Here is a 55,448-nt window from a genome sequence, read left to right as displayed (position 1 = left end):
CTTTCTCACATCATTACGGTACAAAGTATTATTAAATTTAAACATAATAACTTTCTCACATCATTACAGTTACAAGTATTATTAAATTTAAATACAATAACTTTCTCACATCATTACAGTACAAAGTATTATTAAAATTTAAACATAATAACTTTCTCACATCATTATAATTTTAGTATTATTAAATTTAAACATAACTTTCTCACATCATTACAAAGTATTACAAAGGTATTAACTTTCATTTTAAACATAATAACTTTCTCATCATCATTATAGTACAAAGTGTTATTAAAATTAAACATAATAACTTTCTCACATCATTACAGTACAAAGTATTATTAAATTTAAACACTTTTCTCATCATAGTACAAAAGAATTATTAAATCTAAAACATAACTTTCTCACATCATTACAGTACAAAGTACAATTAAATTTAAACATAATAACTTTATCACATCATTATAGTACAAAGTATTATTAAAATTAAACATAATAACTTTCTCACATCATTTACAGTACTAAAGTATTTATTATTAAGTTTAAACATAATAACTTTCTCACATCATTATAGTACAAAGTATTATTAAATTTAAACATAATAACTTTCATTACAATTTAAACATAATAATTATACAGTACAAGTATTATTAAAATTAAAATAATATTATTAAATTTAAACATAATAACTTTCTCATTACACAACTTTCTCACATCATTATACAAGTAAAACATAATAAGTATTATTAAATTTAAACATAATAACTTTCTCTCACATCATTATACAAAGTATTTTAAATTTAAACATAATAACTTTCTCACATCATTATAGTACAAAGGTATTATTAAATTTAAACATAACTCTCTCACATCATTATTAAATTTAAACATAATAACTTTCTCACATCATTAGGTACAAAGTCAATCATTACAAAAGTTTAAATTTAAACATATAATTAAATTTAAACATATTTTTAAATAACTTACAGTACAAAGTAGTAGTATTTTTAAATTTAAACATCATTCTCACATCATTACAGTACAAGTGGTACAGTGAAAGTATTAAAATTAAACATAACTTTCTCCTCATCATTATAAATTAAAATTAAACATAATAACTTTCTATTACAAAGTATTATTTTAAACATAATACAAACAATTAAATTTAAACATAACTTTCTCACATCATTACAAGTACAAAGTATTATTAAATTTAAACTATAATAACTTTCTCACATCATTACAGTACAAAGTATTATTAAATTTAAACATAATAACTTTCTCACATCATTACAGGTACAAGAGTATTATTAAATTTAAAATAACTCTCTCATTATAGTAAAAGTAAACATAATAACTTTCTCACATCATTTAGTGTTAAATTTAAACATAATAACTTTCTCACATCATTATAGTAAGAATTTAAACATAATAACTTTCTACAAGGTACAAAGTATTATTAAAATTAAAAATAATAACTTTCTCACATCATTACAGTATTATTAAATTTAAACATAATAACTTTCTTACATCATTACAAAGTATTATTAAATTTAAACATAATAACTTTCTTCACATCATTACACTTTTTACAAAGTATTATTAAATTTAAACATAATAACTTTCTTACATCATTACAGGTACAAAGTAGTATTATTAAATTTAAACATAATAACTTTCTCACATCATTACAGTACAAAGTATTATTAAATTTAAACATAATAACTTTCTCACATCATTATAGTACAAAGTATTATTAAATTTAAACATAATAACTTTCTCACATCATTACAGTACAAAGTATTATTAAAATTAAACATAATAACTTTCTCACATCATTATAGTACAAAGTATTATTAAATTTAAACATAATAACTTTCTCATCATTATAGTACAAAGTATTATTAAATTTAAACATAATAACTTTCTCACATCATTATAGTACAAAGTATTATTAAATTTAAACATAATAACTTTCTCATTATGGTACATCATTACAGTACAAAGTATTATTAAATTTAAACATAATAACTTTCTCACATCATTATAGTACAAAGTATTATTAAATTTAAACATAATAACTTTCTCATCATTACAATAAGTACAAAGTATTATTAAATTTAAACATAATAACTTTCTCATCATTACATCATTACAGTACAAAGTATTATTAAATTTAAACATAATAACTTTCTCACATCATTACAGTACAAAGTATTATTAAATTTAAACATAATAACTTTCTCACATCATTACAGCACATTATTAAATTTACAAAGTATTATTAAATTTAAACATAATAACTTTCTCACATCATTATAGTACAAAGTATTATTAAATTTAAACATAATAACTTTCTCACATCATTTATAATTTCTCACATCATTAATTATTATTAAAATTAAACATAATAACTTTCTCACATCATTATAGTACAAAGTATTATTAAATTTAAACATAATAACTTTCTCACATCATTATGGTACAAAGTACAATTAAATTTAAACATAATAACTTTCTCACATCATTATAGTTACAAAGTATTATTAAAATTAAACATAATAACTTTCTCACATCATTATAGTACAAAGTATTATTAAATTTAAACATAATAACTTTCTCACATCATTACAGTACAAAGTATTATTAAATTTAAACATAATAACTTTCTCACATCATTATAGTACAAAGTATTATTAAATTTAAACATAATAACTTTCTCACATCATTATAGTACAAAGTATTATTAAATTTAAACATAATAACTTTCTCACATCATTACAGTACAAAGTATTATTAAATTTAAACATAATAACTTTCTCACATCATTACAGTACAAAGTATTATTAAATTTAAACATAATAACTTTCTCATCATTATTAAGTACAAAGTATTATTAAATTTAAACATAATAACTTTCTCACATCTTTACAGTACAAAGTATTATTAAATTTAAACATAATAAGTTTCTCACATCATTATAGTACAAAGTATTATTAAAATTAAACATAATAACTTTCTCACATCATTATAGTACAAAGTATTTTTAAATTTAAACATAATAACTTTCTCACATCATTATAGTACAAAGTATTATTAAATTTAAACATAACTCTCTCACATCATTATAGTACAAAGTATTATTAAAATTAAACATAATAACTTTCTCACATCATTATAGTACAAAGTATTATTACATTTAAACATAATAACTTTCTCACATCATTACAGTACAAAGTAGTATTAAATTTAAACATAATAACTTTCTCACATCATTACAGTACAAAGTAGTATTATTTTTAAATTTAAACATAATAACTTTCTCACATCATTACAGTACAAAGTAGTAGTATTTTTAAATTTAAACATAACTTTCTCACATCATTACAGTACAAAGTAGTATTATTTTTAAATTTAAACATAATAACTTTCTCACATCATTACAGTACAAAGTATTATTAAAATTAAACATAACTTTCTCACATCATTATAGTACAAATTATTATTAAAATTAAACATAATAACTTTCTCACATCATTACAGTACAAAGTATTATTAAAATTAAACATAATAACTTTCTCACATCATTACAGTACAAAGTACAATTAAATTTAAACATAACTTTCTCACATCATTACAGTACAAAGTATTATTAAATTTAAACATAATAACTTTCTCACATCATTATAGTACAAAGTATTATTAAATTTAAACATAATAAGTTTCTCACATCATTATAGTACAAAGTATTATTAAAATTAAACATAATAACTTTCTCACATCATTACAGTACAAAGTATTATTAAATTTAAACATAACTCTCTCACATCATTATAGTACAAAGTATTATTAAAATTAAACATAATAACTTTCTCACATCATTACAGTACAAAGTAGTATTAATTTAAACATAATAACTTTCTCACATCATTACAGTACAAAGTAGTATTATTTTTAAATTTAAACATAATAACTTTCTCACATCATTACAGTACAAAGTAGTATTATTTTTAAATTTAAACATAATAACTTTCTCACATCATTACAGTACAAAGTGGTATTATTTTTAAATTAAAACATAATAACTTTCTCACATCATTACAGTACCAAGTATTATTAAATTTAAACATAATAACTTTCTTACATCATTACAGTACAAAGTATTATTAAATTTAAACATAATAACTTTCTCACATCATTATAGTACAAATTATTATTAAAATTAAACATAATAACTTTCTCACATCATTACAGTAAAAAGTATTATTAAATTTAAACATAATAACTTTCTCACATCATTATAGTACAAAGTATTATTAAATTTAAACATAATAACTTTCTTACATCATTACAGTACAAAGTATTACTAAAATTAAACATAATAACTTTCTTACATCATTACAGTACAAAGTATTATTAAATTTAAACATAATAACTTTCTCACATCATCATAGTACAAAGTATTATTAAAATTAAACATAATAACTTTCTCACATCATTAAAGTACAAAGTATTATTAAATTTAAACATAATAAGTTTCTCACATCATTATAGTACAAAGTATTATTAAAATTAAACATAATAACTTTCTCACATCATTACAGTACAAAGTATTATTAAATTTAAACAACTTTCTCACATCATTACAGTACAAAGTATTATTAAATTTAAACACAATAACTTTCTCACATCATTATAGTACAAAGTATTATTAAATTTAAACATAATAACTTTCTCACATCATTATAGTACAAAGTATTATTAAATTTAAACATAACTTTCTCACATCATTACAGTACAAAGTATTATTAAATTTAAACATAACTTTCTCACATCATTATAGTACAAAGTATTATTAAAATTAAACATAATAACTTTCTCACATCATTACAGTACCAAGTATTATTAAATTTAAACATAATAACTTTCTTACATCATTACAGTACAAAGTACAATTAAATTTAAACATAATAACTTTCTCACATCATTATAGTACAAATTATTATTAAAATTAAACATAATAACTTTCTCACATCATTATAGTACAAAGTATTATTAAATTTAAACATAATAACTTTCTCACATCATTATAGTACAAAGTATTATTAAATTTAAACATAATAACTTTCTCACATCATTATAGTACAAAGTATTATTAAATTTAAACATAATAACTTTCTCACATCATTATAGTACAAAGTATTATTAAATTTAAACATAATAACTTTCTCACATCATTATAGTACAAAGTACAATTAAATTTAAACATAATAACTTTCTCACATCATTACAGTACAAAGTACAATTAAATTTAAACATAATAACTTTCTCACATCATTACAGTACAAAGTATTATTAAATTTAAACATAATAACTTTCTCACATCATTATAGTACAAAGTACAATTAAATTTAAACATAATAACTTTCTCACATCATTACAGTACAAAGTATTACTAAAATTAAACATAATAACTTTCTTACATCATTACAGTACAAAGTATTATTAAATTTAAACATAATAACTTTCTTACATCATTACAGTACAAAGTATTATTAAATTTAAACATAATAACTTTCTTACATCATTACAGTACAAAGTATTATTAAATTTAAACATAATAACTTTCTTACATCATTACAGTACAAAGTATTATTAAATTTAAACATAATAACTTTCTCACATCATTATAGTACAAAGTATTATTAAATTTAAACATAATAACTTTCTTACATCATTACAGTACAAAGTATTACTAAAATTAAACATAATAACTTTCTTACATCATTATAGTACAAAGTATTATTAAATTTAAACATAATAACTTTCTCACATCATTATAGTACAAAGTATTATTAAATTTAAACATAATAACTTTCTCACATCATTATAGTACAAAGTATTATTAAATTTAAACATAATAACTTTCTCACATCATTACAGTACAAAGTATTATTAAATTTAAACATAATAACTTTCTCACATCATTATAGTACAAAGTATTATTAAATTTAAACATAACTTTCTCACATCATTACAGTACAAAGTATTATTAAATTTAAACATAACTTTCTCACATCATTATAGTACAAAGTATTATTAAAATTAAACATAATAACTTTCTCACATCATTACAGTACCAAGTATTATTAAATTTAAACATAATAACTTTCTTACATCATTACAGTACAAAGTATTATTAAATTTAAACATAATAACTTTCTCACATCATTACAGTACAAAGTATTATTAAATTTAAACATAATAACTTTCTCACATCATTATAGTACAAATTATTATTAAAATTAAACATAATAACTTTCTCACATCATTATAGTACAAAGTATTATTAAATTTAAACATAATAACTTTCTTACATCATTACAGTACAAAGTACAATTAAATTTAAACATAATAACTTTCTCACATCATTATAGTACAAATTATTATTAAAATTAAACATAATAACTTTCTCACATCATTATAGTACAAAGTATTATTAAATTTAAACATAATAACTTTCTCACATCATTATAGTACAAAGTATTATTAAATTTAAACATAATAACTTTCTCACATCATTATAGTACAAAGTATTATTAAATTTAAACATAATAACTTTCTCACATCATTATAGTACAAAGTACAATTAAATTTAAACATAATAACTTTCTCACATCATTACAGTACAAAGTACAATTAAATTTAAACATAATAACTTTCTCACATCATTACAGTACAAAGTATTATTAAATTTAAACATAATAACTTTCTCACATCATTATAGTACAAAGTATTATTAAATTTAAACATAATAACTTTCTCACATCATTACAGTACAAAGTATTATTAAATTTAAACATAACTTTCTTACATCATTACAGTACAAAGTATTATTAAAATTAAACATAATAACTTTCTCACATCATTACAGTACAAAGTATTATTAAATTTAAACATAATAACTTTCTTACATCATTACAGTACAAAGTATTATTAAATTTAAACATAATAACTTTCTTACATCATTACAGTACAAAGTATTATTAAATTTAAACATAATATCTTTCTCACATCATTACAGTACAAAGTATTATTAAATTTAAACATAATAACTTTCTCACATCATTATAATACAAAGTACAATTAAATTTAAACATAATAACTTTCTCACATCATTATAGTACAAAGTATTATTAAATTTAAACACAATATCTTTCTCACATCATTATAGTACAAAGTATTATTAAATTTAAACATAATAACTTTCTCACATCATTACAGTACAAAGTATTATTAAAATTAAACATAATAACTTTCTCACATCATTACAGTACAAAGTACAATTAAATTTAAACATAACTTTCTCACATCATTACAGTACAAAGTATTATTAAATTTAAACATAATAACTTTCTCACATCATTATAGTACAAAGTATTATTAAATTTAAACATAATAAGTTTCTCACATCATTATAGTACAAAGTATTATTAAAATTAAACATAATAACTTTCTCACATCATTACAGTACAAAGTATTATTAAATTTAAACACAATAACTTTCTCACATCATTATAGTACAAAGTATTATTAAATTTAAACATAATAACTTTCTCACATCATTATAGTACAAAGTATTATTAAATTTAAACATAATAACTTTCTCACATCATTACAGTACAAAGTATTATTAAATTTAAACATAATAACTTTCTCACATCATTATAGTACAAAGTATTATTAAATTTAAACATAACTTTCTCACATCATTACAGTACAAAGTATTATTAAATTTAAACATAACTTTCTCACATCATTACAGTACCAAGTATTATTAAATTTAAACATAATAACTTTCTCACATCATTATAGTACAAAGTATTATTAAATTTAAACATAATAACTTTCTCACATCATTATAGTACAAAGTATTATTAAATTTAAACATAATAACTTTCTCACATCATTATAGTACAAAGTATTATTAAATTTAAACATAATAACTTTCTCACATCATTATAGTACAAAGTATTATTAAATTTAAACATAATAACTTTCTCACATCATTATAGTACAAAGTATTATTAAATTTAAACATAATAACTTTCTCACATCATTATAGTACAAAGTATTATTAAATTTAAACATAATAACTTTCTCACATCATTATAGTACAAAGTATTATTAAATTTAAACATAATAACTTTCTCACATCATTATAGTACAAAGTATTATTAAATTTAAACATAATAACTTTCTCACATCATTATAGTACAAAGTACAATTAAATTTAAACATAATAACTTTCTCACATCATTACAGTACAAAGTATTATTAAATTTAAACATAACTTTCTTACATCATTACAGTACAAAGTATTATTAAAATTAAACATAATAACTTTCTCACATCATTACAGTACAAAGTATTATTAAATTTAAACATAATAACTTTCTTACATCATTACAGTACAAAGTATTATTAAATTTAAACATAATAACTTTCTCACATCATTACAGTACAAAGTATTATTAAATTTAAACATAATATCTTTCTCACATCATTACAGTACAAAGTACAATTAAATTTAAACATAATAACTTTCTCACATCATTATAGTACAAAGTATTATTAAATTTAAACATAATAACTTTCTCACATCATTATAGTACAAAGTATTATTAAATTTAAACATAATAACTTTCTCACATCATTATAGTACAAAGTATTATTAAATTTAAACATAATAACTTTCTCACATCATTACAGTACAAAGTATTATTAAATTTAAACATAATAACTTTCTCACATCATTACAGTACAAAGTATTATTAAATTTAAACATAACTTTCTCACATCATTACAGTACAAAGTATTATTAAATTTAAACATAATAACTTTCTCACATCATTATAGTACAAAGTATTATTAAATTTAAACATAATAAGTTTCTCACATCATTATAGTACAAAGTATTATTAAAATTAAACATAATAACTTTCTCACATCATTACAGTACAAAGTATTATTAAATTTAAACACAATAACTTTCTCACATCATTATAGTACAAAGTATTATTAAATTTAAACATAATAACTTTCTCACATCATTATAGTACAAAGTATTATTAAATTTAAACATAATAACTTTCTCACATCATTACAGTACAAAGTATTATTAAATTTAAACATAATAACTTTCTCACATCATTATAGTACAAAGTATTATTAAATTTAAACATAACTTTCTCACATCATTACAGTACAAAGTATTATTAAATTTAAACATAACTTTCTCACATCATTACAGTACCAAGTATTATTAAATTTAAACATAATAACTTTCTCACATCATTATAGTACAAAGTATTATTAAATTTAAACATAATAAGTTTCTCACATCATTATAGTACAAAGTATTATTAAAATTAAACATAATAACTTTCTCACATCATTACAGTACAAAGTATTATTAAATTTAAACATAACTTTCTCACATCATTACAGTACAAAGTATTATTAAATTTAAACATAATAACTTTCTCACATCATTATAGTACAAAGTATTATTAAATTTAAACATAATAACTTTCTCACATCATTATAGTACAAAGTATTATTAAATTTAAACATAATAACTTTCTCACATCATTACAGTACAAAGTATTATTAAATTTAAACATAATAACTTTCTCACATCATTATAGTACAAAGTATTATTAAATTTAAACATAACTTTCTCACATCATTACAGTACAAAGTATTATTAAATTTAAACATAACTTTCTCACATCATTATAGTACAAAGTATTATTAAAATTAAACATAATAACTTTCTCACATCATTACAGTACAAAGTATTATTAAATTTAAACATAATAACTTTCTCACATCATTACAGTACAAAGTATTATTAAATTTAAACATAATAACTTTCTCACATCATTATAGTACAAAGTATTATTAAATTTAAACATAATAACTTTCTTACATCATTACAGTACAAAGTACAATTAAATTTAAACATAATAACTTTCTCACATCATTATAGTACAAAGTATTATTAAAATTAAACATAATAACTTTCTCACATCATTATAGTACAAAGTATTATTAAATTTAAACATAATAACTTTCTCACATCATTATAGTACAAAGTATTATTAAATTTAAACATAATAACTTTCTCACATCATTATAGTACAAAGTATTATTAAATTTAAACATAATAACTTTCTCACATCATTATAGTACAAAGTATTATTAAATTTAAACATAATAACTTTCTCACATCATTATAGTACAAAGTACAATTAAATTTAAACATAATAACTTTCTCACATCATTACAGTACAAAGTATTATTAAATTTAAACATAATAACTTTCTCACATCATTACAGTACAAAGTATTATTAAAATTAAACATAATAACTTTCTCACATCATTACAGTACAAAGTATTATTAAATTTAAACATAATAACTTTCTCACATCATTACAGTACAAAGTATTATTAAATTTAAACATAATAACTTTCTCACATCATTACAGTACAAAGTATTATTAAAATTAAACATAATAACTTTCTCACATCATTACAGTACAAAGTATTATTAAATTTAAACATAATAACTTTCTCACATCATTACAGTACAAAGTATTATTAAATTTAAACATAATAACTTTCTCACATCATTACAGTACAAAGTATTATTAAATTTAAACATAATAACTTTCTCACATCATTATAATACAAAGTATTATTAAATTTAAACATAATAACTTTCTCACATCATTATAGTACAAAGTATTATTAAATTTAAACACAATAACTTTCTCACATCATTATAGTACAAAGTATTATTAAATTTAAACATAATAACTTTCTCACATCATTACAGTACAAAGTATTATTAAATTTAAACATAATAACTTTCTCACATCATTACAGTACAAAGTATTATTAAATTTAAACATAATAACTTTCTCACATCATTACAGTACAAAGTATTATTAAAATTAAACATAATAACTTTCTCACATCATTACAGTACAAAGTATTATTAAATTTAAACATAATAACTTTCTTACATCATTACAGTACAAAGTATTATTAAATTTAAACATAATAACTTTCTTACATCATTACAGTACAAAGTATTATTAAATTTAAACATAATATCTTTCTCACATCATTACAGTACAAAGTATTATTAAATTTAAACATAATAACTTTCTCACATCATTATAGTACAAAGTATTATTAAATTTAAACATAATAACTTTCTTACATCATTACAGTACAAAGTATTAATAAAATTAAACATAATAACTTTCTCACATCATTATAGTACAAAGTATTATTAAATTTAAACATAATAACTTTCTCACATCATTATAGTACAAAGTATTATTAAATTTAAACATAATAACTTTCTCACATCATTACAGTACAAAGTATTATTAAATTTAAACATAATAACTTTCTCACATCATTATAGTACAAAGTATTATTAAATTTAAACATAACTTTCTCACATCATTACAGTACAAAGTATTATTAAATTTAAACATAACTTTCTCACATCATTATAGTACAAAGTATTATTAAAATTAAACATAATAACTTTCTCACATCATTACAGTACCAAGTATTATTAAATTTAAACATAATAACTTTCTTACATCATTACAGTACAAAGTATTATTAAATTTAAACATAATAACTTTCTCACATCATTATAGTACAAATTATTATTAAAATTAAACATAATAACTTTCTCACATCATTATAGTACAAAGTATTATTAAATTTAAACATAATAACTTTCTTACATCATTAGAGTACAAAGTATTACTAAAATTAAACATAATAACTTTCTTACATCATTACAGTACAAAGTATTATTAAATTTAAACATAATAACTTTCTTACATCATTACAGTACAAAGTATTATTAAAATTAAACATAATAACTTTCTTACATCATTACAGTACAAAGTATTATTAAATTTAAACATAATAACTTTCTTACATCATTACAGTACAAAGTATTATTAAATTTAAACATAATAACTTTCTTACATCATTACAGTACAAAGTATTATTAAATTTAAACATAATAACTTTCTCACATCATTATAGTACAAAGTATTATTAAATTTAAACATAATAACTTTCTTACATCATTACAGTACAAAGTATTATTAAAATTAAACATAATAACTTTCTCACATCATTACAGTACAAAGTATTATTAAATTTAAACATAATAACTTTCTCACATCATCATAGTACAAAGTATTATTAAAATTAAACATAATAACTTTCTCACATCATTAAAGTACAAAGTATTATTAAATTTAAACATAACTTTCTCACATCATTAAAGTACAAAGTATTATTAAATTTAAACATAACTTTCTCACATCATTAAAGTAAAAAGTATTATTAAATTTAAACATAATAACTTTCTCACATCATTAAACTACAAAGTATTATTAAATTTAAACATAATAACTTTCTCACATCATTACAGTACAAAGTATTATTAAATTTAAACATAATAACTTTCTCACATCATTATAGTACAAAGTATTATTAAATTTAAACATAATAACTTTCTCACATCATCATAGTACAAAGTATTATTAAATTTAAACATAATAACTTTCTCACATCATTATAGTACAAAGTATTATTAAATTTAAACATAATAACTTTCTCACATCATTATAGTACAAAGTATTATTAAATTTAAACATAATAACTTCTCACATCATTATAGTACAAAGTATTATTAAATTTAAACATAATAACTTTCTCACATCATTATAGTACAAAGTATTATTAAATTTAAACATAATAACTTTCTCACATCATTACAGTACAAAGTATTATTAAATTTAAACATAATAACTTTCTCACATCATTAAAGTACAAAGTATTATTAAATTTAAACATAATAACTTTCTCACATCATTAAACTACAAAGTATTATTAAATTTAAACATAACAACTTTCTCACATCATTACAGTACAAAGTATTATTAAATTTAAACATAATAACTTTCTCACATCATTATAGTACAAAGTATTATTAAATTTAAACATAATATCTTTCTCACATCATTATAGTACAAAGTATTATTAAATTTAAACATAATAACTTTCTCACATCATTACAGTACAAAGTATTATTAAATTTAAACATAATAACTTTCTTACATCATTACAGTACAAAGTATTATTAAATTTAAACATAATAACTTTCTTACATCATTACAGTACAAAGTATTATTAAATTTAAACATAATAACTTTCTTACATCATTACAGTACAAAGTATTATTAAATTTAAACATAATAACTTTCTTACATCATTACAGTACAAAGTATTATTAAATTTAAACATAATAACTTTCTCACATCATTATAGTACAAAGTATTATTAAATTTAAACATAATAACTTTCTTACATCATTACAGTACAAAGTATTATTAAATTTAAACATAATAACTTTCTTACATCATTACAGTACAAAGTATTATTAAATTTAAACATAATAACTTTCTCACATCATCATAGTACAAAGTATTATTAAAATTAAACATAATAACTTTCTCACATCATTAAAGTACAAAGTATTATTAAATTTAAACATAATAACTTTCTCACATCATTAAAGTACAAAGTATTATTAAATTTAAACATAACTTTCTCACATCATTACAGTACAAAGTATTATTAAATTTAAACATAATAACTTTCTCACATCATTATAGTACAAAGTATTATTAAAATTAAACATAATAACTTTCTCACATCATTATAGTACAAAGTATTATTAAATTTAAACATAATAACTTTCTCACATCATTATAGTACAAAGTATTATTAAATTTAAACATAATAACTTTCTCACATCATTACAGTACAAAGTATTATTAAAATTAAACATAATAACTTTCTCACATCATTACAGTACAAAGTACAATTAAATTTAAACATAACTTTCTCACATCATTACAGTACAAAGTATTATTAAATTTAAACATAATAACTTTCTCACATCATTATAGTACAAAGTATTATTAAATTTAAACATAATAAGTTTCTCACATCATTATAGTACAAAGTATTATTAAAATTAAACATAATAACTTTCTCACATCATTACAGTACAAAGTATTATTAAATTTAAACAACTTTCTCACATCATTACAGTACAAAGTATTATTAAATTTAAACATAATAACTTTCTCACATCATTATAGTACAAAGTATTATTAAATTTAAACATAATAACTTTCTCACATCATTATAGTACAAAGTATTATTAAATTTAAACATAATAACTTTCTCACATCATTACAGTACAAAGTATTATTAAATTTAAACATAATAACTTTCTCACATCATTATAGTACAAAGTATTATTAAATTTAAACATAACTTTCTCACATCATTACAGTACAAAGTATTATTAAATTTAAACATAACTTTCTCACATCATTATAGTACAAAGTATTATTAAAATTAAACATAATAACTTTCTCACATCATTACAGTACCAAGTATTATTAAATTTAAACATAATAACTTTCTTACATCATTACAGTACAAAGTACAATTAAAATTAAACATAATAACTTTCTCACATCATTATAGTACAAAGTATTATTAAATTTAAACATAATAACTTTCTCACATCATTATAGTACAAAGTATTATTAAATTTAAACATAATAACTTTCTCACATCATTATAGTTACAAAGTATTATTAAATTTAAACATAATAACTTTCTCACATCATTATAGTACAAAGTATTATTAAATTTAAACATAATAACTTTCTCACATCATTATAGTACAAAGTATTATTAAATTTAAACATAATAACTTTCTCACATCATTATAGTACAAAGTATTATTAAATTTAAACATAATAACTTTCTCACATCATTACAGTACAAAGTATTATTAAATTTAAACATAATAACTTTCTCACATCATTACAGTACAAAGTATTATTAAATTTAAACATAATAACTTTCTCACATCATTATAGTACAAAGTACAATTAAATTTAAACATAATAACTTTCTCACATCATTACAGTACAAAGTATTATTAAATTTAAACATAATAACTTTCTTACATCATTACAGTACAAAGTATTATTAAAATTAAACATAATAACTTTCTCACATCATTACAGTACAAAGTATTATTAAATTTAAACATAATAACTTTCTTACATCATTACAGTACAAAGTATTATTAAATTTAAACATAATAACTTTCTTACATCATTACAGTACAAAGTATTATTAAATTTAAACATAATAACTTTCTCACATCATTATAGTACAAAGTATTATTAAATTTAAACATAATAACTTTCTCACATCATTATAGTACAAAGTATTATTAAATTTAAACACAATAACTTTCTCACATCATTATAGTACAAAGTATTATTAAATTTAAACATAATAACTTTCTTACATCATTACAGTACAAAGTATTACTAAAATTAAACATAATAACTTTCTTACATCATTACAGTACAAAGTATTATTAAATTTAAACATAATAACTTTCTTACATCATTACAGTACAAAGTATTATTAAAATTAAACATAATAACTTTCTCACATCATTACAGTACAAAGTATTATTAAATTTAAACATAATAACTTTCTCACATCATTACAGTACAAAGTATTATTAAATTTAAACATAATAACTTTCTTCACATCATTACAGTACAAAGTATTATTAAATTTAAACATAATAACTTTCTCACATCATTACAGTACAAAGTATTATTAAATTTAAACATAATAACTTTCTCACATCATTATAGTACAAAGTATTATTAAATTTAAACATAATAACTTTCTTACATCATTACAGTACAAAGTATTATTAAATTTAAACATAATAACTTTCTCACATCATTATAGTACAAAGTATTATTAAATTTAAACATAATAACTTTCTTACATCATTACAGTACAAAGTATTATTAAAATTAAACATAATAACTTTCTTACATCATTATAGTACAAAGTATTATTAAATTTAAACATAATAACTTTCTCACATCATCATAGTACAAAGTATTATTAAAATTAAACATAATAACTTTCTCACATCATTAAAGTACAAAGTATTATTAAATTTAAACATAATAACTTTCTCACATCATTAAAGTACAAAGTATTATTAAATTTAAACATAACTTTCTCACATCATTACAGTACAAAGTATTATTAAATTTAAACATAATAACTTTCTCACATCATCATAGTACAAAGTATTATTAAAATTAAACATAATAACTTTCTCACATCATCATAGTACAAAGTATTATTAAATTTAAACACAATATCTTTCTCACATCATTACAGTACAAAGTATTATTAAAATTAAACATAATAACTTTCTCACATCATTACAGTACAAAGTATAATTAAATTTAAACATAACTTTCTCACATCATTACAGTACAAAGTATTATTAAATTTAAACATAATAACTTTCTCACATCATTATAGTACAAAGTATTATTAAATTTAAACATAATAAGTTTCTCACATCATTATAGTACAAAGTATTATTAAAATTAAACATAATAACTTTCTCACATCATTACAGTACAAAGTATTATTAAATTTAAACAACTTTCTCACATCATTACAGTACAAAGTATTATTAAATTTAAACACAATAACTTTCTCACATCATTATAGTACAAAGTATTATTAAATTTAAACATAATAACTTTCTCACATCATTATAGTACAAAGTATTATTAAATTTAAACATAATAACTTTCTCACATCATTACAGTACAAAGTATTATTAAATTTAAACATAATAACTTTCTCACATCATTATAGTACAAAGTATTATTAAATTTAAACATAACTTTCTCACATCATTACAGTACAAAGTATTATTAAATTTAAACATAACTTTCTCACATCATTATAGTACAAAGTATTATTAAAATTAAACATAATAACTTTCTCACATCATTACAGTACCAAGTATTATTAAATTTAAACATAATAACTTTCTTACATCATTACAGTACAAAGTATTATTAAATTTAAACATAATAACTTTCTCACATCATTATAGTACAAATTATTATTAAAATTAAACATAATAACTTTCTCACATCATTATAGTACAAAGTATTATTAAATTTAAACATAATAACTTTCTCACATCATTATAGTACAAAGTATTATTAAATTTAAACATAATAACTTTCTCACATCATTATAGTACAAAGTATTATTAAATTTAAACATAATAACTTTCTCACATCATTATAGTACAAAGTATTATTAAATTTAAACATAATAACTTTCTCACATCATTATAGTACAAAGTATTATTAAATTTAAACATAATAACTTTCTCACATCATTACAGTACAAAGTATTATTAAATTTAAACATAATAACTTTCTCACATCATTACAGTACAAAGTATTATTAAATTTAAACAATAACTTTCTCACATCATTATAGTACAAAGTACAATTAAATTTAAACATAATAACTTTCTCACATCATTACAGTACAAAGTATTATTAAATTTAAACATAATAACTTTCTTACATCATTACAGTACAAAGTATTATTAAAATTAAACATAATAACTTTCTCACATCATTACAGTACAAAGTATTATTAAATTTAAACATAATAACTTTCTTACATCATTACAGTACAAAGTATTATTAAATTTAAACATAATAACTTTCTTACATCATTACAGTACAAAGTATTATTAAATTTAAACATAATAACTTTCTCACATCATTATAATACAAAGTACAATTAAATTTAAACATAATAACTTTCTCACATCATTATAGTACAAAGTATTATTAAATTTAAACACAATATCTTTCTCACATCATTATAGTACAAAGTATTATTAAATTTAAACATAATAACTTTCTTACATCATTAGAGTACAAAGTATTACTAAAATTAAACATAATAACTTTCTTACATCATTACAGTACAAAGTATTATTAAATTTAAACATAATAACTTTCTTACATCATTACAGTACAAAGTATTACTAAAATTAAACATAATAACTTTCTTACATCATTACAGTACAAAGTATTATTAAATTTAAACATAATAACTTTCTTACATCATTACAGTACAAAGTATTATTAAATTTAAACATAATAACTTTCTCACATCATTACAGTACAAAGTATTATTAAATTTAAACATAATAACTTTCTTACATCATTACAGTACAAAGTATTATTAAATTTAAACATAATAACTTTCTCACATCATTATAGTACAAAGTATTATTAAATTTAAACATAATAACTTTCTTACATCATTACAGTACAAAGTATTACTAAAATTAAACATAATAACTTTCTTACATCATTATAGTACAAAGTATTATTAAATTTAAACATAATAACTTTCTCACATCATTATAGTACAAAGTATTATTAAATTTAAACATAATAACTTTCTCACATCATTACAGTACAAAGTATTATTAAATTTAAACATAATAACTTTCTCACATCATTATAGTACAAAGTATTATTAAATTTAAACATAACTTTCTCACATCATTACAGTACAAAGTATTATTAAATTTAAACATAACTTTCTCACATCATTATAGTACAAAGTATTATTAAAATTAAACATAATAACTTTCTCACATCATTACAGTACCAAGTATTATTAAATTTAAACATAATAACTTTCTTACATCATTACAGTACAAAGTATTATTAAATTTAAACATAATAACTTTCTCACATCATTATAGTACAAATTATTATTAAAATTAAACATAATAACTTTCTCACATCATTATAGTACAAAGTATTACTAAAATTAAACATAATAACTTTCTTACATCATTACAGTACAAAGTATTATTAAATTTAAACATAATAACTTTCTTACATCATTACAGTACAAAGTATTACTAAAATTAAACATAATAACTTTCTTACATCATTACAGTACAAAGTATTATTAAATTTAAACATAATAACTTTCTTACATCATTACAGTACAAAGTATTATTAAATTTAAACATAATAACTTTCTTACATCATTACAGTACAAAGTATTATTAAATTTAAACATAATAACTTTCTTACATCATTACAGTACAAAGTATTATTAAATTTAAACATAATAACTTTCTCACATCATTATAGTACAAAGTATTATTAAATTTAAACATAATAACTTTCTTACATCATTACAGTACAAAGTATTACTAAAATTAAACATAATAACTTTCTTACATCATTACAGTACAAAGTATTATTAAATTTAAACATAATAACTTTCTCACATCATCATAGTACAAAGTATTATTAAAATTAAACATAATAACTTTCTCACATCATTAAAGTACAAAGTATTATTAAATTTAAACATAATAACTTTCTCACATCATTAAAGTACAAAGTATTATTAAATTTAAACATAACTTTCTCACATCATTAAAGTACAAAGTATTATTAAATTTAAACATAATAACTTTCTCACATCATTAAACTACAAAGTATTATTAAATTTAAACATAATAACTTTCTCACATCATTAAACTACAAAGTATTATTAAATTTAAACATAATAACTTTCTCACATCATTACAGTACAAAGTATTATTAAATTTAAACATAATAACTTTCTCACATCATTATAGTACAAAGTACAATTAAATTTAAACATAATAACTTTCTCACATCATTATAGTACAAAGTACAATTAAATTTAAACATAATAACTTTCTCACATCATTATAGTACAAAGTATTATTAAATTTAAACATAATAACTTTCTCACATCATTATAGTACAAAGTATTATTAAATTTAAACACAATATCTTTCTCACATCATTATAGTACAAAGTATTATTAAATTTAAACATAACTTTCTCACATCATTATAGTACAAAGTATTATTAAATTTAAACATAATAACTTTCTCACATCATTATAGTACAAAGTATTATTAAATTTAAACATAATAACTTTCTCACATCATTACAGTACAAAGTATTATTAAATTTAAACATAATAACTTTCTCACATCATTAAAGTACAAAGTATTATTAAATTTAAACATAATAACTTTCTCACATCATTCAACTACAAAGTATTATTAAATTTAAACATAATAACTTTCTCACATCATTACAGTACAAAGTATTATTAAATTTAAACATAATAACTTTCTCACATCATTATAGTACAAAGTACAATTAAATTTAAACATAATAACTTTCTCACATCATTATAGTACAAAGTACAATTAAATTTAAACATAATAACTTTCTCACATCATTATAGTACAAAGTACAATTAAATTTAAACATAATAACTTTCTCACATCATTATAGTACAAAGTATTATTAAATTTAAACACAATATCTTTCTCACATCATTATAGTACAAAGTATTATTAAATTTAAACATAACTTTCTCACATCATTATAGTACAAAGTATTATTAAATTTAAACATAATAACTTTCTCACATCATTATAGTACAAAGTATTATTAAATTTAAACATAATAACTTTCTCACATCATTACAGTACAAAGTATTATTAAATTTAAACATAATAACTTTCTCACATCATTATAGTACAAAGTATTATAAAATTAAACATAATAACTTTCTCATCTAAATTGTGGATTAAATTAATGTCACTTTTCTTTTGCTCAATCAAACTTTACTGTAGGAAGCTACAGTAAACAAGTACTTACAACTACAGACTTGATGTACAGTGGAAGTTACAGTAAACAAGTATTTACAACTACAGACTTGACGTACAGTGAAAGTTACAGTAAACAATTATTTACAACTACCAACTTGACGTACAGTGAAAGTTACAGTAAACAAGTATTTACAACTACAGACTTGATGTACAGTGAAAGTTACAGTAAACAAGTATGTACAACTACAGACTTGATGTACAGTGAAAGCTATAGTAAACAAGTACTTACAACTACAGACTTGATGTACAGTGAAAGTTATAGTAAACAAGTACTTACAACTACCAACTTGATGTGCAGTGAAAGTTACAGTAAACAAGTACTTACAACTACAGACTTGACGTACAGTGAAAGTTACAGTAAACAAGTACTTACAACTTGAGACTTGAGGTACTGTGGAAGTTACAGTAAACAAGTACTTACAACTACGGACTTGATGTACAGTGAAAGTTACAGTAAACAAGTACTTTCAACTACAGTCTTGATGTACAGTGAAAGTTACAGTAAACAAGTACTTACAACTACGGACTTGATGTACAGTGAAAGTTACAGTAAACAAGTATTTACAACTACAGACTTGATGTACAGTGGAAGCTACAGTAAACAAGTACTTACAACTACAGACTTGACGTACAGTGAAAGTTATAGTAAACAAGTACTTACAACTACAGACTTGATGTACAGTGAAAGTTACAGTAAACAAGTACTTACAACTACAGACTTGATGTACAATGAAAGTTACAGTAAACAAGTACTTACAACTACAGACTTGATGTACAGTGGAAGTTATAGTAAACAAGTACTTACAACTACAGACTTGATGTACAGTGGAAGTTATAGTAAACAAGTATTTACAACTACAGACTTGATGTACAGTGAAAGTTATAGTAAACAAGTATTTACAACTACAGACTTGATGTGCAGTGGAAGCTACAGTAAAGTACTTACAACTACAGACTTGACGTACAGTGAAAGTTACAGTAAACAATTATTTACAACTACCAACTTGACGTACAGTGAAAGTTACAGTAAACAAGTATTTACAACTACAGACTTGATGTACAGTGAAAGTTATAGTAAACAAGTATTTACAACTACAGACTTGATGTACAGTGAAAGCTATAGTAAACAAGTATTTACAACTACAGACTTGATGTACAGTGAAAGCTATAGTAAACAAGTACTTACAACTACAGACTTGATGTACAATGAAAGTTACAGTAAACAAGTACTTACAACTACAGACTTGATGTACAGTGAAAGCTATAGTAAACAAGTATTTACAACTACAGACTTGATGTACAGTGAAAGCTATAGTAAACAAGTACTTACAACTACAGACTTCACGTACAGTGAAAGTTACAGTAAACAAGTACTTACAACTACGGACTTGATGTACAGTTAAAGCTACAGTAAACAAGTACTTACAACTACAGACTTCACGTACAGTGAAAGTTACAGTAAACAAGTACTTACAACTACGGACTTGATGTACAGTGAAAGCTACAGTAAACAAGTACTTACAACTACAGACTCAATGTACCCTGAGCACCACCTACACATATGATGTGCATCAAATTCAGAACTTACAACATCCACTTGAGGCTCTTGTGTAACTCTGGGTCTACTCCTTCTATGTCATCCAGCGTAATAGGCTTATTGAGCAGCATTTTGTAGAAAGGAAGCGTAAAGCCACCATCTATGTAGTGTCCGTGAAATACTGCCAGCCCCATAATACGCCCCACAAAGTGGAAATATGACAGGTGCTCCTGAAATGTAGGTCATTAAGATACATTAATTCTTTGACTATAGGGTTAGGTGCATTGCATCAACCATCTAAACATCAAAGTATGCACGAGAGTGGTGGTACTATAACATTTCATATTCTAAGTGTTTCTTTGTTAAAGTTCACAGATTTTAAGCAACATTAAAAGGCTCCTGTACAAAAATATCAGGCTTTAAGATCTTTTTAATTAACGATTTGCTCATGAATATTTTCTTTAGAAATGTTGACTCTCCAATATGCAAAGTAACTTTGGTTTTAATTTAAGAACACTTTTCATCTGAAATTGTTAAATTTCATTTGCATAATTTCTACAACCTCCTAAATAAATATCAAACATTTCTTTATATTTTATCAGCTATATTCTTTATGTTACCTCTACACGGGGTTGACCTGAATAAATATCAAACATTTCTTTATATTTTATCAGCTATTTTCTTTGTTACCTCTACTCGGGGTTGACCTGAATAAATATCAAACATTTCTTTATATTTTATCAGCTATTTTCTTTATGTTACCTCTACACGGGGTTGACCTGAATAAATATCAAACATTTCTTTATATTTTATCAGCTATTTTCTTTATGTTACCTCTACACGGGGTTGACTTGAATAAATATCAAACATTTCTTTATATTTTATCAGCTATTTTCTTTATGTTACCTCTACTCGGGGTTGACCTGAATAAATATCAAACATTTCTTTATATTTTATCAGCCATTTTCTTTATGTTACCTCTACTCGGGGTTAACCTGAATAAATATCAAACATTTCTTTATATTTTATCAGCTATTTTCTTTATGTTACCTCTACTCAGGGTTAACCTGAATAAATATCAAACATTTCTTTATATTTTATCAGCCATTTTCTTTATGTTACCTCTACTGGGTTAACCTGAATAAGTGTTTTTCTTTTATAATGACTTCAAATTGTAATAGGAAACCAATGTTTACTCTAAATAGCTTATATTTCTTAAAATTATATATTTATTTGTAATTATTAGTTTTATTTTGTTTTATTGACAATGTGTACGAGTAATAATCCCACCACACAAGTTGTAAATCATGCAACACAGGCATGGCTTACATTACCATAATGAATAGCACGAAAGTGGTTTTTATAAAGTATAAATGTCTTATTTTTAGTATTACCAGTATTTTGGAAGAAACAGTAACATTTCAGTTACTTTCCATAAAACACAGAACAGTAAATAAAAAATATATAGATAACAATCACCGTACTACTTATGGTACGAAGTTTTTTTTGTACCGTACTACTTATGGTGGTAATGAAGTTTTTTGTACCGAACATCATACTTTATAAGCCTTGTTGTATTTTGAAACAGGACAACATTATAAACTATTAAACCTGTACAACATACTTTATAAGCCTTGTTGTATTTTCAAACAGGACAACATTATAAACTATTGAACCCGAACATCATACTTTATAAGACTTGTTGTATTTTGAAACAGGACAACATTATAAACTATTAAACCTGTACAACATACTTTATAAGCCTTGTTGTATTTTGAAACAGGGCAACATTATAAACTATTAAACCTGTACAACATACTTTATAAGCCTTGTTGTATTTTGAAACAGGGCAACATTATAAACTATTAAACCTGTACAACATACTTTATAAGCCTTGTTGTATTTTGAAACAGGGCAACATTATAAACTATTAAACCTGTACAACATACTTTATAAGCCTTGTTGTATTTTGAAACAGGGCAACATTATAAACTATTAAACCTGTACAACATACTTTATAAGCCTTGTTGTATTTTGAAACAGGACAACATTATAAACCTGTACAACATAATTCCACTGTCATTTTTCTGGTTTCCTAGCTAAGCAATATTTTGGTCTAAAAACTACTTCTGATCAGTGTATCATTTTGAACACCAATCTTCAAACTCACCAGTAACTGGTTATATTTTGAAAGCTGGAAGAGACAGGTACAGCCAGTGTGGCAAGTTAATCTCAGAAAATTGAATATATTGATAATATTGGTAATTTCATTAAAAAATCTAGACTGACATTTTATGACATCTATAATACAATCTCAGCAAAAGCAGAAGTCAACATACTACATCACACACAAAGTAAAAATTAGATATGTTAACAATTTTAGTACTTTTGAACAAAACAATTGATAAATGTGTAATATTAAAATCTGAATTACATACTAGAATCCTGATTCCAAATTTATGGACATACATTCATGATATAGGTACTTTTATAAAATTTTGAATTCAAGTCTACTAAAAATGATGGTATGTGCTGTTATCCCAACCCATATGGAAAGGGTTAATAACATACCAAACAAACGAACACCTACGGTTTGTGAATCTGAAATTTCAAAAATAAAACTGTTTGTTTCAGACATTCATCCAAAGTTACATATGGTTTACATCCAAAGTTACATATTGTTTACATCCAAAGTTACATATGGTTTACTTCTACTATATCCATTCCTAATTTTGAGCTTGTTAACAACATCAACACTTAGACTACTGTACTCAAATAATTGCCTTTTACCGTCACTTTTATAATGCACCCAAAGCCCTAAGTATAGGGCAAAGTTTTGTAGAAAAGGAATACAAGCCATGAATCTCTATATTCACAGTCCTATGTGATATCAATTAGACCATGCCTAACTTAGACAAAATCTATGATGTGTATTCCTGTAATACAAGAAAATAATTTATCACAATAAGAATTAAATGTTTTAAACCACTTGATCAAGAACAAGAACTGCTATGAAAACAGTAGTGGCAAAAAATAAATCATACACACACACACACACACAAAAGGAAAATGTTAAATGAAAATCCAACAGAAATGTTATTAATCAAATACTGCATTTTTTAGTAAGTTTTAACTAAAACAGAAAATACTGGAACTTACTGGGTTCACAGAAGAATCTGGATTAATCTGTAGTGTGTAGATGTCATCTCTGGTGTACTGGAACAGTCCATAGTATGGATTCAACATTTCATGTGACAACAGGTACAGCCACTCCCTACAAAACATCTATAGTTAATTAAGAACTCTTAACTAATTAACCACATTTATATGATGCTGAGTACAGCAGAACACACATTGGTATAATAATAATAGTTATAGCTAGTGAATAAATTTTAGAGATTTTTATAAACAGACCACTACCACAAGTGACTGCATTTACTATTAAGTAAGCTTTGTGTCTTTATAGCAGTGTTTCTCAACCACTGGGGGTCCAGCACAGCAAGATGGTTAGGATGTTCAAGTTGTAATCTATAAGTTGCAGTTTCACATCCCTATTCCAACAAACATGTTCACCTTTTAATTAGTGTGAGCATTATAATGTGATGGTCAATCCAATTTTTAATTGATAAAAAAACAGCTCAGAAGTTGGCTGCAGGTGGTGATGACTAACTGCCTTTCCTATAACCTTTCACTGCTAAAGTAAGGTCAGCTTGCAAGATAGCCTTCCTGCAGCTTTGTGTAAAATTAAAAATACTAAATCAAATTGACTACTGGTCCATCAGAACCATCTTTCCTGTCTGTAGAATTTGACAAAACACAAGAGAAACTGAAAAGATATTCATATGAAAGTCATCACAGCTTCTCATTGTTTTTGCATTTTTGTGGTTTGTGACAGTTTAGAGATGCAGTAAGTCAATCCCTGATATAGAAAACGTTGAAAAACACTCTTATAAAGTGCATAGATGTGAAGCAGTTTTAGTTATTCTTTAATATGTCAACAATTAAAAGGTACTGTGGGTGAAAACAAACACTGTTTAGTGAAATATCGTCTTTTATTCTATTTGAGTTCCATTCTATAATTACTATTTCCATCCTTGACGTATCTCATGACATACAAGGGCTAATCAGCCAGATCAGAAACCTCTCATGTAAAAGTACAGCCTTCCCTATTTCAGAGCTGCTAATCAGAGTGATAGAAACCAGTCAGTAACACTCACATGACTACTTTATCATATACCAGAAATGACCACAGTGGTTACAACATATGAACAGCTGAAAAAAAATGTGACCTTTTAACTTTCAGACAAGTACCCTAGGCTACATCCAAGCCCTAAATTAACAAGTCACAAGGATATGTGAACAGTTTTATTTTGATTTCCTTTAGTTTTTCAGATATTACCTCGCTAACCCTCCATAATCAAGTCCTTCTTCTCCTCTGAACTTTACCATCAACCTTTTCCTCAAGTCTTTTGATCTCATTTTCATGACTGAACGATACGATTCCTGAAAAAGATGACATCATTCTTATAAATAAGGAAAATAAAACAAACATAAAAAAGGTTGAGAAAATTACAAAATGTATGAACAAAACCTGTTAGCAAAGTAATAATACAATAATAGTATTAGCAATGTACAGAATTCAATCAGTTAATACAATACTACTATTAGCAATGTACAGAATTCAATCAGTTAATACAATACCAGTATTAGCAATGTACGGAATTCAATCAGTTAATACAATACTACTATTAGCGATGTACGGAATTCAATCAATTAATACAATACCAGTATTAGCAATGTACGGAATTCAATCAGTTAATACAATACCAGTATTAGCAATGTACGGAATTCAATCAGTTAATACAATACCAGTATTAGCAATGTACAGAATTCAATCAGTTAATACAATACCAGTATTAGCAATATGCGAATTCAATCAGTTAATACAATACCAGTATTAGCAATGTACGGAATTCAATCAGTTAATACAATACCAGTATTAGCAATGTACGAAATTCAATCAGTTAATACAATACCAGTATTAGCAATGTACGGAATTCAATCAGTTAATACAATACCAGTATTAGCAATGTACGAAATTCAATCAGTTAATACAATACCAGTATTAGCAATGTATGGAATTCAATCAGTTAATACAATACCAGTATTAGCAATGTACGGAATTCAATCAGTTAATACAATACCAGTATTAGCAATGTATGGAATTCAATCAGTTAATACAATACCAGTATTAGCAATGTACGGAATTCAATCAGTTAATACAATACCAGTATTAGCAATGTACGGAATTCAATCAGTTAATACAATACCATTATTAGCAATGTACAGAATTCAGTCAGTTAATACAATACTAGTATTAGCAATGTATGGAATTCAATCAGTTAATACAATACTATTATTAGCAATGTACGGAATTCAATCAGTTAACAATGTCACCTCGAACTAACCTACAGAAACATTTTAGAATTATTAATGTTTCCTGATTCATTACCTGTTTGGCTGTAAGACATTCATTGTATTGTATTTAAAAGCATCATTACAATTCTGTTACTACAAGAAACTACTGATGACACATTTTCAAGACATTTTTCATCATCTGAATGCAGCATTATAGATTTACTACCAATATTTCCTTTTGTAAGCCATTTAGTCACACAGATTATAAGAATTAGTTCAGATCTACTTCTATCCACCTCAAAGAGATAATAAAAATGCTTGTTGTTTTTTTAATTTCGTGCAAAGCTGCACAAGGGCTATCTGTGCTAGCCATCCCTAATTTAGGAGAGTTCTACTCTTTTACCAATAAATAGTGAGATTGACCATCACATTATAATGCCCCCATGGCTGAAAGGGCAAGAAAGTTTGGTGAGACGGGGATTCAAACCCGTGACTCTCAGATTACGAGTTGAACGCCTTAACCTAACTGGCCATGCCGGGCCAATAAAAAAGCATGTTATTTAAAAACAAGGATTCACATCAGTACTGTTTTGCTTACAATTTAAGTACATATGATGTTTAACAGTTTCCCAGCTTACAGCAGGGAATGAAACGGTTTGCTGTTAAGAGTTAAGACAAATAATCATACAGTATGTTTCTCATCTCAATGTAATAAATGAAGCACCATGAAGTACACTGTGCTACTTACAAATGTTGTAAATATAAAAAGGCTTTTTATTAATAAATTAAGTAAAACAACACATGTTTATAAAAATATAAAGTTAATTAACCAGCTAGTTTTTATACCCGTGACATGTAGAAACTGGTTAGGTAATTAACTTGATATTTTGTACAAGTTTGTTTTGTTTTTATTACTTAATTGTACTAAAACATCAGTTCACCTTTATAACAAATGAATAAAATGCCTCACTGCTAGACCAAAAATCATACATTCTACAACAACAGTATCTGAACTTATAATAATGAGCCAAGTGCTTCACCAATTGACCAATAAATTTTGTGAAATAAAAATTCATAATTGGCAAAAATTTGGAACATTTAACTGAAACTTAAAAAAAGTGTCACCTCAAAAATGTCCTGCCTTGATACTTCCATACGACAGTGACCTGACTGAGGCTGTAGGGTTTGAATCTCCTGTCTTAGTGCAGACATTTTCTGCACAATGTCACGCGTGTACTTTGGAAGGGGAGAGTTGCTATTATCAAGTATTGTAGGAATTGTCAATACATCACTACTGCTGGACGCCACCTGCCCGGCAGGAATGTTACTACTTTCTTCACTATTTGTCGAGACTGATGAATCATTTCTTCGAATGCTGTGAGAGAGAAATAAAAAACAAAAGGTGAAAAATTAGTACAGAAATAATGCTTCATGGGAGAATTTTAATAACCTTTTAGTAAATTAGGGTATATTTCAAACTATCTGAGAGTTAAGTACTAGAAAACTAAATGCTTAGTGCAATAAAAATGGCAACCAGGTATTAGAAAATACTCATACTATCCAGTCAACAAGCGATCTGACTTCTAGTTCAACTCACACTATCCAATCAACAAGCTATCTGACTTCTAGTTGAACTCACACTATCCAATCAACAAGCTATCTGACTTCTAGTTGAACTCATACTATCCAATCAACAAGCTATCTGACTTCTAGTTGAACTCATACTATCCAATCAACAAGCTATCTGACTTCTAGTTGAACTCACACTATCCAGTCAACAAGCTATCTGACTTCTAGTTGAACTCACACTATCCAGTCAACAAGCTATCTGACTTCTAGTTGAACTCACACTATCCAATCAACAAGCTATCTGACTTCTAGTTGAACTCATACTATCCAATCAACAAGCTATCTGATTTCTAGTTGAACTAATACTATCCAATCAACAAGCTATCTGACTTCTAGTTGAACTCATACTATCCAATCAACAAGCTATCTGATTTCTAGTTGAACTCACACTATCCAATCAATAAGCTATCTGACTTCTAGTTGAACTCATACTATCCAATCGACAAGCTATCTGATTTCTAGTTGAACTCACACTATCCAATCAATAAGCTATCTGACTTCTAGTTGAACTCACACTATCCAGTCAACAAGCTATCTGACTTCTAGTTGAACTCACACTATCCAGTCAACAAGCTATCTGACTTCTAGTTGAACTCACACTATCCAGTCAACAAGCTATCTGACTTCTAGTTGAACTCACACTATCCAGTCAACAAGCTATCTGACTTCTAGTTGAACTCATACTATCCAATCAACAAGCTATCTGACTTCTAGTTGAACTCACACTATCCAGTCAACAAGCTATCTGACTTCTAGTTGAACTCACACTATCCAATCAACAAGCTATCTGACTTCTAGTTGAACTCACACTATCCAATCAACAAGCTATCTGACTTCTAGTTGAACTCACACTATCCAATCAACAAGCTATCTGACTTCTAGTTGAACTCACACTATCCAATCAACAAGCTATCTGACTTCTAGTTGAACTCATACTATCCAATCAACAAGCTATCTGACTTCTAGTTGAACTCATACTATCCAATCAACAAGCTATCTGACTTCTAGTTGAACTCACACTATCCAGTCAACAAGCTATCTGACTTCTAGTTGAACTCACACTATCCAATCAACAAGCTATCTGACTTCTAGTTGAACTCACACTATCCAATCAACAAGCTATCTGACTTCTAGTTGAACTCATACTATCCAATCAACAAGCTATCTGACTTCTAGTTGAACTCATACTATCCAATCAACAAGGTATCTGACTTCTAGTTGAACTCACACTATTCAATCAACAAGCTATCTGACTTCTAGTTGATCAGAAATAAACATTATCATCATCACCAAATAAATTTTTCAAGTTCTTATTTCTTTAAAATCATAACTGATACATCTTAACTAAGATGGTGAAAAATATCTTGAAATTCATGAATCGTTAGCTATGACATCAATGAAACTGTCAACAACAACATGTTGAAACATCAATAAGTTATTTCTTCACAATTACAAAATAAGGTGAATGTTTAATTTTTCTTCAGTAAATTCAGTTTTTCATAATGTAACACAAAATGTTTAAAACTGATAATCTGTTTTAAACTTATTACAATGCTTATAAAGCTTGGAACATACAGGTATAAGACCTTCAAATAAACATCTACGAGAAATCAAATTATCTGCTGTAGTTACATGGCTGACCAGTCAAAGTATAATATCTCAAGGACAAATTATTCTCACAGCTGTACCTTATTAAAAAATAAAATCTGAAGGTATGTACTCAGAAAGCTACATCTAACATGACACTAGATAACATCAATACTAATGCAGACTAAGTTTTTAAGTCAAACTTGACTTTAGCAAAGAACAAAATAGTAACTTATAACAGTATAAGAACCAAAGCAAATACATAAATAATATACCTGAATATTTTTGTTTGAAAGTTCATACAAAGATACACAAAGGCTATTCATGCTAGTTATCCTTAACTCAGCAGTGAAAGACCAGTGGGGAAAAAACTACTAATCACCACCCACTGCCAACTCCTGGGCTACTCTTTTATTAAAAAACAGTGGGATTAATTGGGAAGGAAACTACTAATCACTACCCACTGCCAACTCCTGGGCTACTCTTTTATTAAAAAACAGTGGGATCAATTGGGGAGGAAACTACTAATCACCACCCACTGCCAACTCCTGGGCTACTCTTTTATTAAAAAACAGTGGGATCAATTGGGGAGGAAACTACTAATCACTACCCACTGCCAACTCCTGGGCTACTCTTTTATTAAAAAACAGTGGGATCAATTGAGGAGGAAACTACTAATCACTACCCACTGCCAACTCCTGGGCTACTCTTTTATTAAAAAACAGTGGGATCAATTGGGGAGGAAACTACTAATCACTACCCACTGCCAACCCCTGGGCTACTCTTTTATTAAAAAACAGTGGGATCAATTGGGGAGGAAACTACTAATCACCACCCACTGCCAACTCCTGGGCTACTCTTTTATTAAAAAACAGTGGGATCAATATGGGAGGAAACTACTAATCACTACCCACTGCCAAATCCTGGGCTACTCTTTTATTAAAAAACAGTGGGATCAATTGGGAGGAAACTACTAATCACTACCCACTGCCAACTCCTGGGCTACTCTTTTAAAAAAACAGTGGGATCAATTGGGGAGGAAACTACTAATCACCACCCACTGCCAACTCCTGGGCTACTCTTTTATTAAAAAACAGTGGGATCAATTGGGAGGAAACTACTAATCACTACCCACTGCCAACTCCTGGGCTACTCTTTTATTAAAAAACAGTGGGATCAATTGGGGAGGAAACTACTAATCACTACCCACTGCCAACTCCTGGGCTACTCTTTTATTAAAAAACAGTGGGATCAATTGGGGAGGAAACTACTAATCACTACCCACTGCCAACTCCTGGGCTACTCTTTTATTAAAAAACAGTGGGATCAATTGGGAGGAAACTACTAATCACACCACCCACTGCCAACTCCTGGGCTACTCTTTTATTAAAAAACAGTGGGATCAATTGGGAGGAAACTACTAATCACTACCCACTGCCAAACTCCTGGGCTACTAAAAAACAGTGGGATCAATATGGGAGGAAACTACTAATCACTACCCAAATCCTGGGCTACTCTTTTATTAAAAAACAGTGGGATCAATTGGGGAGGAAACTACTAATCACTACCCACTGCCAACTCCTGGGCTACTCTTTTATTAAAAACAGTGGGATCAATTGGGAGGAAACTACTAATCACTACCCACTGCCAAATCCTGGGCTACTCTTTTATTAAAAACAGTAGGATCAATTGGGAGGAAACTACTAATCACTACCCACTGCCAACTCCTGGGCTACTCTTTTATTAAAAACAGTGGGATCAATTGGGAGGAAACTACTAATCACTACCCACTGCCAACTCCTGGGCTACTCTTTTATTAAAAAAACAGTGGGATCAATTGGGAGGAAACTACTAATCACTACCCACTGCCAACTCCTGGGCTACTCTTTATTAAAAAACAGTGGGATCAATTGGGGAGGAAACTACTAATCACTACCCACTGCCAACTCCTGGGCTACTCTTTTATTATGGGAAAAAACAGTGGGATCAATTGGGGAGGAAACTACTAATCACTACCCACTGCCAAATCCTGGGCTACTCTTTTATTAAAAACAGTGGGATCAATTGGGAGGAAACTACTAATCACTACCCACTGCCAACTCCTGGGCTACTCTTTTATTAAAAACAGTGGGATCAATTGGGAGGAAACTACTAATCACCACCCACTGCCAACTCCTGGGCTACTCTTTTATTAAAAAACAGTGGGATCAATTGGGGAGGAAACTACTAATCACTACCCACTGCCAAATCCTGGGCTACTCTTTTATTAAAAACAGTGGGATCAATTGGGGAGGAAACTACTAATCACTACCCACTGCCAGCTCCTGGGCTACTCTTTTATTAAAAAACAGTGGGATCAATTGGGGAGGAAACTACTAATCACTACCCACTGCCAACTCCTGGGCTACTCTTTTATTAAAAAACAGTGGGATCAATTATCACATTATAATGTCCCCAAAACTTAATATGCAAGCACATTTGAGGGGACAGGGGTACAAAACTCCAACCTGTAGATTACAAATCGAGCTTCTAAACCACCTGGTCATAACAGGCATATCTGAATTTCAAGATACAAAAACAAAAAACCCATAAAACAACACACACATTCACATCTCTCCTCTTTTGTTATGTAACCTCCTAGCCAATTTAAGATCCAATGTTATGGAAGAACAAGTTTATGTGGAAAAACAAAAATGAAAAAAGACTTTCACATACCCTCTTCAATATAATTTCTGACAAACAAGTATTTGAACAAAGATTATATATGAAAATATCAAAATAGTGTACTTTCTTCAGAATAACACTTTTAACACCTGAAATAAAATAAAAAAAAACCTTGGTACACTCATGGTGATACACATAAAATAATGAAAGTCTAAATCTCAAATACAAAATAAGAGTGTTAAATTGTCAACAACAATAACAGAAAAAGTTGTTTTTATCTACAGGATATTTGTGCATTAAATATGTCTCCAGGTCAGCTGAAAAATGTTTTTTTCCAAATTATGTATCTTGTGAGGTAAAATCAGAACCCACAAGTTCATCAATTTTGTATTTAGTGATAACATTTCACTTATTATAAGATTTGGCAGTTTAACAGGGTTTCCAATAAAAATTGGAAAGAACGAGAAATAATGGTAAAAACCTGAATATGTCACAGAAAACAACAGTTCACCGATTCCTAGATTCAAAATTTGTTTGGATGTTTCACAAATACTTTAACTGAATGTAATCTGTTTAAAAACAAATCTTAAAGAAACCAGCAACAAGAAACAATTGTCCAAAAGGAACAAAATTGAAAATAGTTACAGGTAACACTTTAAGTTACTTTTCCTTGATGTCGAGAATACCCACTTTTAGAGAAATATACGTGTAAAAACGGCTCGTTTGGGTTGAGAAAACCTTGTTCGCTCCTCTACATAAAATATTTTCTCAACCCAAACGAGCCGTTTTTACATATATATTTTTCTTGAATCCCTGTTACATTATCTCAACAAAATGGTTACATCATTGAAGAATAGGTTAGTCTTTAAAGAAATTTTTCTACAGATGTTTATGGGGTATTATTTATACTACATTGAAAATTATTAATATATGAAACCTAAATTTTTCTACATGCAAAGTTTTAACAAAATAACAATAAAACCATTACAAATGGTGCCTACTTCAGCACATTCTGCAAGACAAGGCTATTTGACAGTCGAGGATCTGTAAACTGTGTTGTTTTGTTGTTGTGGTCTACAAAGTAGATTCTGCCACTTCCCGTTTGCCTCATCTCCCAACCATTCGGAAGCGGTCCCAAGTCACCAGCATTCACTCCTGTAAGATCCCTAGGAACTCTGGGATCATGCCAAGTACTAACTCCAGTTGCGAGATGATAAAAATATATCTGTCCTTGCTGAGTAGTCCTAACTTCTGAGGAGACAAAGTTACAGTTGAGATAAGCACTTAAGACAAAGCTACAGTTCGGATAAGTACTTAAGACAAAGGCTACAGTTCAGATAAGTACTTAAGACAAAGGCTACAGTTCAGATAAGTATTTAAAACAAGGCTACAGTATAGTAGTATATACAAGTATATTATAGTTTTGTGTTTAAAATATTTCTTATTCATTGTGTTATTTGACTGCTCAATGAATTTCAAACCTACTAGTTTGTAACACACACTTCATTCCTATTTAAGTACAACATCCACTGAAGTATGTTATCAGGGATACCTCTACCCTGATTTGTTGTTGTGTTCACTACCAGATACCTTTCAACAGAGAGAGAAGAGAGAAAAGTCAGAGTATAATCTAGCTCTCAATACAGAGGAAATGAAAGAAACAAGGCCAATCTTCAATAAAGTAAAAGTAGAAAGGACAGAGTTAACACTCAAAGAAACTAGAAGGAGAAAGGACAGAGTTAACACTCAAAGAAAGTAGGAGGAGAAAGGACAGAGTTAACACTCAAAGAAAGTAGGAGGAGAAAGGACAGAATTAACACTCAAAGAAACTACAAGGAGAAAGGACACACTCAAAGAAAGTAGAAGGAAAAAGGACAGAGTTAACACTCAAAGAGAGTAGGAGGAGAAAGGGCAGAGTTAACACTCAAAGAAACTACAAGGAGAAAGGACAAAGTTAACACTCAAAGAAAGTAGGAGGAGAAAGGACAGAATTAACACTCAAAGAAAGTAGGAGGAGAAAGGACAGAGTTAACACTCAAAGAAACTACAAGGAGAAAGGACAAAGTTAACACTCAAAGAAACTACAAGGAGAAAGGACAGAGTTAATAACACTCAAAGAAAGTAGAAGGAGAAAGGACAGAGTTAACACTCAATAAAGAGAAAAGGAGGTGATAAGACAGGGTTAGTCCTGTTTTTCTGAATAAAGATAATAACAGGAAGAAAACAGGACTATCCATCAACACACAGAAGAGAACGAGAATGGAAATGAGTGGCCCTCACCAGAGAAAATAATAAAGTTAAGACATGATCAGCCTTCAACGACTAAAATAGAAAACAAGCAACCAAAGATAGCAGTGTCTAGAAATACAGAAAAGTTAAAACAAAATGGTAACTCTTAAGCAAGTTCCACAATATGCATGTAACACATCACATACAAAGAACGATTTAGGACTGTGAATCACTAAATTAGTAATGACACTGTCTGATGTACACAATATTGACCTGGGGAAGAAAAGCGATTTTTTCAAACATAAATATTAAATGATAAAGAGTTGGACAACTATTTTAATAAACTGATGAGTTTGTATGGCCATATAAGTTTAGAAGATTCTCACTGCTACCTATACCTTATGTGATACACCTTATCTTTATTAGCATCAAGCATTTGTTCAAAAACAAAAGTCTAACCATAACCGTCAGGTAACTCAGCTGACTGGTGGAGCTGATTTCTGGACATGAAGTTTCATGTCTAGTAGATCGCCTTCTCATCGCTACTTGACTGTTCTGTGAAGATGAAGAGGACTCCCCCTCACTGTTAGGACCCGATGAAATATGGTTTCTGCGTGATCTACTGTTAACATTCTGACTGGAGTTATTGCTCTGCTGAGATTCATGTGCAGGTCTAGAAAAATAAAACATCTAAATGTACCTGACGTACCACTCTTAGAATCTACCAACCTAATTGTGCCTGACGTACCACTCTTAGAATCTACAGCTTTATTCTTTAAAAAGCAGTCACTTCTACAAAAACAAAACTCAGCAAATAATTCAAAGGAAAAATTTAAACAAGAAAGTCAAAAGATGTATACCCACAATCTTATGATTTGTAAGCTTTTAAAATACTCTAAATTTTATGGAAAACAAAAAATACAGATCGCTTACTTTTTAAAGATGACATCTGGCCAACACTAACCTCATTCTAATATATAATACTGAACCTTCTCAGAACTTACTAAATTATATCCAATTTAGGCTTAAAAACATCATATTTGGTTCACTATTTCTAATATCTTTTAGGTATCAAAACTTCAAACACTTTGTTCAGACCTTGTTTTGACAAACACTAAAATACTTCCTGTAATTATAGAATTTACTTTCCTTTTATTATAATTTTAACTGATCAGGAAAATCCAGCTTTTCTATCCAGTCAGTTTCAACTTCATTACTATTCATATAAATACTTCTAGGATCCTTCAGTTTGCTAATTGAATAAATTATCACTTCCACCAAAAAGTACACAAAAAATTAGTTTTAATGGTGGCCAATGACATCACCTTTCAAGATGTCATCACTCTGATCTTTATCATGCTAAATATCATTAGCTGTGCTAAACACATTCTGGGCAAAATTAATTTTATGTTACCAATAACAATTTATCTATGTAAATTGTGAGAAAAGGTTCAATTTAAAAAATAATGTTTGATAAATAAGGATGTCACAATATTTTACTGTTTTTTAAAGCAAATTATCTATTCTGATATACTTTTGTAGAAAGATAATTATTGACATACAATTAGAATATTTAAGTTTTACTACTTCATCTAGAGTTATTCAGTCAACGTCAGAAAGGTTCTCATTAATCAAGTTACAATTAAAAGATAAAAATAACTAGACCTAACACCAGAAAGGTGTCCACTGATTGTGTTATGACAAATTGACAAGAACAGATCAACAGTAGATATGATAAACTTTTCTGAAATACTAATTTCTGTGGTTACAAAATAAACAAAAAGATCAGTAGATACACCTTTGTTTATGATAACACAAAAAGATCAGTAGATACACCTTTGTTTATGATGACACAAAAAGATCAGTAGATACACCTCTGTTTATGATAACAAAAAGATCAGTAGATACACCTTTGTTTATGATGACACAAAAAGATCAGTAGATACACCTCTGTTTATGATAACAAAAAGATCAGTAGATACACCTCTGTTTATAACACAAAAAGATCAGTAGATACACCTCTGTTTATAACACAAAAAGATCAGTAGATACACCTTTCTTCATGATAACACAAAAAGATCAGTAGATACACCTCTGTTTATGATAACACAAAAAGATCAGAAGATACACCTCTGTTTATGATAATACAAAAAAATCAGTAGATACACCTCTGTTTATGATAACACAAAAAGATCAGTAGATACACCTCTGTTTATAATAACACAAAAAGATCAGTAGATACACCTTTGTTTATGATAACCATCCAGATTAAATTGGAAGTATTTTCAGATAACAATTACTTATATTTATTCTGCTATCTTACCTTGTTGGTTTCTCCCATTGAGTTGATCTAGAATAATGATTGACATAATATATCCTTCCAGAAGCAGTCCTACGCTCCTCCCAGCTGTACAAGTAATCCAAGAACAGGTAATTTTATAGAAGATATTATGATTTCAGAGTGTGCCATATGTTGAGTAATGACACAAGTTGAGCCTCCCTATTCTTGATATCAAGTAGAAATTAAACATGTTTTTCACACCTCCACCATTAAAAAACATCACATGCTTAACTAGAACATAGTGAGACAACCTCAATACTTGTATTTACATACTTAACTAGAACATAGAGAGACAACCTCAATACTTGTATTCACATACTTAGCTAGAACAGAGAGGTAACTTCAATACTTGTATTTACATACTTAACTAGAACATAGAGAGACATCCTCACTACTTGTATTCACATACTTAACTAGAACATAGAGAGACAACCTCAATACTTGTATTTACACACTTAACTAGAACATAGAGAGACATCCTCACTACCTGTATTCACATACTTAACTAGAACTTAGAGAGACAACCTCAATACTTGTATTCACATACTTAACTAGAACATAGAGAGACAACCTCAATACTTGTATTTACACACTTAACTAGAACATAGAGAGACAACCTCAATACTTGTATTTACACACTTAACTAGAACATAGAGAGACAACCTCAATACTTGTATTTACATACTTAACTAGAACATAGAGAGACAACCTCAATACTTGTACTTACATACTTAACTAGAACATAGAGAGACAACCTCAATACTTGTATTTATATACTTAAGTAGAACATAGAAAGACAACCTCAATACTTGTATTTACATACTTAAGTAGAACATAGAGAGACAACCTCAATACTTGTATTCACATACTTAGCTAGAACAGAGAGGTAACTTCAATACTTGTATTTACATACTTAACTAGAACATAGAGAGGCATCCTCACTACTTGTATTTACACACTTAACTAGAACATAGAGAAACATCCTCACTACTTCTATTCACATACTTAACTAGAACATAGAGAGACATCCTCACTACCTGTATTCACATACTTAACTAGAACTTAGACAACCTCAATACTTGTATTCACATACTTAACTAGAACATAGAGAGACAACCTCAATACTTGTATTCACATACTTAAGTAGAACATAGAAAGACACCCTCACTACTTGTATTTACACACATAACTAGAACATAGAGAGACAACCTCAATACTTGTATTCACATACATAACTAGAACTTAGAGAGACAACCTCAATACTTGTATTCACATACTTAACTAGAACATAGAGAGGCAACCTCAATACTTGTATTTACACACTTAACTAGAACATAGAGAGACAACCTCAATACTTGTATTTACACACTTAACTAGAACATAGAGAGACAACCTCAATACTTGTATTCACATACTTAACTAGAACATAGAGAGGCAACCTCAATACTTGTATTCACATACTTAACTAGAACATAGAGAGGTAACTTCAATACTTGTATTCACATACTTAACTAGAACATAGAGAGACAACCTCAATACTTGTATTCACATACTTAACTAGAACATAGAGAGGCAACCTCAATACTTGTATTTACACACTTAACTAGAACATAGAGAGACAACCTCAATACTTGTATTCACATACTTAACTAGAACATAGAGAGGCAACCTCAATACTTGTATTCACATACTTAACTAGAACATAGAGAGGTAACTTCAATACTTGTATTTACACACTTAACTAGAACATAGAGAGACAACCTCAATACTTGTATTTACACACTTAACTAGAACATAGAGAGACAACCTCAATACTTGTATTCACATACTTAGCTAGAACAGAGAGGTAACTTCAATACTTGTATTTACATACTTAACTAGAACATAGAGAGACATCCTCACTACTTGTATTCACATACTTAACTAGAACATAGAGAGACAACCTCAATACTTGTATTTACACACTTAACTAGAACATAGAGAGACATCCTCACTACCTGTATTCACATACTTAACTAGAACTTAGAGAGACAACCTCAATACTTGTATTCACATACATAACTAGAACTTAGAGAGACAACCTCAATACTTGTATTCACATACTTAACTAGAACATAGAGAGACAACCTCAATACTTTGTATTTACAACACACCTTAACTAGAACATAGAGAGACAACCTCAATACTTGTATTCACATACTTAACTAGAACATAGAGAGGCAACCTCAATACTTGTATTCACATACTTAACTAGAACATAGAGAGGTAACTTCAATACTTGTATTCACATACTTAACTAGAACATAGAGAGACAACCTCAATACTTGTATTCACATACTTAACTAGAACATAGAGAGGCAACCTCAATACTTGTATTTACATACTTAACTAGAACATAGAGAGACAACCTCAATACTTGTATTCACATACTTAACTAGAACATAGAGAGGCAACCTCAATACTTGTATTCACATACTTAACTAGAACATAGAGAGGTAACTTCAATACTTGTATTTACACACTTAACTAGAACATAGAGAGACAACCTCAATACTTGTATTTACACACTTAACTAGAACATAGAGAGACAACCTCAATACTTGTATTCACATACTTAGCTAGAACAGAGAGGTAACTTCAATACTTGTATTTACATACTTAACTAGAACATAGAGAGACATCCTCACTACTTGTATTCACATACTTAACTAGAACATAGAGAGACAACCTCAATACTTGTATTTACACACTTAACTAGAACATAGAGAGACATCCTCACTACCTGTATTCACATACTTAACTAGAACTTAGAGAGACAACCTCAATACTTGTATTTACACACTTAACTAGAACATAGAGAGGCAACCTCAATACTTGTATTCACATACTTAACTAGAACATAGAGAGACAACCTCAATACTTGTATTCACATACTTAACTAGAACTTAGAGAGACAACCTCAATACTTGTATTCACATACTTAACTAGAACATAGAGAGACAACCTCAATACTTGTATTTACACACTTAACTAGAACATAGAGAGACAACCTCAATACTTGTATTCACATACTTAACTAGAACATAGAGAGGCAACCTCAATACTTGTATTCACATACTTAACTAGAACATAGAGAGGTAACTTCAATACTTGTATTCACATACTTAACTAGAACTTAGAGAGACAACCTCAATACTTGTATTCACATACTTAACTAGAACATAGAGAGACAACCTCAATACTTGTATTTACACACTTAACTAGAACATAGAGAGACAACCTCAATACTTGTATTCACATACTTAACTAGAACATAGAGAGGCAACCTCAATACTTGTATTCACATACCTTAACTAGAACATAGAGAGGTAACTTCAATACTTGTATTCACATACTTAACTAGAACATAGAGAGACAACCTCAATACTTGTATTTACACACTTAACTAGAACATAGAGAGACAACCTCAATACTTGTATTCACATACTTAACTAGAACATAGAGAGGCAACCTCAATACTTGTATTTACACACTTAACTAGAACATAGAGAGACAACCTCAATACTTGTATTCACATACTTAACTAGAACATAGAGAGGCAACCTCAATACTTGTATTCACATACTTAACTAGAACATAGAGAGGTAACTTCAATACTTGTATTTACACACTTAACTAGAACATAGAGAGACAACCTCAATACTTGTATTTACACACTTAACTAGAACATAGAGAGACAACCTCAATACTTGTATTTACACACTTAACTAGAACATAGAGAGACAACCTCAATACTTGTATTCACATACTTAACTAGAACATAGAGAGGTAACTTCAATACTTGTATTCACATACTTAAATAAATCAGAGAGAGGCAGCTTTAATACTTACATTTTGGTAAAAGAAATTATAATAACATACAACATATTTAGTTATGTTAGTAACAAATATTATGTTTATGGCATTTCATTACAATTTGCCTCAAAAGTTATTTGTGTAGTGTGGCAGGAGTATAAAGCAGTTGAGGATGGGTTGCTCTACCAATGTACCTAAGTAAGTGTAGCAGTTTCATTACAGCTAGAACCCAATGTCAATAGTTATTTTGGATGTTCTTTACAATATGATAAACATCAAGTTCACATACTGAGTATATGTACTAATGAATGTATCTATCCTGTATAAGTGTCTGCAGACCTGATAGCTTACTTACCCTTCAGGAAGTTCCTCAGGAGAAGAAAGACTTTGCACAGTATCCATGACTACATTTTGACTCCCTGAACCATGTCCATCTCTAGACATAAGGCTGACCACTATCTGGCCACGTACCACTTCTTGGTCATCAGAATTATTTTTACAGAGGTCTAACCTTTGATCTGAATTTGAAATTTTAAAAAATAACAAACAAAATGCTCACTGCAAAAAACACAATTTGTTTTATATTTCAAAAGTCCAAGAACTATATAGTTGTTATGTAACATGTCAAAATATATTATAATCAGGAGTACTGAGTTACATCACCGATTCAGTGCTAAAACAGAAAAATACACATTATAATAAACATTGCAAGTAATGACTAAACCTCAACAATTATAGTGAGTGATACATGCAGCATGTAATTATTTTCCAGCTAAACCTAAAAGTCAGTTATATCATAAGCTATTAACAAACACACAAGTCACTCACTCCATACAACTTTTATCAACTTAAAACCTACAAGTCAGTTACTTCAAACGACTTTTATTACCCTTAAGCCTTTACGTCAGATAAGTCAATAAGATTTTATGGAACACAACAAAATACCTATTTAGCTGAAATTGTCTATTATTAAATATTCTTTAGAGAAAACAAAATAAGATACTAAAATATGAGAAGCAACTTAAAGATAATAATAGTAATAAATAAATAAGTGAAAAAGCATTATATGTTACAGCCAATTCAAACTTGCACAAAATGGAAGTGTTTATGAAAGATTTTATGGCATGTATTACATTTTGACAAATTCTACAAAAAGTAATAATTATTTTACTATAATGGTTAACTTGCATCATTACACTAATAAACATATTCACTGCTTTAGAAAATAAAACTTCTAAAATTACGTTTTCCAGCACATCCAACCTACAGAATTTAAACTCCACACACACACTATTACACATATTCAAAAATTACAAGTTCAAATTCAAAACAATTCATTCACTTACAGCCAGTGTCTTTGAGAAGCTGGATTGCATTAGACATGATCCGCACACAGCCCAGAAATCCAGCTCCGTTCTTTTTATGAATCTTCTTGTGGTTCCATACACTAATAGTAACAGAATCTTGCTTTCCAATATACCTTAATGAACAAAAGCTTGTTGCATCAGATTCAACAACAGCAAAAAAACAACCAATCACAAATCAGAATTCAGATACTTCAATATATCAAAGTCTGTATCTTATCACTTGATGATGCCTTATTAATTTGGTGAAACATCAGAATGTTATTTTCTACATCTCATCTTAGTTAGTTATCATTCTGAAACACCATGCATCCATACACAAATCTACATATCTTTAATAAGCCTCATTCCTAACACTGAAACATCATAACATTTTTGTATTTTTTCTAAACCTTATTTTCACTGTTTCCAACTTTTTGACAGTTTAAATCCAAAATTAATTTTTATGATGTGATTTTTCCTGAAATGTTTGTACACATACCTACGTCTGTGTAACTTGACAATACTCACATGCTTCTCTGATGAATGAACCACACACCCACATACAAATATACACAGAGTACAACAAGTTACTGAACCACACACCCACATACAAATATACACAGAGTACAACAAGTTAGTGAACCACACACCTATATACAAATGTACACACAGTACATCAAGTTAGTGAACCACACACCCACATACAAATATACACACAGTACATCAAGTTAGTGAAACACACACCCACATACAAATATACACACAGTACATCAAGTTAGTGAACCACACACCCACATACAAATATACACACAGTACATCAAGTTAGTGAACAACACACCCATATACACATTTTCTGCTATAATAATTTAACTTTTTTTATTTAATAACCAGTTTTTTGATTTTCTAGTGCTCCCCTTCCAAAGTTTGAAACATGACAGTGAATAACTAGAGATTTCTCTTGAATTGGTATTAAATTTTTATATGTTATGGTGACATCCTTGTGACCAGCACTAAAACTGAAATGTTTAAAACATATCTAACATATGACACTCTAATGTTTATAGCCATTCATTTAACCATGTGATGAGGATGTTTAGACCAATTTATGAATACACTTTTATTCTTTGTATTAAAGAATACTTCTTAAGGTGTAATGTCAAACACATTTTGAAAATGTTAATTTAGCATAGTGATAAAGTTGACTAGCCATTGACGTATACTTATCAAACTGATTACCCATTATCTTAATATATCAACTAGGATGGCTGGACACTGATGCAACAATCCAGCCAGGATGACTGGACGCTGATGCAACAATCCAGCCAGGATGACTGGACGCTGATGCAACAATCCAGCCAGGATGACTGGACGCTGATGTAACAAACCAGCCAGGATGACTGGACGCTGATGTATCAAACCAGCCAGGATGACTGGACGCTGATGTATCAAACCAGCCAGGATGACTGGACGCTGATGTATCAAACCAGCCAGGATGACTGGACGCTGATGTATCAAACCAGCCAGGATGACTGGACGCTGATGTATCAAACCAGCCAGGATGACTGGACGCTGATGTATCAAACCAGCCAGGATGACTGGACGCTGATGTAACAATCCAACCAGGATGACTGGACGCTGATGTAATAATCCAGCCAGGATGACTGGACGCTGATGTATCAAACCAGCCAGGATGACTGGACGCTGATGTATCAAACCAGCCAGGATGACTGGATGCTGATGTAACAAACCAGCCAGGATGACTGGATGCTGATGTAACAAACCAGCCAGAATGACTGGATGCTGACACAACAAACCAGCCAGGATGACTGGACACTGATGTAACAAATCAGCTGAGAAGACTAGGCATTAACCAAGAAAAAAAAACTAAAAGAGCCACATGTTTGTTTAACAAGATGGAGAAACAGCTACATTTAATTCTAAATGAAAAATGTTAGAAACAAATAGAGTAATATATAAATACATCAATAATAATTATGTGAAGAACAAATTTAGAAGTTAATCTTTTGAAATCACAGTTGCATACCTATATTAAGCAAATTTTGTTGTTATAACCAATAATATTTTACACTTCAGGCCTAAAAATTCAATATTTTACAACTATAAATATCATAAAGCCAACAAAAGTACTAATGCAAACATCTTAACTTAAAGCCAAGTGGACACTGCCAGCAGGTGGCTGAAAATCCTGGTTTATTTGTAGAACAGTTATAGCATCTGATGACATTTGTGTCTTTTTGGATGAAAACTAATCCAAGTCATGTTGTTATTCATTTGTTTTTATAAAGAAAGTGAAAATGTTATGAAGGTGATAACTACTCCAAACTTTATGAAGGTGATAATTACTCTAAACTTTATGAAGGTGATAATTACTCCAAACTTTATGAAGGTGATAATTACTCCAAATGTTATGAAGGTGATAATTACTCCAAATGTTATGAAGGTGATAATTACTCCAAATGTTATGAAGGTGATAATTACTCCAAACTTTATGAAGGTGATAATTACTCCAAACTTTATGAAGGTGATAATTACTCCAAACTTTATGAAGGTGATAATTACTCCAAACTTTATGAAGGTGATAATTACTCCAAATGTTATGAAGGTGATAATTACTCCAAATGTTATGAAGGTGATAATTACTCCAAATGTTATGAAGGTGATAATTACTCCAAATGTTATGAAGGTGATAATTACTCCAAACTTTATGAAGGTGATAATTACTCCAAATGTTATGAAAGTGATAATTACTCCAAACTAATTCCAGCAGAATGATAAAAAAATTAAAGGTTCAAAGATTTAACATTCTTTAGCAATGGGTCTTCTACTAGTAGAAGTAGATTACTAGTAATCTAGCAAGCTTGTTTGAACAGAAGTAAAGAACAAGATGTTAAAAAGGTACTTTTCTTACAGGTCATAGTGTTGGTTCCACTTTGGATCTAGTGTGTTCTTGATGGTATCTGTTGAGTGGCACTGACCTGATCCATCAACACTGACCTTACAGAAAGGATCTGGAAGTCCTAATGTACAACAACACATGAATATACATTTGTTTAAATGTTTTCATCATGCAATTGCTAATTTCCTATAAAAAATACTAAAAAAATCTTAATTTTTAAAAAACAAGCATATGTAAAGTAGAATAAAAATGACAAGTTACTACAACATATAAATATTTACATACATACATTATATATACTGTGTGTGTCTATAAAGGGAAAATACCAAGTATCTGAAGCCACCATAATATAGTACTGCACAATGGATAATATAGGTAATAAAAGATCTTAGTAACCATCAAATTAAACTGATCCACCATCAAACCATCATCAGCAGAAGGTTATTAAAACATTTAAGCAATTTATAGCAAATCCTGTAATGTCAATCAATGAAGATTTGCAAAACCCTTCCTGTACCCAAGTATCCTATTCCTTGTTGGAAATATTTGTGGTCAACTGTGACATTAGAAACTGGCACCCTATCCAAGACTTGGCAAAAGAGGTTTTATGATTTGATCTCCAGTGTAAGGGGACTTACACCAAACAAACAAGACGAGGCTATCTGCTGCACAAATGGTAAGTTTCATGATTTGATCTCCAGTGTAAGGGGACTTGCACCAAACAAACAAGACGAGGCTATCTGCTGCACAAATGGTAAGTTTCATGATTTGATCTCCAGTGTAAGGGGATCTTCACCAAACAAACAAGATGAGGCTATCTGCTGCATGAATGGTAAGTTTCATGACTTGATCTCCAGTGTAAGGGGATCTTCACCAGACAAACAAGATGAGGCTACCTGCTGCACAAATGGTAAATTAAAGACACCCCACATGACTGTGAACCTCCAAATCAAACAACTAAACACATCATAAATTCATGTCCTAGATGCCACTTATTGGGAGGTACTGGCGACCTCCGTGTGGCAACACCTGATGATGTCAAAGGGCTTTCAGAAATACAATTCTATATTGCTGTTCTGACACTATACATGAAATTAACAAAGACTGTTGAATCAAGTCCATTTCATAAAAGATGTTATACTGGTTGACTACTAATGAATAGCACAAATCTATCAATAAACCATCCAATTATGATATAAATGAGAACTTAAAGTATTAATAAAAAATATTATTAAAACTGTGTATGTACATACAGTTGTATCTAGGAAGATAATACACGTCACATGTGGTTACAACTGATGAAGTAAACTATGTATCAGACTTAATAAACACCATGCATGGTTCCAGTCACCAATACAAATTATGTATTATACAGCTGTACCTAATTAAACAAAACATATTGTAAACGGTTAAAATTAATATTACGAAACACATGTTAGGTTAAACATGCAGCTAGCTGTACATTAATGCTTTTCATCACTAAATGGTGAAAGAACAGAACTGAATGACATTATAATCATCTTTTATCATGAATGTTGCATATTAATTCACAAATTTTGGAAATTAATACACAGTTATCTTACTTGACACTTCTTTCAGTCAAAAGCAAACAAAGAATTTAACTATTTCAGGAAGTTCTCTAAAAAAAATAATTTCATGTTTGAAAGAATAATTAAGTTTTTATTTAACCACAATTTTATTAAGCCTAATTTTTGTTGAGTAGATTGTTTTTATAAAGGTATTGTCATCCTTGGCCAAAGGAGACATCCTTAAAGTATGAAGGAAGCAGAAGCTTTCACTTTAAATAAGACTACCTCATATACTGCAGTAAACAAACATTTAATTTCTCTCTTAAATTCTAAGAATTACTCATGTAGTCTTCTCTCATTGATGCTGTAGCCACTCCTTCCACTAGGAAAAGTATGGCAAGTTGCTAGTGCCTGATTTTTGAAAAATGGATAAATTTAATTCAAATAAAAGTAAAGAGCAATCATGTGTTAAGTTGCTTGAATTGGTTTGTTTGTCTGCACAAACACAATTTTGGAGATAGTATGACCCAACTGGACAGGCAGACACAAAGTGACCTGGGGTTGTCCTTTATAAACACAGATGGAGAAAGGCAGTCTCGCTCTCAAAAGGTCAACCCAGACATGATGAATGGGTTTTCAGAATCACTGAACCCAAATCTGGCTTTGGACTTTGTACTCTCGGAAACACTACATTTCAAACTGGATTCATATCCTACTCACAAACTAGTAAGATTAATTGGAGTACAGGTTCTTGTGTAACATTGGTGGGTGTCTTAACAGGTTTTAGCAGATACAAACCACCTTGAGGTAGCTACAGAGATAACTGGGAATACTGTAGAAGTACATTGGAATCTCTGTGAATCATAAGAGAGTCACTGACAAATTCACTTTGCAGAATGTGTATTTCATGCTAGTAGTAATTTAAATAAATACATAGTAATCTGTAAACTAATTTTGTTATCTAAATGACTTGTATAAAAGTGATAAAACCTACTCTTTACCAAGGCCAAATCAGCACTAGACATGGCAGATGTGGTGTGGCTGACAGACCGTTTTACTCTCTTTACTTTAAGCTCTTTAGAAACAAAATCAACTTTAAGAACAAACAGTTATTACACCATATGCCACGCCCACACAGCTGATAACATGTTTACTTTATTATACGGGAGTTCCCCGCTGGGATGCAAAGGTACGTCGACCTATTTACGACTGGCCATACGACTCTCGACGTAGAGAACAAATATACGCAACGATCTACAGTCGACTATGTTACGAAACAAAAGGTTGATAGCGCCTTATTCATAAAACGAAGTTTGGTTCCTTCCAATACTTTAAGTTCCTGAACCTATAGTTATTACAGACTCTGGAGGGGTAGTGAATTTGAGAGAGGAGGGCTATGTAGCAAAAAAAAAGAAAAAAAGTTGAATGGGCCGGTTGAAATAAACTTCCGAACAGATGGTGTCGAGCTGATTCGGGATGACGTAATTAGGTCGGAACTTAAAAATTTGGAAACCGTTGCTTTAATTTAGGGTTTAGTTTACGTACAGAAAGCATAATTAAATCTCACACTGTGAAACTTGGATATTTAAATATGTTATTATAATACTTATGGAATAAAAATTACTTGTTTTGTGAAGAGAGATTTTATTACTAGTTAGTATTGAATTTTAGTTACTGAATTAGCAAAGAAACAATTACGAAATGTTAGAAATAGCCAACATTGAGTTACGTTACGTATTCCAAACAAATAGTTAGGAAATGTTAGAAATAGCCAACAATGAGTTACGTTACGTATTCCAAACAAACAATTCCACACTTTTTTGTTGCTACTGATTTCTTGGAGTCGAAGCTCCGAGCATTTTGTACAGAAAAGCGCGAAAACAACGTAACTACGACATGGATCAGAAAGTTACAATAGCTCTCAACAGTCGTTCCTAATTCTCAGTTATTCAACAGAGGGAAGGCCACCCTGTCATCACCGCTACATCTGTTTGTCTTTTAATACAACAACAGCTGATATGTGTGTGTACCACCGGGGAAAACCTGCGTTCAAAAGGCGTCAGGTGACACAAATCTGTGTAGACTGCAACGGTAATACCTGATATGCTTGAACACAAAATCACAAAACTGATGCACAGTTCATTTGATAACACGAACTGAGGAACATTCGGTTACCGGTAAGTAAACAACAGCTTAATGAGTTACATATGTTGTGCCAACATCAGGGATCGTGCCCTTAATTTCTGCTTTGTAAGTCCCCTACCAACCGCGGGTACAAGGTTAGAACGTGTATAAAAAGAGTATAATCTACAAATTTACGACAAGCACAAATTCCGAATACTAAAAAAAAAATCTACATGAAAAATAAAATATGTTTAATTATAACATTTGTGGTTTTCAAAACATACATTTTTTTCACAATTATAACGTAATAAGTAAACGTTTTTATTTCGCTAATTACAGAACTGAAGTTTTAAAAGATTTGGGCCGTCCGATACAGCTAAAAAAAAAAAAGTTACTCAAAAATAGTTTAGTTTGTTTTGAATTTCGCGCAAAGCTGCACGAGGGCTATCTGCTCTAGCCGTCCCTAATTTTGCAGTGTAAGACTAGATGGAAGGCAGCTAGTCACCACTACCCACTGCCAACTCTTGGGCTACTCTTTTACCAACGAATAGTGGGATTGACCTTCACATTATATCGTCCCCACGGTCGAAAGGTCAAGCATATTTGGAGTTATGGGGATTCAAACCCGCGACCCTCAGATTACGAGTCGAGTGCCTTAATCAAAAATAGAATGAACTACTAGGACTAAGTATAGATTAAAAAACGAAGTTTAAATATTTTATAAAGTGATGTAAACCATAGACACGCCAAAAGCAACTGTAAAAAGTTAATGTTCAATAAATGTGTTTACTTTGTTTACTTAGTGCAAAGCAACACAATAATACATCTGTCCTTGTCCATTGCGGGAAATCGAATATTGGATTTTAACGTTGTAAAAGCGTAAAGTTACCACTGACTCAGAAGGAAACTTGTTTATCGAATTTTCGAAAAACAACAACAAAATACTCAGGGGATATGGATACAAATCGTCTCTAAGTGGCAAACTAGGGTTAAGTAATGCCATAACGCGTTTAAAGAAGTCGCCATATGTGTATCTGTTAACGAAAACAACGACTTTCGTCCATTCTGAAGATATCACTGCACTTAAAATGGGAGAAAGCAAACCTTCTTACTGCAGTAAAAACCTATACTTAGATATTTTTAATTATAAAATTACAAACATCAAGGTAAACCTGCGGTAGTTTCTCACATACTAACTATATACTATTCAACTGTCAAAATCAAACACAATTCATACAAAACAAATACAAACTGTATCATATATTACCAGCAAATACGGTAAACTAATCCAAACAACTATACAGTTTCAGTTTATTCCGAACGAAGAAATGTCTAAATTTAAAATAATTTGACGCATTTTAAAGTAATAAATTTCACTGTCCCTCTGGCGCTAAACCCCTCAGTGATAGAGCGGTAAATCTAGAACGCTAGAAACCGGGTTTCAATACCCGTGATAGGCTCAACACATATAGCTTATTCTATAGCTTTGCGTTAATTACAAAAAAACCGATGTCAAAATACACAATAATCCAAAACCAAACTACAGGTAGTTTGAAATTGTTTGTTAGTTTTAAACTTCAAGCACATTTTGATTAAAACTTGTGTGTCAATTAATTATACTACTACAGCAAAAGTGACTAAACGGAGAATTATGGAAGTTTTCATGGAAACATTAAAATACTTGTTGGAACTTACAAATGGAAACTAGAAGTGTAATATTATCTACCCCCACTTTCTCTTTGATTTTCCTTAACCAATGCACGTGTACATAACAAAATAAAATACATCAGATGATGGTTGACTTTTAGATGTCGTCCATTACAACTATTTAATAAATTCAGTTGTAACTGGCTTCTCAAACTAGGCGAAGAAAGTTATCTGTAAGAACTCTAGTTTTTTTATTAGCAGTATTTTTCTATAAAATCTTAATGTTTGAAATTATTCACAGAAAACGTTAAAAAATTAGATGACAAAAGTTGTTGTTGCGTCACATTTACCATAAAATTCTGTCAGCTGCTGCTCAACACCGACACTGCAATCCTTGGGCTATTATTTTATAAAACTAGTAGTAGGGCTGAACATTACATTATAACAACCCCCATGTCTGAAAGCTCGAGCATGCGAGTTTCGATCCCACAATCCGTAGACCTACGTGAGATTCCAGCACCTGGCAAATATTTTTAACTTTTTTTTTTATTTTGGATATTTATGCAAAGTTACAATAAGCCATCCTTGAATATTCTCTCTAATTCTTATATGATAGAACAGGGAAGACAGCTAGCCAACAGCACTGACCAACAACTCTTGGACTCCTCTGGTATAACATAACAGTGCAATTAGACTGTTGCTCTTATACTCGTTCATGGCTCCAAAGCAATAAGCGCGAATCTAGGGGCAATGATACATGAATCACAATTCTGGTATTCACATTCCACTAATAATTAAGCCACACCAAATCAGGGAACTCCAGTCCACTAATGATTAAGCCACACCAAACCAGGGAACTCCAGTCCACTAATGATTAAGCCACACCAAACCAGGGAACTCCAGTCCACTAATGATTAAGCCACACCAAACCAGGGAACTCCAGTCCACTAATGATTAAGCCACACCAAACCAGGGAACTCCAGTCCATTAATGATTATGCCACACCAAACCAGGGAACTCCAGTCCACTAATGATTAAACCACACCAAACCAGGGAACTCCAGAAATGCCTGCAGTAAATATACATATACCTAACTGATGACGTTACTAAATCTGTCCATACAGGGTCGTGTCCACCAAGATCGCAGGTCGTCCATTAAGAGCTCTGCCTCTTCCCCAAACAGCCCACCCATCCGAAATACTTTCAAAACTTTCATGTGGACTCACAATAACACAGAAGTATTACTTAAGTATAACTTATTTCTGCCCTTCGACTAATAATTTTCTTCCCTTTTCCCCCACAGATTAAAAAAAAATCTTACAAACGCAGCATCTGACAAGAATGCATATGTCATCTTGACAAAACCTAATTTCTTGATAACACAAAAACAACTATGGGTATAAGACACAACTAAGACCATTCCTGATCCATAAAACTGTACATAAGTCGTCATAAGTACAGTATATGTGGTCGCACTAACAACCCAAACTACAGGGGTTATACTAACCAAATTAATCTAGAAAAGATGACATGTGTGAAAGTCGTCAATGTTCGTTGTTCACTCCAATACGTTTTTGTTTTATTCTAATTAGAATGACTTCGTTTTGAACGTTCTAAATTTTGTGGTTTCGTTAAATACATTTTAACTCAAATGTTTTGTAGAATTTTATTTGGATTCTGATTATTGAATATTTCATTTTTTTACATTATTTTGATTGAAATATCCCATGTAATCTGCCGTTTCAAATATTTTGTACAATAACTGTTTTTGTTCGAACACTTAAGATAGTTTTGTTTCAGACACTTTCAATATTTTGTTCCAATTCGAATATTTAACGGAATCTTTGTTTTAACACTACACGAATTTTTGCGAGTTAATAAAAAAAACTACAATTCTGTAAAAACCTTCACCTACACAGATATGTAAAACAATACGCGATTAAACCCAAAACCACGTTGTCTAATAATTGCCCACTATTTCTTTAGGTTAAAATAGATGTTTACCAAACACGCGGCATTAAACAATTACTAAAAATACAGTAATAAAAACTGATATTTTTTTTACAAAGCATCCATTCTTTAGTTGTTTTTATTCTTACATTACTGGTACAGATAAGATTGTACGTAGCCCTGTGATAATGAAGAAATCTCAGCTTTCGACTACACAACCCGATTAAAAGTAGCTAACCCTAACTACACAGCTTCTATAGCAACAATAGGATAATGTGTTCTTTAAGTAAACATCGGTTACTAACCCTAACCACAGAGACTATAGCGACAAGAGGCTAACGTGTGCTATAAATATACCACAAGCTCGACCACTGAAAAAAAAAAAAAAAAACGCGCTGGACTTTTTCAAAATCTTTCGATTCATACTATAAAAGTCAAAGATACAACAATTCTGTTTAAAGTTGCAAACACAGATACCCTTTATCTAGAATTTTGCACTAAACTAACCACGAAATATGGTTGACTGATATCACTAATAAAACCAAATTAATTTAACAAGTAAACCAAAAGCAACGATTTCTTAATGAACATATAAATCGACTTATATTTTGATTCTTCCGCACATAGAACAAAATTGACTGCTCCTTCACGACGCTTTACTTCCAAGTTCATACACTGGAGAAATAAAACACTGACCAATCACGTGGTAATTATGGTGTGAGCTGTAACTAATTCCAACTTCTGCGAGAGTTGGCTTATAATGAGAATAAAACTACAGGATTTTTATAATACATAATGACACCCCTTGTTCAGACGCTTTTTTTGCAAGACTGAAATGCATCTTAAACCACAACGTTTTAAAAACTATTTAATAAATTAATAAAACAATACGTGTTTGATATTGATTTCTATTTAAGTGTTTGTTTCAGAATTTATAAATTCTACCATAAATGACAGTTAGTAATGAACCACCTTTTTACATCAGGTCATAATTTGACCCTTTAATTTAATTTTGGTTTTCGTTGTTCTTGGGCATAAAGCTACATGTTGAACTATGTGCGCTCTGCCCACCACTGGTATCGAAATTCGGTTTTTAGCGTCGTAAGCCTACAGATTTACTGTTGAGACAATGGGATAGGGTAAAGGGTTCGACCATTTAATACAAACATCTTATAATGTCGAAGTTAAGCCATAAGATGCAAGAATTCACTTTCAAAGGAAAATGTAATAATGTTTTTACAATAATAATCAGAGATTCAAAATGTTTTAAAGAATAGGCAATGTTATTACAATACTCAGAGAATCAAAATGTCTTAAAGAATGTAAAAAAACAATGTTGTTACAAAAACAATCAGAAGATCCAAATGCCCCACACACAGTCTTCTTGTCATTAACAACTCTGAAAATGGAGGTAAAACTGTTAATGTGTATTCTGTTACCCTCGCTCAGGAAGGGTATTGCAATTGGTGTGTGTGAGTATCTCGAAAACTAATAGACCAAAGTACACGAAACTTTTACACAAAATGGGAAGTCAATATGGAACACTCTTCTCCAAATTTGGTCCGGATTCTGGATCACTTTGAAGCATTTTTTATAAGGTGAAGATAGGACATCTTTCCTGTTTTTGGTTAATAAATCTGCTAAGTTTGATTGGATTTGTACCAAATTTCATGATTTTTTATAAGGTGAAGATAGGACATCTTTCCTGTTTTTGGTTAATAAATCTGCTAAGTTTGATTGGATTTGTACCAAATTTCATGGACATGTTAAGGTTAAAACTCATCATCACACTACAAAAACTGATCCGAATCTTTGACCATTCTGGATGTAGGAAGGTGAAATTCTACGTTATC

General features: G+C 28.3%; 1 protein-coding gene and 1 pseudogene across 2 annotated transcripts in view; both read right to left on the bottom strand.

The window, feature by feature from the left end:
- The window catches only part of LOC143226986 (glutamate receptor ionotropic, NMDA 2A-like), a 53,695-nt gene extending 53,681 nt beyond the window's left edge, over positions 1 to 14 (bottom strand). The window contains exon 1 of the mRNA XM_076458536.1: positions 10 to 14. Within this exon, the coding sequence (XP_076314651.1) occupies positions 10 to 14 (5 nt within the window). The remainder of the gene's footprint in view (positions 1 to 9) is intronic.
- Positions 15 to 22,391: 22,377 nt separating this feature from the next.
- On the bottom strand, positions 22,392 to 48,935 carry LOC143224736 (E3 ubiquitin-protein ligase SMURF2-like; annotated as a pseudogene). The gene is made up of 11 exons (XR_013013424.1): positions 48,869 to 48,935; positions 46,358 to 46,466; positions 43,429 to 43,562; positions 42,438 to 42,600; positions 38,210 to 38,293; positions 36,346 to 36,559; positions 34,659 to 34,908; positions 28,903 to 29,152; positions 26,759 to 26,862; positions 25,519 to 25,633; positions 22,392 to 22,589 (listed from the first exon to the last, which is right to left on the bottom strand). The product of XR_013013424.1 is annotated as an E3 ubiquitin-protein ligase SMURF2-like (transcript).
- Positions 48,936 to 55,448: the final 6,513 nt, after the last annotated feature.

The sequence above is a fragment of the Tachypleus tridentatus genome, chromosome 9 (genome assembly GCF_004210375.1).
Source record: "Tachypleus tridentatus isolate NWPU-2018 chromosome 9, ASM421037v1, whole genome shotgun sequence".
In the NCBI taxonomy this organism is placed as follows: Eukaryota; Metazoa; Arthropoda; class Merostomata; order Xiphosura; family Limulidae; genus Tachypleus; species Tachypleus tridentatus.
The sequence above is the reverse complement of the archived record's forward strand: the minus strand, read 5'-3'. Positions and strand labels throughout refer to the sequence as shown.